This window comes from Apium graveolens, chromosome 3 (genome assembly GCF_009905375.1).
Source record: "Apium graveolens cultivar Ventura chromosome 3, ASM990537v1, whole genome shotgun sequence".
In the NCBI taxonomy this organism is placed as follows: Eukaryota; Viridiplantae; Streptophyta; class Magnoliopsida; order Apiales; family Apiaceae; genus Apium; species Apium graveolens.
This window is the reverse complement of record NC_133649.1, coordinates 47092684-47164772: the sequence shown is the minus strand read 5'-3', so window position 1 is coordinate 47164772 and position 72089 is coordinate 47092684. Positions and strand designations below refer to the sequence as shown.

At 35.4% G+C, this 72089-nt stretch overlaps 3 protein-coding genes and 1 long non-coding RNA gene across 4 annotated transcripts; 3 read left to right on the top strand and 1 right to left on the bottom strand.

Annotated features, from left to right (window-relative positions):
* Positions 1-28108: 28108 nt before the first annotated feature.
* On the top strand, positions 28109-34094 carry LOC141712234 (uncharacterized). Its single transcript, XR_012571553.1, has 3 exons — positions 28109-28357; positions 31338-31493; positions 33784-34094. It is a non-coding gene; the product is annotated as an uncharacterized LOC141712234 (long non-coding RNA).
* Positions 28353-30174, top strand: LOC141712233 (putative anion transporter 5). The gene has a single exon (XM_074515085.1). The coding sequence runs from the start codon at positions 28511-28513 to the stop codon at positions 29837-29839; it is 1329 nt and encodes a 442-aa protein (XP_074371186.1). The 5' UTR covers positions 28353-28510; the 3' UTR covers positions 29840-30174.
* Positions 34095-34673: 579 nt separating the features above from the next.
* LOC141712232 (putative inactive receptor kinase RLK902) lies at positions 34674-37641 on the top strand. Its single transcript, XM_074515084.1, has 2 exons — positions 34674-36160; positions 36820-37641. Exons 1-2 carry the CDS (start codon positions 34816-34818, stop codon positions 37374-37376), a joined length of 1902 nt encoding a protein of 633 aa, XP_074371185.1. The 5' UTR covers positions 34674-34815; the 3' UTR covers positions 37377-37641.
* A 1335-nt stretch (positions 37642-38976) lies between these two features.
* LOC141712231 (putative serine/threonine protein kinase IREH1) lies at positions 38977-58365 on the bottom strand. Its single transcript, XM_074515083.1, has 18 exons — positions 57546-58365; positions 47640-47707; positions 47374-47556; positions 45910-47274; positions 44618-44790; positions 44090-44336; positions 43575-43667; positions 43352-43492; positions 43185-43277; positions 42402-42606; positions 41727-41812; positions 41045-41133; positions 40289-40340; positions 40145-40201; positions 39889-40062; positions 39705-39782; positions 39372-39540; positions 38977-39277 (listed from the first exon to the last, which is right to left on the bottom strand). Exons 1-17 carry the CDS (start codon positions 58213-58215, stop codon positions 39457-39459), a joined length of 3858 nt encoding a protein of 1285 aa, XP_074371184.1. The 5' UTR covers positions 58216-58365; the 3' UTR covers positions 38977-39277; positions 39372-39456.
* Between the last annotated feature and the right edge of the window lie 13724 nt (positions 58366-72089).

Sequence of the window (72089 nt, the reverse complement as noted above, 5' to 3'; positions counted from 1 at the left end):
GGGGGTCGGTTGGATGAAGCTTTGCTCATCCCTGAGGCTGGGGGATTCAACATTGGGCAATCCTTTCTCATGTGCCCTACCTTTTCACATTGGAAACACGTTACATTGGGCCGGGTGCAGTTGTTGGCAAGGTGTCCGATTTGGTCACACCGGTAACATCTCAGAGGGGCTCTTGTCTGGGTACACACTCCAAGGTGTCTCTTCTTACAGGTTTGACACTCTGGTATTGGGACACGTGGTTGGCTATGAAATGTTGCCCTAGATTGTCCGCCGCCCTGACCAACGCTCTCACTCGGGGCCTTTCTGAATTCGGGTCCTCGTACAGGTTGGGACACTGCTCCCCTGACGAACCTGCTCGGAAGGCTCCTGTTCCCGGTTCCTATTCCTTGGCTTCCTATCTTCCTCTTCCTATTTTCCTTCTCTTTCACACTCTACTCACTGCCAGCTTCAACAATCGAGGCTTTCTGTACTAAGGTGGCATAGTCTGTCAGCTCTAACACTGCTACTCGGTTCTGTATCCACTGTTTTAAACCAAGCTGAAACCTTCGCGCTTTCTTTTCTTCGGTATTCAAAAACTCAGGCAAAAATCTCGACAACTCAGTAAATTTGGCCTCATATTCTGCCACAATCATCTTATCCTGTTTCAACTCCAGAAACCTAATCTCCATCTGGGTTTCCATAAACCTAGGGAAGTATTTGTCTAAGAACAGTCGGGTAAACCTATCCCATGGAATCACAGCATCAGTTTCTAGGTTTCGTTTGGACTCCCACCAGTAGTTAGCTTCTCCTTTCAGCATGTAAGAAGCGAAAATGGTCTTATGTCATTCCTCAACACCTACTATCTCGAAGGACTTTTCTATCTCTTTGAGCCAGGCCCGTGCTTCAACGGGGTCGGCAGATCCTAGAAACTCTGGGGGTTTGAGAGATTTGAAGGCCCTAAAGGCAGTAGCTACAGTCTGTTAGGCAGCATATGGTTGTGGTGGAATAGGCTGTTGGTTCAGATTTGCTCTTAGAAGTTCCATAAATTCATTCATGGGGTTCCCTCTCTGATGGGTATCCTCAGCCTCTTCTTCTACATATTCTTCCTCATCGTATTCATTATAGTCTAAGTCTTCTTCACTTTCCTCATTCACTACAGGGTCAGGTTCACCTCGTTGTTGGTTAACAGATTCTGCGGGTTGTGCCCTGGTTCCTTTTCTACGGGGTGGCATTGTTCTGATATTGAAAATTGGTCAACATAGTACTAATTATAACAGTCAGATTATTTTATTCGTATGTAAGCATGTCATTTATTATCTAGCAGGTTTTTATAAAGTGCAATAATATAGACATCAATTTCTTAATAATTGCTTCGATATATATTAATAAGATCTCCCACTTATATCTTAGGGATGAAACAACTAGCCAAGTTTATACATGCCTGATTACAATCTATCACTACTAGTTCTGTATACTGAAATGAAAATACATAAGTCGTGTACCCTGAAGGGCTAGGAACGCTATCTACTACTAGCTATCCTACCAAAATTGGTGACAAGTCACCCAGCCTTCTTTAAGGTCTATATCTAGTCACTAGTCTCTCAGTCACTATCACTGTGAGTGAGGTCACACACCCTCCTCATCGCTCCTCCAATCATCAGCTCTACATCAACTATCGGGATATATCCTCCCACTGATGTCATCCTCATCTGAACCCTGGTACGGAGCTCGATCCCATCGATCTCTCTACGGGCTATGGTTGGGGAAGCAGCTCTGAAATCTCCTGGGTATCCTAGTCGGGTGACTCTCTCACCTGTCAGTGCCTGGCATAACTCCGCAATGCGAGCAGATGCCGCAGTGATCTCAGCGTTAAGCTGACCCACTATCCAGTCATGTACGGCTACATGCATGGTCGCCGGTGGTGGTAGACGTGAATCTGGATCGCTAGAGGATATGTCATGAACCTCGTGGAACTGTGCACGTATCGCCTCCTCCTCCTCATCATCATCATCAGTACAGGGCATAGGGCTCTGGATCCCTGGGGGTGGTGTAGGAGAGCGAATAGCCTGGTGAGGGTACATCTCTACATCCCTCCATACTACGCCATTAGCGATGGGGACAGGAAGGTCAGTCTCCTCCTCTAGGACATCCTCAGTAGGGTCATCGTCTGAATCATCAATGGGTGGGCTCTCTAGCTCGGGAATCGGGTCACGCTCAGGAATCATGACATCATCAACAGGATCAACCTCCCTCCTAGGCTCCACTGGTACCTGACACAATAGGCAAGGTGTTACTAACTTGGAGTTGGAATTCCCTTGTGGGTAAAACGGTCACGACCACCCGTGTAGCACGACGACGAACTCAACTTGAGCTCTAATTGATTATTTTATTATTCTTATGTCTACATATTTTATGTCCTATCATTTCCAAGATTTGATAACCTAAGCATCTGATACCATTTCTGTGGCGCCCCAAAACTCGGGGTCAGGAGTCTCGGAAGCCACGCCATCCAAACTCACACAACTCACACTACAATATGTAAATACTCACACTTCACGACCCCACACTTATCACAAACACACTTACAGGTTATTGTCTTGGAAATGAACCATCATAACTAGAGAAATTTTATTACAACTCAAATATAATTAGTCTTACCGGGGAGTGACCTTTAGGTAAGGTTAGTCCGCCGGCCAAATATACGTTTCTTGTTTCTTACCTTATATAAGTCATACTTATAAATAAGCCGAACTATAAATAACTGAAAACTAATCCAGCTTATTCTGACTACCTGTGGTACAGCACCAAACAATCTAAAGAACAGCTGGCCATTTCCTACCCATTTCCTGGTTGTGGTTCTCATGCAGGCATCTTGATTCACTGTTGTGTTGTGTCAATTTAAGAAAACAAGTGTGAGCTATAATGCCCAGCATAATAAAGTACAGTATGAAAATGACTGTATGATAACATCATATATGATAATTATGTTTTATTCGAAAATAGTTTTCCTAGGTGATACACACCTTCTTATAGAAACAGTTCTTTAAGGGATTTTAATATTCTGCGAATACCTTAATAGTAATCCCAGCACATATGCTTGGGTTACGGTATTGCATCTCAATTCCAATTGGAAGAATTAGGACACTCGTTGGAGCCACCGTATACGATGATCAGTCGTAATACGATAATAGTAACCTTTTCTACTAGTAGTAGGACGATACCTTCGTATCCCGGTTATCACCATTGCCGCATTCGGGCTACGTGTCCCATTTTCGGGTATACACATACTTCACAAGTTCCTGAGTACACTGAGTACCTTCGCCTGCGGTACCTTTGATAGTCCATCTAGCACACATAGTACCAGAGTCTACCCCTCCCTTATCATTTAAAAGAATTCTATCAATCTCGAGAACTCGAACCACATCAAAGTTCCCCAAGCGTTTTGCTTGTTGATAGAAACAGCTTATCTCTCTAAGATATAAGTGTATATATATACGTACTTCCGAGAATTTCGGAGGAAGTACTAAGTATGTGAGTTGACCGTTGTCAACCGATAATTAATAAGGGGGAAAAGTTTCTCTTTGAAACTATATTCAAAATATTAAATAAGCCGGGATAATATTCACCGATGATCTGAAATTATTCGAATGATATTCTGAAATCAGAAAGTATATTTTAAATCAGGATCTATGATTTTTAAATCAATAATAAACCCTTCAATAAATAATAAATAATTAAATGATAATCGATAAATAATTAAACCTCGAATGAGTTTACTCTCTAAAAGAATATTTAAAATAATATTCCTCAACTAGTTTGTATCTACATAATTAATAATCTATAATGATTAATCGGGTTTGAAATAAATAATCATTGGAGTATACTATAGTGTAAATATAGTGTTTATGTAGTTTATGATTCGAACAATGAAATATAGTCGAGGGAATATGATCGTTGGGAAATCGTTTTAATAAAAGTTCGAGGTGTTTTAATATTTCGTAAGTGGACGTTGAGTCCCTTTAAAACGTACTACTATGGACTTATAACCGTCCTATAATATCACTGGAATGATTCCCGGGTTTTATCTTAAATCCCGACCGACTCTCGGTCTTATATAATACGTCACGCTTAAAGCGAAATAACATTTCACGATATATACTTTATCGTACAACATCGCTATATTATGCGAAATCTCAACAACTACGTATCATGGAAAGCATGGTATTTATGCAATGATAGTAAAACAATCCTTTCACAACACAACAGTAAAAAATGGAGTTGGGTTCGTAAACTTTCCTGGGTATCTCGAGGTGGAGGATGCTCTGGGTTCCGCTCGGAAATCTATAACCATAACACAATTCATTTCGTTAGGTTCCGTTCTATTTACGGCAACTCGCACTCATGCGCTACTTATTATGCACCCTCTCAACTTATACTACCCTTATCATTCCTTTAAGTCATATTCACATTACGTTCACTTCATTTTCCTAAGTATCTTAGGTTCATTTTTATTATTGTAATCGGTTCCGCTTATGGATTCTTACAGTTTCTACTCGCGCGGTCTCGGTCCGATATTTTTATAAAATTGAGAAATCATTATTTTCACTTGAAATTTTTATGGCAGTTAGGAAACTTAATATGTTACTCTCTATAAACATTTCATGATTTATGAACACTTTTAAGTCGATCCTTTATATTTTCAAAGTTCGTGATTCGTAGCAGTTTTTGTCGCGTAAATCACTTTTACTAAAAAGGTCATAACTTTTGATCCGTAAATCGGAATCAAGCGATTCAAGCGCCTAAATGATCCCTATAACATTGTCTATCCTAAAAAAGGGTTATTTTTCAAGAAACTACAGTTCAAAACTTCGGGACTTCCTGCAGAAACTTAAAGTTATGATTTGTTAGTTTTAACGAAGTTACGTTTACGATCGGGGTTTCGTTTACGCCCTAACTCTTTACACGACCACCAAAAATCATCATATCATCATCAACACACAAACTCCTCTCAAGAACATCATGTTATTGAGGCAACAACAACCAACCTTAAATCTACTTAACTTTTTTTTTGACAAATGCAGAAAATTTTCATTAAATTGAATATAATACAGCCGGGACAAACCTCAAATTGTCGATACAACCAGGTGATGAAACAAATAACATACTAAAATCAATTAGATGATTTGTTTTCTGATCGTTTAACACATAGAATTAAAAAATTCTTGAAGCTAAAAATGAAATCAAAGACATCCCAAGCGATCAAAATTGCACCAGCATCTTTGAAGATAATAACATCGCAATTGACCATATCACGTAAAACCTATGGTTAGCCCAATGTTCAGAAACAACAATCGCATAAAATGAGATTGAAGAAGCGGCACCCCAGCTATCTATATGCCGGACATCAGCTATAGACATGTCGAAGGCACCCCAGCTATCTACATGCCGGATACCAGCTATAGACATGCCGAAAGTGTAAACCCATAAAAGATGAACAATCTTTGGTTGTGAAAGGTGAGCTCTTGCAATAATAATCACCGTCCCAGATTCGATACAGGTTTTGCAGATCACCAAAAATATCAGCAACTTCGTCCTCAACAGATCCAATACCAAGTTAACACAAGCATGACTAAATAAAAACATAACAAACACTCCAAAAGGAGAGACAAACACACTCCAAAAGGAGAGACACACAAATACCCAAAAGAATTGAGTTTTATTGAAAAGAAATCAATCAGAATAAAAGAAAATGAAAGGATCGGAGCTTTCCACTGGAGAAAACCAGTAGAAGCCCCTCAATTTACTTGAAAATGGATAAACCCTAGGAGAGGAGAGAGAGGGTTGGCATTATTAATTATTTAAGTGTACTTAATCATCAAGATTTCATCAATAACACTCATTATACTAGGTTTACTACCACATACTAAATGGATCTTAAAAATGAATCTTAAATAAAGTTGGGCCAAAGATTTTTACCTTTCTTGAAAGCTTGAGATGTGTTCTTGAGGATGGTGGAGGCTTGGAAGTGCTTGGTATGATTTTTAGAACCTAAAACCACCATTGAAATCAAGAAACCAAAGAGAGGTTACTATTCACACTATTCACTAGTGAGTTTCTTGAATTTATTTCACCCATCAAACCTTGATAAAAAGAGATGAAAGAATTTTCTTACCTTAGTTTAATTGCTAGGAGGCTTGAGAATTAATTGGGTGATTTTACAAGAGCTAGAACTTGGAGATTTGAATTTGATTTATCCCCTTTTTTCATTAGGGCCGAATGGAGCTTCCAAGGGGGTATTTATACTACTCTTGGTTGCTTCTCTTGGATGCTTTGCTAGGTTGCTTCTAGGAAGATGAGGTGATATCTTTGCAATTGATTTTATTCTCCTAGTATAGCATTCTAGGTTGATTCTTGGTTGCATATATTAGGGACAAATCATAATAGCTTACTAGGTTACAAGCTAAACTACAAGGTTAGCTTCCTTAGCACACTATTTTGCTAGCTAGCTTGATCATCCTATGGTTAGCTCACTATTTGATGAAGTAACCATGGTTACTTCCTTACCATGGTTTAGTTAGTACGTTACGTTTATTTAATCGTTTACGTGTTTGCTCGGTTACTTAAACGTTCTCCGTAATACTTACTCGTAATTGGTTTGCGAAGTAATTCCTTTCGTATTTATTCCTTATATTTTTAATTATCATACTTGAATATAAATCTGTAGGATTTTAATCTCATAATTATATTGTGATTCCCGTAATCCTCGATAAGTCGTAAATACGGTCGTTTTTCAAAGTTCGTTTTCTTCGAAAACTAATAGCGTTTACATACACTCATTTGGTATGGATAGTCGTAATATCAACTCCGAAACTCATTTTCTCATGCACTACATAGTGTGGGCTCAAAAGTTTTTTCCCGTCTGTCAGGGTTACTATTCATTAAACGTTTTACAAGGTCTCAAAAATTCGAGTTATTACAGTCATGGAATCTATCAATGTCTCTTTTGATGATAAGAAGATTACTGGACTTGAAGATTTCGATGATCATGATCAGCTGATATTTGAGAATGAAGATTTAAATTCTGATTCTAGAAATTCTGATGACTTAAATCCTGATCCTGTAAGTTCTGATGGTTTAAGTTCTGATGTCATTGAATCTGTGGTAACAACTCCAAAGGAAAATGCACCTGTCCAGGGGGAGCAAGCTGAAGAACCTACCACATCTCAAGACTCTCGAGAAGCATCAAAACCTGTCACTGGCTCTTCAAGTTCTGATTCATCTAGTTCTGAAGAGACAAATTATGATAAATCTGGAAGCTCTGATTCTTCAACTCCTGAAAAATCAAATTCAAATTCTAAAGTCTCAGAGAGCATAACTACAGGGGAGCATCAGAAAATGCTAATGGAGACAGCATGGATCATGGGGGAGGATCCAGTTCTAGAGATCAACTTCCATCTGCAAGGAAGTGGACTAAAGCATATACACCTGATTTAATCATTGAAGATCCTGAAGCAGGTGTCAGAACTAGAACTGTAACTTCAAATGAATACATCTATCATTCTTTTCTATCTCAGACTAAACCAAAGAAAGTGGAAGAAGCTCTTCAAGATGCTGATTGGGTGCAAGCAATGCAGGAAGAGTTAAATGAATTTGAAAGAAATAAAGTCTGGACCCTAGTGCCAAGACCAAAGAACAGATCAGTTGTTGGTACAAAATGGGTGTTCAGAAACAAAACTGACAGTGGTGGCATAATTATAAGGAATAAAGCAAGATTGATTGCTAAAGGCTACTCTCAACAAGAGGGTATTGATTATGATGAAACATTTACACCAGTTGCTAGATTAGAAGCCATAAGGATCTTTTTGGCTTATGCTGCTCACAAGAAGTTTAAAGTCTTTCAAATGGATGTGAAAAGTGCTTTTCTCAATGGAGAATTGGAAGAAGAGGTATATATTGAACAACCTCCAGGCTTTGTAGATCCTAAATTTCTCAGTCATGTCTACAGGCTTGACAAAGCACTTTATGGCCTTAAGCAAGCTCCAAGAGCATGGTATGAGACTTTAGCTCAATTCCTTCTAGAAAGAGGATTTCACAGAGGCACAATTGACAAGACTCTATTCTACCTCAACCATGGAAAGGACTTACTTTTGGTACAGATATATGTTGATGATATCATATTTGGTTCTACTAATTCCAAACTGTGTGAGAAGTTTGTAAAGCTAATGCAGTCAAGATATCAAATAAGTATGATGGGAGAACTCAGCTATTTTCTGGGCCTTCATTTCAAGCAATCTGAAGAAGGCACTTTTATCTGTCAATCCAAGTATACCAGAAATTTACTGAAGAAATTTGGAATGCAAGATTGTTCAACTGCATCCACTCTCATGGCCACTGCAACAAAGTTAGATAAGGATACTGGTAAATCAGTAGATATTACTAACTACAGAGGTATGATTGGCTCATTACTCTATCTAACTGCAAGTAGACCTGATATCAAGTATGCTACCTGTCTTTGTGCAAGATTTCAGGCTGATCCAAGAGAACCTCACTTATTAGCTGTAAAAAGAATTTTCAAGTACCTTAAGGGTACAACTGATCTAGGATTGTGGTATCCTAGGGAATCCGATTTTAAGCTAATTGGTTACTCAAATGCAGATTTTGCATGATGCAAAATAGATAGGAAAAGCACTAGTGGAAGCTGCCAATTTCTTGGAGGCAGATTGGTTTCTTGGTTTAGCAAGAAACAAAAGTCAATTTCCACATCAACTGCAGAAGCAGAATATATTGTTGCAGGGAGCTGTTGTGCACAGATTCTTTGGATGAAGAATCAGTTACTGAATTATGGGTTAGAATTTTCTAAAATCCCTATTAACCGTGATAATCAAAGTGCTATTACTATGACAGGTAATCCAGTTCAACACTCAATGACAAAGCACATCAGCATTATGTACCATTTCATAAGGAAACATGTAGATGAAGGTACAGTGGAATTGTATTTTGTTCCAACAGATCAACAGCTAGCAGATATCTTCACAAAACCACTATGTGAAGCTACTTTTATAAGATTGGTAAATGAACTTGGAATGGTTTCAGGTTCTTTCTCTAAATCTGCTTAGCTTTTTGTTCTCATGCATCATACTTTATGATCAGGGTTTACAGATTGTAATCTTTATGTAATCTGTGCTTAATTTGAAAATTCATTAAATGTTGATTGTTATCTGATGTGGATTTATATACTATGATAAGTGTTTTGAATGATCTGTGACTATTCAATCCAATGAGGATAACTGTGCTAGATGCTGACCTAGTAGTCTTTAACATACTAGATATCCCATGTTTGAATTAGTTGTTTATGTGGAAACTCATTAACACAAGTAGATTCTGAAATTGAGCTTAGTCAAGTTTACTTTGTGTATTTTATTACTAAGTCACAAACTAGATTCTTATTTCTTATCTGTCAAATTCTGATGTCGGTAAATCTTAAGAATGAACTAGGTGCTGATAAGCCTCACTTATCAAAAGAAAAGAAAAGAAAAGAAAAGAATAAAAGCCAGGTACTCCTTTGAGATCTAGAGTAAAAATGTGGAAGGGAAGACCCAAGTGCATTGCTGGTATTAAGTAATATGCATTAGAAAAGCAAAAAAAATTCTGGGTGACTTTTCACACTCTATGATTACTGGAGAAATACTCTGATAACAACATAAATACTGATAAGCAGTCGTGACTCACTTACACTGAGAAGCCACTGTAAAAAGGAATTTCAAAAGATGCATAAAATGAGCAAAAATAGTTGAGGTGGACTCATGCATAAATTTGTTCTATAGTCGACATCATGACTGATGACAGATTTTAAGCATTTTTCTTAGTTATGCCTTATTTCTAAGATGTATTGAAGTTGATCAGACTTTAATCTTTATCTGATATTTTGTTGAATGCACACACTTTCACTCCATATGAATGATGAAAATTACTATGGTGATTAAGTTATTTTTGACAAACAGTTAATTGTCATTTTCATAAATTATGAGGATAAGTTCTGATGGAAGTTCTGATGATTAAACTCTGAAGAAAACGAGTCAGTATTTGTATGAAGAATCACAGAAAAAGATATTCACTTTTTGAGTACAGAAGCCATGTTCTGATGACTGTTAAAATCTGATATAAGTTAAGTTCTGATATTAAATCCTGATGGAATCTTTGATGCTTACGTGGAATTTTTCTTTACTTGACTTATTTATGGTAAAATCTGAAATAGTCATATTTAAATCAGAATAAATTTGGGTGAGATAAAAACAATCATAATCATTATGGGTTAGTGGTTAACGTGTATGTCCTAAAAAACTGCATGTGCACGGTAATTATTGCTTATTTTATATGCCCATTAACTCCTCTCTAGTCGTTTATTGACTATTCACACGGTACCAGGTGTAAAGTGTATATTATGCTTCAAAAATATAACTGTTGAGTGGATAGAGTATATATATGGGAGTTAACAGATTTTATAATCTTTTACTTACTTTTCTATTTTTCATCTCTTTTATTCTCTCTCTCTAACATTCTCTGAACCGTTTTCTTTTAGGACTATCTTGTAACTTTTGCATGTAATTGATAAATTTCATGAAATGTACTCATCTGGTATATTAATGAAATTTCCTTTAAATTTCAAGATTTGGTCTTTGTTTCTCAAATTATATGACTGTGCATGTTTTAATTGCAATTTGTTAATCTTTACTTCACCAATTTTTAACTTTATCCTGTGATGAATGTTTTGATTCAATAATGGTCAATAATAAATTTTGATGATTTGAGGAAATAATTGAAGCACGAGTTCATGCATCTAAACCTGTGATAGTAGAAGCTGAGAATGTTACTTCTCAGAAAGAAAAAGCAGCTCAAAGTTCTGATACTTTGAAAAGGAAATCTGTAAATTCTGATGTTGCTGAAGCAACTCCTTTATTGGCAAGAAGATTGAAGAAAATGAAGGCTATGAGGTATTTGGATAAGACTATATCAGAAGATACTGAAGAAGCTAAGGAAGGAGATCAGGAATCTTTGATCTCACAAGAACCAATTATCATTGAAGCCCTTCCAGCTCAAGCCAAAGACACTGCTAATGACACAGTTGTTACCCCTCATGTCTCTCCTATTAAAGCTATAGATGATGCTAAAGAACAAACTGATAATTCTGAAATAGATATTCATAATTTGAATATACCTAAAGTTCTTTATCTGGAAGCTCCATCTACATCAAAGACACCAGCTCTGGAGATAAATTCTGCTGATCAGAATTTCGATGATGTTATCCCTGAATCTCCAGTTGCTTCACACACTGTTGAGCTATCAGAACAGAATGAGTCTTCATCAAGTTCTGATGACAGTGTTTCTGTTGAGACTCCAGTACCTACTCTGGGCAAGGAAGAATTGGTGAAGAAATTTGTTGAAAAGGAAGCACCTATTCCTTGGGAGGATACTCACAGAGGTGTTGAATGGACCAAGAAGTGGAATGAATCAGATTTTATTCCATGTTCTAAAATTCTGACAGAGCATATTGCAAAAGCTGATGAGTTGCTCACATATGCTGATTTCAAGACACAACTCAAGATCACAGCTCTGTCTACAAAACATCTTCAAGAACAGGTATATCAGACCTATTTCTGAAAAAGTTGCAACCATTGAGAAAACTCAAGAGAAGCAACAGGACCAAATTGCTGAGGTTCTGGCTAATCAAGCTTCTCAGAAAGCTCAATTAGATGAAATCTAATCTTCAGTTGAACTTCTTCTTTCTCTCTTACTTCTTGATGATGCCAAAAAGGGGGAGAAGGTAGTTAAGTCCAAATGCTCGCCTACTCAAGAACTGAAGAAAAGGGATGATAAGGATGATACAGGTGATGACCAGGGAAACTCTGAAAAGAGCAGAGGTCAAAGAAAAGTTCAAGGAAAATCTTCTATTCAGAACAAGTCAAGTTCTGATGTTGTGAATGCTCAAATATTGAAGTCAAGTGGTGATAAGCAAAGTCTGATGTCAAGTTCTGATATTCTGATTCAGTCAGGATCTGAAGACTCTCAGAAGTTTTTGCAAACTCTGAAGTTAAAGGGGAAGCATACTACTATTTATTATAAAGATCCTAAAATCCAGAAACTTGATGAGGAGATAGCAAGAAGATTATTTCTGAAACACAATCCAGGAATTGATTTAGAAACTCTCAAGGAGGAAGAAGCTAGATTTGCTGTTGAGAAGATAAATCCTAAGTCTAAAGCTTCTGATGCAAAGAAACCTCCAAGGCCAGAGGAAAAAGGCATTGTGATCAAGAAAAAGTCAAATTCTGAAACTTCAAAGTTCAAGACTAGATCACAGACTGAGGAAGATCCCAAAGACAAAGGGAAAGGGAAAATTTATGAACCAACCAAGTCACTGGACTTGAAAACTTCTCAAGACCTGATGAAACCAGTGTGTAAAATGGTTCAAGTATCTGATGATAATCTTGTTGAAGATGAAACTGTTCAAATTCTGAAAAGAAGAAAGATAATTGAAGACTCTAAAACAACCTCTGACACTGCTCAAGTTGTTATTCAGAATAAAGGACAGGAAGGTATAGAAGAAACATCAAATTTTGATCAAGCTATCAAGACATCAACTACTGACAATGCTCAAGTTGATTTGGATAAAATGACAATTGCTGATAAGAAGAAGCTGTTATGAAAGAAAGCTACTTCAGTTGGACCAAAATCCAATCTCATGATTAATCAACTTGCTACATTTGGGTTGAAAGCCAAGCAACCTAGAGATAGAGCTGGATTAGGTTCTGACGAAGAGAAGATTCAAACAGGAGTAAAAGTTACTCTAAGAGATCCTTTTATATTGACAGACAAACCATATGAACAAATCAAACAAAGGCACCTTGACAAGGTATTGTCTGCTCAAGTTGTGATAGATGCTCATGATAAGGAGAATCTAAAAGAGAAATTGATCTTATTTCTCAAGGATGGAAGGACTTATAGATTAGCTGATACTGATGTATTAAAGAAGTCTATCAGAGAACTTCAACATATTCACTATCTTCTGGAAGTAAAATCTGATGTTACGAGAAGATGGTCAGAATACATTTTGAAGGCTATAAGAGATCTATTCAGAATACATTACTGAAGGTGATGGAAGAGAAATTCCTATGCTAAAGAATTCTGCTAAGGTGGAAGTTATCCTGAAAGGAAGATGCTTATGTTATAATGAAAACTTTTCACATCCTAAGGTTATTAGACTTGGTGATGAACTTGAAAGAACACCCATTCAAGCTCTCAGAACAACCATTTATCAAATTGGTGATAGTAAAGAAGAAGAACTGATGCTGGTCAAAGCACAGTTAGCTGAAGTTCTCAAGAAAGCTGAAGAAAATCTGATAAATGATTTTGTTAAGAATCATATTGGATTCAGGTTGATTCAGTGATGATTGGTAAAGCTGGATGTTTGTAAGTTGTAATTAATAGTCTTATTAAACTCTTATTGCATTTCAACTTAAATGTTTTTGACATCATCAAATCTATTAACTTGTACATTCTTACATAATTACAAGTTGGGGGAGATTGTTGGATATATTTGAGATGTCATGTCTAATATGTTTCATGTTTAGTTTTCAGATCTTAACTAACAGGAAATATCAGTTCTTACTGGAATCATGACTTACTGGAAGTCAGGACTTAAGGATATCAGCACTTAGATTATCAGAAGATAATATCAGAAGATGGATATCAGAACTTAAGTACTGGAGGACTAACAGTTAAGGAAGGAAGCTGATTTACAGGAAAGAAGATCGAGACTAATACAAGAAGAAGATATGCATGAAAAGAGTTAGAGGACTAGAAGAATTATATAAGATATCTGGTTGATATATTTTAGGAGACAAAATTATATTTCATATCAACTAGAAGTTATCTTGTAACTGTGTGTCTATATAAACACAGACATAGGTTTACTCTAAAAGAGTTACGATCATCGAGAAGATCATACAATTGTAACCTAGCAGCTCTCGTGATATTTGTTCATCACTGAGAGAGAACAGTTCCATTTTAACAGAGTTTATTATATCGAATACATCTGTTTTCTATTACTTGTGCTTTAAATCGATTTGACTGTATTCTACACTGTATTCAACCCCCTTCTACAGTGTTGTGTGACCTAACAAGCTAAATGAAGTTATATAGAATGGATGATGTTAGGTCACACATATTGTAGAGGGGGTGAATACAGTGTATAATACAATCAAATCGAACTTTAAAATCTTAAGTAACAGAAAACAAACTTTATTGAAACAATAAACTCTGTTACAGTATGGAACTGTTACCTCTCAGTGATGAACAAATATCACGAGAGCTACTAGGGTTACAATGAATAATCTTCTCGAATATGATAACACTTATAGTGTAAACCCTATGTATGTGTTTATATACTACACAATTACAAGATAATCGCTAATTGATATAGAATATAATTCTGCTTCCTAAAATATATCAATCAGATATCTTTTCTTCTAAGTATTCCATTCTTCACGGAACTCCTTCTTCATGCATATCTCTTCTTATGTTTATCTTGATCTTCTTTCCTTTAATCAGCTACTGTCCTTATCCGATCATCCTTCAGCACTTAAGTTCTGATATCTAACTTCTGATGATTATCTCCTGATAATATAAGTACTGATATCCTTAAGTCCTGACTTCTAGTATAAGTACTGATCAACGGTTAAGTATTGATTTATCCTGTTAAGTAAGATCTGAAATCTAAACATAAATTATATTAGCCATGACATTATCAAATATATCTAACAATCTCCCCCAACTTGTAAATTAGCATAATATACAAGTTTAACAGATATTTGATGATGTCAAAAACATTAAGTACAAATGCATAAGAATTAGACTAGATAACTACAACTTACAGTCCTTAAAGCTTTACCAATATTCAACTTCTGATAACAACTTCAGTCTGTACAAATATCAGAATTTAAGCAGTCGTAGATCTTCGACTTGGCTTCATCATCTGATCTCTCTGATGTCAGGAGTTGTTCTGAGATAATTCTTCAACAAACATCTCTCAGCATATCTAAGTTCATCAATCATTCTCCTTTTGGCATCTTTAAGCTCTGCAGTATCTTCACCAATTTGAAAGATTGCAGCTCTGAGATCATTGATCTTTGCTTTTCTTATATCCTGATCCAGTCTGATCAAATAAGCTTTATCAGACTCAAGATTGAATTCAACAGCCCTGTACCCCAGAAAGGTAGTTATAATCTTAGCAGTGTTGGGCTTCATTTCAACTATATCACCATTGTGATCTCTGTACTTTGGAACGTATGTGCTGTCAGACTTAACAGAATAAAGCCTTTTCTGTCTCTGAATCTGTTCTTTCAAATAGTTTGCAGCAGTTCCTGTTATTCTGTCATCCACTTGAAGTAAGAATAGTACATGCTCCAATTCTTCAAAATACTTCAATGGAATGGCATTTTGTCTTATATGATAAACCCTACCATCTGTCATGAAATACAACAAGATGTATTCTTTCAAGTAGGTATGGTAAACCATCTGTACAGATTCCAGTTGATTCAATCTCTCAGAAGTTGCTCCAATACCTGGTTCACTCAAGGAAGTTGGATCATTGGTAGTGTTATGTATTCTTCTTTCATCAGCACTTCCCAATCCAGTTTTATCTCTTGCTTCCTTTCCAGTAACTACTCTTGCTTCAAAACCACTTGCAGTAGTCTTCAAAGGTTGAGTCTGTTTTGCTTTAGTGAATCCTGGTAAGAGTGTCTTTGGTCTATCTTCTGATATCAAGTTAACTTGAGCTATGTCAGAGGTTACCTGCTTCTTCTGAATATCAGAACTTATAATTTCTTGACTCTGAACAACTTGAGCCATGTCAGAGGTTGTTTTAAGAACTTTTCTTGAAGTCAGAGCAAGATTATCCTTTTCATCAGTAATTTCTTCATCCTCAGGAGGCACATAAACCTTGATAGGTTCACCAACCTTTTATTTACCCTTGGATCTTGAATCTATCTGCGGTTGTGATCTAGCCAATGTTGCTTCAGTATGTGTCTTTTCTTTGATCACAATGCCTTTGAGTTTTGGAAGTGACTTTTTACCAGAAGCTTCAGATTTAGATGTGATTTTCTCTGATTTAAGCCTAGCTTCTTCTTCCATTAAAATTTCCAAGTCCATTCCTGGATTTTCCTGAAGAAATAACTGTCTTGACATTTCCTCATCAAGATCTAAAAGTTCATCAGAACTTATCCTTTTACCAGCAGCAGAACTTATTCTTTTCCCAGTATCAGAACTTGTCCTGTGACTTGTGATTTCAGCTTTTCTTGATGTGAATCTTCTACCTTGACTATGACCTCTACCCATTCCAGGGTTTCCTTGATCATCTTTTTCATCATCCTTCCCTGTCAGTGTCTTGTCAGTCTTGCATTTGGACTTAATTACTTTCTCCCCCTTTTTGGCATCAGCAGGTAGTAAAAGAGAGATAAGCAATTCCACTGAGGATTGGATTTCAGTCAGTTGTGATTGCTGAGAAGCTTGATTTTTCAGAATATCATCAATCTGAGCTTGTTGATGATCTTGAGTCTTCTCAATATAAGCAATCTTGTCAAAGGTAGGTTGGAAGAACTTTTTCTTATCAATTTTCCAAACTTGTTCATGTTTGATAAATTCTTCCTGAATCTTGTGTAGCTCTGCATGAGTAGTTGAGTGAAGACCTTGTAGATGTTTAGTACTCAATGCAGTGACTCTAAGCTGGGTTTTGAAATCATCAGAATTTAACATTTCATCAGCTTTAGTCAAGTGCTCAGCAAGATGCTTTTCAGTTGGAACACATGAAACTAAGTTCCATTCCTTAGTCCACTCCTGTCCTGCAGGAGTTTCACTCCAAGGTACTGGTGCTTCTCCGGTAACAAACTTCTTAACTAGTTCAGACTTTAGAATAGTCTGTTGAGGAGCATGTCCTGAAGGACCTGCTGCATCAGCATCTGCAGTTGGAGCAGCATCACCAGTATCTCCATCATTTGCAGCATCAGAACTTAAAGAATCAGTATCTTCTGCTAAAACAACAGTGTGAGTAGCAATGGAGGCTTCAGCATCCTCTAATTGCTGATCTGGTTCTAAGTTCTGATCAACAGCCATATCCTGATGCTCACCTAAAGTCTGATCATTAGCATCTTGATGCAGAGAAGGTGTTGTAGATAACTCTGGAGTTTGAACAGCATCAGGAACAAGTGTTGTTGAAGGATTAGTTGCTGTTGGAGCTTCTAAGAGAATTACTTCAGACACAACTAAGTTTTGAACATCAATATCAGCATTTGTGCCTGGATGAACAGGAGACACAGAAGGTGTGTTAGCCTTTTCAGAAACAGCTTCCTTAGATGGAGTTGATGGAGAAGAAGTGACTGGAGCAAATTCCTTGTCTTGTGATATCAGAGGTTCCTGATCCCCTTCCTTAGCTGCTTCCTCTTCATCATCTGAAACTGGCTTGTGTGCCCTCTGTTTCTTGTATCTCTTTGTTGATTTAGATTCCTTGGGAGTTTCTGGAACTGTCATTCTTCTAAGCCTCTTGAGAAGCCTAGCTCCCCCAATTCCAGAATCCCTCTGAGAAGTCTCTTTCTCAGCTTTACTTTCAACAGGTTCTGAAGAAGGAACCTGTTTCTCAGTATCAGATTCATCTCTCAAGACAAACTTCCTTTTCTTCTGAAGTGTTTTAGGAACATTCTTTTTCTTCTTAGATTTAGAAGAAGAAGGTTTCACAGTAGATGTTGAGGGATGAAATTCTGATGGTTGAACATCAGGAAAAAATGCAGTGTACTTAACAGGGTCATAGGTGATTAAGGCTTGTTTGACAGATAAAGGTATTAAGAGGGGTCTTAACACAGCCTTCTTATTATCAGTAGATAATAAGTCAGTGAAAGCTCGTTTAGCAATTCTGAAGGATGTAATTAAATCACCAAAATTTTGGGGCTGATTACAACAGAACTTATAAATAAGCTGACAGAATCTGGAAAAATATACAGTATTTCGATCTTCTGTCATCCTATCCCCAATAAAACCTAAGACAGCACTTGCATAATCAAAATCAGTTTGATTTATAAGAGCATACCCGATTTGTTGGCTGAATATGGGAATTGCATCGAAATTTGAGCATTTATTGGCGAAAGCCTTGGTAATGCAGTCAAAGAAGAAACTCCATTCCCTCCTCATGAAAGATCTCTTCAACTTGCCAAGTTTTTCCAATGTTCCCTCATAACCCAGACTGGCCATCATGTTCTGAAGAACTGGTTCGTCGACCGTAGAATAAACACAGTTCTCAGGTAGCTGCAGTGTTTATCGAACCGTAGACAAAGTCACAACAAACTCATTTTCCCCTGATGAAAAGATAATACTCGGGGACCCTTGAGCACCACCATCATCATATACTCCACTCCTCCAGAACTCCAGTACTTGAACTCCAGAGACTGATTCAGGCTCAGTTAAAGCGTACCCAATATCAGAATTAGTGAGAAAGTCCTGAATGAAATGAAGTTCAGAGAGTGCCTCTGACGTGTTGAGTATAGCAGAGAAGTTGTTAGGAACAAACTTTGCTCCATGGAAGATTATGTCCTTGGGTGACATTAAAATTTGAGAGAAATACGGTTGCCTGTATTGTGTTTGATAAAATGTCTGTATGAAAAATTGTCAGTAGATGAGAAAGGATGAAAGTAAAGAGAGAGAGATAAAAGAGAAAAGTAAATAAAAGATTTGACAATCTTTTCTCTTTGTTACTTATACACAAAAAGTAACCGTTGGGACACCTGTCAGACATGCAGTAATAACGGATAGTTACTGGGCTCGAGAAAACAGTAATCATTACTTACCCACTTGCCTGTTTTCAAGGGAAAACCGTTCCACGTACCCAGATATTCCATTAATCAAGGTGAAACAGTTTTAATTCAAAATTTAAACCGTTCCCACTGATTTAATTATTTTTCACTGCATCATTAATATTCTGAAAATAAATCACGTGAAAATGACCAAGATAAATTAGATGAGTAAGTGCTGATAAAGAAAAATCAGAACTTAAATTAAAACAGAATTTATATGGTCATCAGAATATGAATAAATCAGGATTTACCAATGCATTACAAAATAACTTAAAGACAAAATCTTGAAACAAAAACAAATTTCATTAATATATCAAGAGAATACATTCATGAAATTGAAATTACATCAGTACTTATACAAGATTTCCCTAAGCTACTAAACCTAACGTCAACAGCCTTTGTCCTAGCTCAAGAAGCAGGGCAAGGCTGATGATGAAGAAAAACAGGAAGAAGACGAGATTAAATCATTTCTTCTTCCTACTCTCGACAAACAGAATGGCGAGTCGGATGATTCGCTCTTGCTGGCGGAGAGCTTCCAGCCTTTCCTCCTCCAATCGCTCCAGATGGCGATGGTAGTCCATATAGAAGAACAGGAGGTGGGTCAGTACCTCCTGTGGGACAGAATCCCATATCTCCTCAGGAATGGCCGTGACGTGCCATTCCTGCTGCCAGTCGGCATAGCTTAGCTCCATATTGAAGTTTTGGTAGTTCAAAAACATGTTGTACCTGACCATTGTGTTTTTGAAAGAAAAAGTATGAAGGTAAGTTTGTGAGAAAGAATTTGATGGGAAGGCTGATGTGAAGTGGCTGCTTATATAGGCAAGAGAATGCCAGAAGACGTAAAAGTATTTAATGCTGACAGGTAGAATTAATTCTACCTCGTCTCCCCAGACTTGGAAAAAGAATAACATTCATTGGAAGGAGAAAACATGGTTGAATGCGCACAAGAAACAAGTAAAAGTGGATTGTTCAAGTACGAATACCATTAACCCTAACCATAGTGACTATTAATCTTCCACTTTAACATATTCTAGTTTGAACTGAGACTGTTATCAAATTTTATCCACAGATAAGTCAAGTAAAGAATTAGACTGTAATATCAGAACTTAGACTTATATCAGAACTTAACAGTCATCAGAACATAATTTCTTAACTCGAAAAAGGAATGCCTATCTGAGTAAATCCTCATACAAGTTCTGAGTTATACTCTTCAGAACTTAATCGTCAGAATATGCAACCAGAACTTGTCCTCAGAGTTAGTGCAAAATGACACAATGACTGTTTATCTAAAACAACATAGACCACCTCAGTAATTTTCATCATTCAGAAGGAGTGATTAGTGTGGGCATTAAGCTAAATTTCAGACAAGGAGTAAAGTCTGATTCACTTCAGTACATCTTAGAAATAAGGCATAACTAAAATTTTGCTACAGAGCTGTCATTATCCTGAAACCTACTGACGAATGAGTTCATGCTTGAGTCCACCTCAACTATTTTGTGCTAATTTTATGCATCTTTTTAAATTCTATTTTACAGTGGCTTCTCAGTGTAAGTGAGTCACGACTGCTTATCAGAATTTATGCTATTATCAGAGTATTTCTCCAGTAATCATAGAGTGTGAAAAGTCACCAAGAAAATATTTTGCTTTTCTAATGCATATTTACTTAATACCAGCAATGCACTTGGGTCGTCCCTTCCACATTTTTACTCTAGATCTCAAAGGAGTACCTGATTTTATTCTTTGATCTTTTTGCTTTTTCTTTTGATAATTGAGGTTTATCAGCACTTAATACATTCAGCAGATTTACTAGTATCAGAACTTAACAGATGAGTAGCATTATTTTAATTTGTGACTTAGTAATAAGATAAACAAAGTAAACTCAACTAAGCTCAATTATCAGAATTTGCTTGTGTCATAAGATTTCCACAGAAATAATTACTTCTTACATGGGATCATTTGTTTATTGAAGACTACTAGGTCAGTATCTAGCACAGTTATCCTCATAGGATTGAATAGTTATTTAAACAGACATATCACTTATCAGAGTTTAGAAACATATATCAGACAACAATCAGTACTTGAACGCATATTTCAATTAATCACAGAATACATAAAGAGATTACATTCTGTAAATACTGATCATAAAGTCTAATGAAACAGAACAAAACTAGACAGATTTAGAAAAAAAACCTGAAACCATTCCAAGTTCATTTACCAATCTTGTAAAAGTGGCTTCACACAGTGGTTTTGTGAAGATATCTGCTAGTTGTTGATCTGTTGGAACAAAGTGCAATTCCACTGTACCTTCATCCACATGTTCCCTTATGAAGTGGTACCTGATGCTGATGTGCTTTGTCATAGAGTGTTGAACTGGATTACCTGTCATAGCAATAGCACTTTGATTATCACAGTAAATAGGGATTTTGAAATATGTTAACCCATAATCCAGTAACTGATTCTTCATCCAAAGAATCTGTGCACAACAGCTTCCTGCAGCAATATACTCTGCTTCTGCAGTTGATGTGGAAATTGACTTTTGTTTCTTGCTGAACCAAGAAACCAATCTGCCTCCAAGAAATTGGCAGCTTCCACTTGTGCTTTTCCTGTCAATTTTGCAACCTGCAAAATCTGCATATGAGTAACCTATTAGTTTAAAATCTGATTCTCTAGGATACCACAATCCCAGATCAGCTGTTCCTTTAAGATACTTAAAAATTCTTTTCACAGCTGTTAAGTGAGGTTCTCTTGGATCTTCTTGAAATCTTGCACAAAGACAGGTAGCAAACATGATATCAGGTCTACTAGCAGTTAGATAGAGTAGAGAGCCAATCATACCTCTGTAATCAGTAATATCTACTGATTTACCAGTATCCTTATCCAGTTTTGTTGCAGTGGCCATGGGAGTGGATGCACTTGAACAATCTTGCATTCCGAATTTCTTTAGCAAGTTTCTGGTGTACTTAGTTTGACAAATAAAAGTGCCTTCTTCATTCTGCTTGACTTGAAGGCCCAGAAAATAGCTAAGTTCCCCCATCATACTCATCTGATATCTTGACTGAATCAGTTTGGCAAACTTCTTGCAAAGTCTGTCATTTGTAGACCCAAAAATGATATCATCAACATAAATCTGGACGAGAAGTAAGTCTTTTCCATGGTTGAGGTAGAACAGTGTTTTGTCTATTGTTCCTCTGTTGAATCCACTTTCCAGAAGAAACTGAGCTAAAGTCTCATACCATGCTCTAGGAGCTTGCTTCAGTCCATAAAGTGCTTTATCAAGCCTGTAGACATAATCTGGATGTTTGGAATCTACAAAGCCTGGAGGTTGTTCAACATATACTTCCTCCTCCAATTCTCCATTGAGAAAAGCACTTTTCACATCCATTTGAAAGACAGTAAACTTTTTATGAGCAGCATAAGCCAAAAATATCCTTATGGCTTCTAACCTAACAACTGGTGCAAATGTTTCATCATAGTCAATTCCCTCATGTTGAGAATATCCTTTTGCAACCAGCCTTGCCTTATTCCTTGTAATTATGCCATCACTGTCAGTTTTGTTTCTGAATACCCACTTTATACCAACAACAGATCTATTCTTTGGTCTTGGCACTAGGGTCCAGACTTTGTTTCTTTCAAATTCATTTAGCTCCACCTGCATTGCTTGCACCCAATCAGCATCTTGAAGAGCTTCTTCCACTTTCTTTGGCTCAGTCTGAGAGAGAAAAGAATTGTAAAGACATTCCTTTGAAGTACCTGTTCTAGTTCTGACACCTGCATCAGGATTTCCAATTATCAAATCAGGTGTATGTGACTTTGTCCACTTCCTTGCAGATGGAAGGTTTTCTCTAGAACCGGATGCTCCCCCATGATCCATGTTGTCTTCATTTTCATTTTCTGATGCTCCCCCTGAAACTATGCTCTCTGAGTTAGATTCTTCAGAATTTAGATTTTCAGCACTATCAGCACTTGGCTTATCAGAACTTGACGAATCAGAACTTGAAGAGCCAGATGTATGTTCTGATGTTTCTTGAGATGTGGTAGGATCTTGAGTATGCTCCCCCTGCATTGGTGCATCTTCCTTTGACGTAGTCACCACAGTTTCAATAACATCAGAGTTTAATCCATCAGAGTTTACAGTATCAGGACTTGGACTGTCAGGTTTTTCAGTATCAGAATTTGAGTCTTTATTTTCAAATCTCAGCTGATCATGATCAATGAAATCTTCAAGACCAGTAATCTTCTTGTTATCAAAAGAGACATTGATAGATTCCATGACCACTTTTGTTCTCAAATTATAGACTCTGAAGGCTTTTGTGGAAAGTGGATATCCAACAAAGATTCCTTCATCAGCTTTTAGATCAAACTTGAATAGCTGTTCAGGATGAGTCTTGAGAACAAAACACTTGCATCCAAATACATGAAAGTACTTCAGATTTGGATTCTTTTTCTTCACCATCTCATATGGTGTTTTTCCATGCTTGTTAATGAGTGTTGCATTTTGAGTAAAACAAGCAGTCTGCACAGCTTCAGCCCAGAAATAGGTTGGAAGCTTTGCTTCTTCAAGCATTGTACGTGCAGCTTCAATGAGAGTTCTATTCTTCCTTTCAACAACTCCATTTTACTGTGGAGTTCCAGGAGCAGAAAATTCCTGCTTTATTCCATGGTTTTTGCAGAACTCTTCCATCATCAAATTCTTGAACTCAGTACCATTATCACTCCTTAAGATTTTCACAGAATCTTTGACCAATTTATCCAGATGTTTGACATGATCAATCAAGATAGATGCAGTTTCACTTTTTGTGTGCAAGAAATACACCCATGTGTATCTGGTGAACTCATCCACTATGACCAACGCATATTTCTTCTTTGCAATAGACATGACATTCACTGGACCAAATAGATCAACATGTAGTAGATGATAAGGCTCAAGAATTGATGATTCAGTCTTGCTCTTGAATGAAGATTTTCTTTGTTTGGCCTTCTGACAGGAATCACAAAGGCCATTAGGAGAAAATACTGACTTTGGCAGTCCTCTCACAAGATCTTTCTTGACCAGTTCATTTATATTGTTGAAATTTAAATGAGAGAGTTTCTTGTGCCAATTCCAGCTTTCTTCAATTGATGCTCTAATCATCAGACAAATTGCAGAACCATCAGTACTTGTTGAAAGCTTAGCTTCATAAATGTTACCACGCCTGTATCCTTTCAGAACAACTTTGCCTTTAGATTTACTCACAATTTCACAGTGTTCTTCAAAGAAATCAACATGATAACCTTTGTCACAGATTTGACTTATACTCAGCAGATTGTGTGTAAGTCCTGAGATCAGAGCTACATCTTTAATTATGACATTCCCAAGATTGATATTGTCATATCCCAATGTTTTTCCAATGTTGCCATCTCCATAGGAAACACTTGGGCCAGCTTTCTCCACAAAGTCTGATAGCAGGGCCTTATTTCCAGTCATATGTCCTGAACATCCACTGTCCAGAACTGGAATATTTTTCCTGTTGCCCTGCAATCACAAAGACCACTAATTATTAGTTTTAAGGACCCAGACTTGCTTGGATCCTTTGGTCTTATTAAGTTTGTTAACATTTGCAGCGGATTTAGCATCAGAGTTTATGTTAACATTTTTCTTGTCAGAACTTACATTATCAGACTTTGAATCAGAATTTACACTAGAAGGAACAATGGAAACTTTCTTCAAAGAAGGTTTTATTTGATAATAATCATAGTACAAACTATGATATTCCTTACAAGTATAAATGGAATGCCATAAACTACCACAATGAAAACAAGGATTTTGTGGTTTGTATCTAACAGACTGACTCTTAACTCCTGATTTTGAAGGTAAGGAGTTAATATTCTTATTCTTCCTGCAAAAAGAAGCCAGATGATTAGAACTTCAACAGTTATGACATATTTTCCTAGGAGCATCAGGAATTGGTTTATAATCATTGCTTTTATTCACACCTTCCTTTCCATTCCTATTTTTCCTAGGTGATTTTACCTTGTTTGCATTCTTAACATCTTTCAGCTTATGCTTAAGCTGCTTCTTTGTCATTAAGCCTATGTTTACTTCAGCTGTCTTTTCCTGTTTTAGTTTGTCAGAAGTTAATTCCTCTTTAACTTCTGATTTCTCATTTTCAGACTTTACAGTTACAAACTTAACAGGTTTTAACTTTGGCTTTTGCTTAACAACAGGCTTAATTTCTTCAGTTACTTTATCATTCTTATCCTCTCCATAACCTAAGCCCTCTTTCCAGTTTCCACTACTTAGCAAATTTTGAGTTGTTTTGCCAGAATTAGTCCAAGTCCTGATAATCTCTCTTTCCTTTTCTAACTCAGTTTTTAGAGATTCATTCATTTTTAGCACTTCATCCCTAACATAGAAAGCATCATCTCTATCCTTCTGAGTTTGATGAAACATGACTAACTCTTTTTCTAAGAAATCATTTATTTTCTTAAAAGCAAGATTTTCAGAAGTTAATCTTTCACATGTTAAAGTTTGATCTCTATAACTAACAAACATGGTTTTAAGATATCTTCTCAACTCATTAATATCATCAGTATAAAAAGCATAAGTAGTCTGAGGTACCTTTGTTTCAGCAGCTTCAGAACTGCTCTCAGCACTTTCTTTATCAGCATTTGCCATCAATGCATAGTTCTCCTCACTTTCAGAGTCTGAGGTGTATGTCCAGCTTTTCTGCTTTGTGACAAAAACCTTGCCTTTGTCACCCTTTACCTTCTTGCAATCAGGAGATATGTGGCATTTCTCACCACAGTTATAGCATTTAACATTGGTATAATCTCCTCTGTCAGACTTTCCTCCTCTGCCTTCAGATCTTCTGAAATTCTTCTTATCAGAACTTATGCCTTTCCTGGAAGACTTCTTTCCCTTCCTGAACTTCCTCTATGCAATCTTTGTGATTCCTTTCACCATAAGAGCACACAGCTTCATCATCTCCTCATCAGCATCAGTCTCAGGCAAGCTTTCAGAATCCGAGTCATCATCACTTTCAGAACTTGATGACTCAATATCAGACTTTATGAAAAGAGCTTTACCCTTGTCTTTCCTTGAGGAAGCTACTTTGGGGGATTCTTCTTCAGCCTTAAGAGCAACTGTCCTTGACTTTCCTCCTTTCCTCTTGCTTCTTTGTTCCATCTCAAGTTCATGAGTCTTGAGCATTCCATAGATTTCATCAAGAGTTGTTTCATCAAGATTGTAGTTGTCTCTTATTGTTGTTGCCTTCAAATCCCAGCATTCAGGAAGAGCTAACAGGAATTTAAGGTTTGAATCTTCAAGATCATACTCTTTATCAACCAATGACAAATCATTCAAAAGTTTGACAAATCTATTATATAGATCATTCAATGACTCATTAGTCTTTGAGTCAAAGTATTCATACTCTTGAGTGAATATTGTCTTCCTGTTCTTCTTAATTGTGTCAGTTCCCTGACATCTTGTTTCCAGAGCATCCCATATCTCCTTAGCAGTCTTGCAGTTGATTACCCTGTTTGACATTACATTATCAATGGCACTATGCAGTAAGTGTCGTACCTTAGCATCCTTAGCAATTGATGCTATATCTTCAGCAGTATAATCACTCTTTTCCTTTGGTATAGTCTTTGCTGCTTCACCTGCAACTGCAACAACAAGCTTGGTTGGTTTGTGAGGCCCTTCCTTGATTCTATCAAGGTATTCTGGATCTGTTGCTTCCAGGAACATGGTCATTCTCACCTTCCATATGGGATATTCAGATGGTCTCAGTATGGGAACTCTGATGGTCTCATACCGACTCTGAATTTGTGTCTTTGGTGGTTCCTCAGTTTTGGTAGGCTTAGTTGGAGTTTTTGTGTCAGACATGATTGTGTTTGGATCTTTAACTGTATGTGTGTTAACAGATAGGCTCTGATACCACTTGTTAGGTCACACACACTGTAGAGGGGGTGAATACAGTGTATAATACAATCAAATCGAACTTTAAAATCTTAAGTAACAGAAAACAAACTTTATTGAAACAATAAACTCTGTTACAGTATGGAACTGTTACCTCTCAGTGATGAACAAATATCACGAGAGCTGTTAGGGTTACAATGAATAATCTTCTCGAATATGATAACACTTATAGTGTAAACCTTATGTCTGTGTTTATATACTACACAGTTACAAGATAATCGCTAATTGATATGGAATATAATTCTGCTTCCTAAAATATATCAAGCAGATATCTTTTCTTCCAAGTATTCCATTCTTCACGGAACTCCTTCTTCATGCATATCTCTTCTTATGTTTATCTTGATCTTCTTTCCTTTAATCAGCTACTGTCCTTATCTGATCGTCCTTCAGCACTTAAGTTCTGATATCTAACTTCTGATGATTATCTCCTGATAATATAAGTACTGATATCCTTAAGTCCTGACTTCCAGTATAAGTACTGATCAACGGTTAAGTACTGATTTGTCCTGTTAAGTAAGATCTGAAATCTAAACATAAATTATATTAGCCATGACATTATCAAATATATCTAACAGATGATGCTGAAGATACCGGAACTCGGGGTCGTTAGTGTTGGTGATGGAATCACATATGACACTCAAGATTGTAGTTTTAACTGTGTGCGGCGTAAGAAACCTTCCGTGCAAGCAACGAGGCCAAACCCTAATACTATGAATTGAATCTCATATCGCCATCTTTAATCATTGATTAATTATTATTTTTATAATAATCATGTCTCGCTACTTTTCATATCCACCTCCTGAATTCATAAAGAAAATAAGCGATGTTGCCACGTTGATCGATTCGATTAAGGCTTTAACGATAAATTGGTCGAACGAGAAGGGTTTTACTCATATAATGAACAAAGATTTCCACGATATAGGTAAGTCTGATATGATAAAAATTATGAGCTAATGTATTGTCCCGCTTTACAGATTATATATTATTAAATATTTTATGTTGAGTTTTTACGTACACTTATGTATCATTATATATTACTTTTTATCTAAAATACACATCTATGTGCACACAAACCGTGGATATTTTGCGAAAACGGTCTATTCATTCTTTTAAGCGAGGATAAGATTGCTTACACTATACCCTCTTTATTACGTTATTATTGGATACATTTGATTAATTGATTATCTTTCTAAATTAAGAAACGTTATTTTTAACATTTTTTTTGTTTATTACTCGACTCTAATTGGAAGCCATATTTTGTCTATCGAAAAGTTTAAAATTTACTGAAATTTGAAGACACCGATAGACACCAAACCGAACCGTACCGCAGCGAATTGAACTAAGATTTGTTGCAGCGGATCGACCACAAGTGTTGACTATTCCTTGTTGACAGTCTGGTAGAGAGAATACATTACAGTTACTACATCTCTCTCTCTCTCCATATATATTATATATCTCTCTGAGTGATCATGTGAGTGAAGTGAAGAAGACAACAATCTTAGCCCCACCAGTAGCCTTTCTCCAATCGGTGAGCCTACTGTGTAAAGTTTCAATCTTTCTAATTTTCATCAAGATTGGATTTTTCCCTAATCAAGATTTCACATTTACCCTAATTTTAATGTTTCAACTTGATTAGTACATTCAGATAATGATTCAATTGCTTATTTCATAGATTCAAGAAATGGGGTTTAAGAAAATTCCTAGTCGTTATGTGATTGTTATTTTGACATTTTTTTGTACTTGTGTTTGTTATATCGAAAGGGTTGGTTTTTCGATTGCGTATACTATTGCTGCTGATGCAGCTGGTGTTAATCAGTCTAGTAAAGGGACTATTTTGTCTACATTTTATTATGGCTATGCTTGTTCTCAAGTTCCGGGTGGGTGGGCTGCTCAGAAAATTGGGGGTAGACGTGTGCTTCTTTTGTCGTTCGTATTGTGGTCGATGACTTGTGCATTGGTTCCGTTGGATCCCAATAGGGTGGCATTGTTGGTTTTAGCTAGATTGTTAGTTGGGGTTGCTCAAGGGTTTATTTTTCCGTCAATTCATACTGTTTTAGCCCAATGGGTTCCTCCCCACGAGAGGTCTAGGTCTGTTTCGCTTACAACGTCGGGAATGTATCTTGGTGCTGCTATGGGGATGTTGTTTCTTCCAAGTTTGGTGAAGTTTAGAGGTCCGCAGTCTGTGTTTCTTGCTGAAGCAGGGTTAGGTGCTATGTGGTCTCTTCTTTGGTTTAGATATGCTTCTGATCCACCGAGATCTGAGCATCCTAAAGCGTCTGCTGCTGGTTTTGGGGAATCTTTGTTGCCGGTTAAAGGGAGTCAAAGGATCAAAGTGGAGAATGGAGGACATTCTAGCAAGACTTCGAAAATTCCGTGGAAGAGGATAGTACTTAGCTTGCCTGTTTGGGCTATTGTGGTGAATAATTTCACCTTTCATTATGCTTTGTATGTACTTATGAACTGGTTGCCGACTTACTTTGAACTGGGACTGCAACTTAGTCTTCAAGAAATGGGTTCATCTAAGATGATGCCTTATCTTAACATGTTCATATTCTCTAACATTGGCGGGGTGGTTGCTGATCATTTGGTAACCAGGAGAATTTTGTCTGTGACTGCTACAAGGAAGGTCTTGAATACTATAGGGTTCATTGTGGCTTCGTTTGCCTTGATGGCGATCCCTTTGTTTAGAAGTTCTAGTGGGGTTGTGTTTTGTTCTTCTGTTGCCCTTGGTTTCCTAGCACTGGGAAGAGCTGGCTTTGCTGTTAATCACATGGATATTGCTCCAAGGTATGCTGGAATTGTGATGGGGGTTTCTAATACAGCTGGTACTCTAGCTGGCATCATTGGAGTTGACCTGACAGGCAAGCTTCTTGAAGCTGCTAAAACTGCTAATTCAGATCTTTCAGATGCTGAAAGCTGGAGACTGGTTTTCCTTATACCAGGGTTGCTCTGCATCTTTAGTTCTGTTATCTTTCTATTGTTTTCAACCGGGGAAAGAATATTTGACTGAGTTAAGCTATCCCCTGAAGGCGAATCTATAGTGTTATGATTAAATGTGTAGCATAGATGTTTGTACTGTACTGGTGTCTGGCCATGCCTAGTTTTGCTTTTTGTCCAGCATCTAGAGCAGACTTATTAATATAGAAGCTTCTAAAATCCAAAAACTACAGGATAGTAAGCTTAGTTGAGCAATGTGGTAACTTCAAGCTTCAGAAACAACTATATTCATTGGTTGGGATGGTTATATCACTACATATTTGTAATCCTTTGATCTATACTTTAATATTAATTTCTGTTTGTTTGTGCAATCAGAATATCTTAACAGTGCAATATCTGTTAACTGAATCCATGCCCTCGTAATTGCGAAGAGTTATAATGTCATAAATTGAATGGCTATAAATTAATTATACTCTTTTAGGGAACTAAGAATTGTTTTTCTAAAAAGACTGCAGGCAGGACAGTTTGTTATGGGAAGAAATGTAAAGAAAAATTATGGATTATTTTATGTTATAATGGCAAAGTTTAGTTTAAAATTTTTAATTGCCGTTCATATTATGTTGAGTAGATTACTATACATTATGTTAATCTTTATTATTGCAGTAAGCTTTTACTTGGAGTTGTGTTCTTATAGTCATGTTCTGATATGGTAACTATGTTTATAGTCAGAAACTCAGAGCACTTTAATTTTTGGAAGGATTTTTTATTCCAAGTCGTAGGGATTCATTAAGATGTAATCAAATCTTGCGATATCATTTCGTAGAATATAATATTTGAGTGTAACTATCTTTGCTTTGTTTACAACTTCTCTGGTTTATACTGAGTTAAGGAAGATGCTACGAGTCTACTCAATTCTGTGCATATATAATCTTTCAATCCTATCATAGATTGTGATACATGGCACTCCACCTGTTTAGTTGGTGAAAGTCCAGGTAAGATAGATTTTTATTAGGAATGATATGTGATGCTTTAAATTTCCCAGATGTGATTGCTATCTGAAGAAAATAAGGATATTCCAGTTACCGAAATTGTGCTCTTTTGGCTTCTGTACTTGACTGATTAATCTGGTTTCTACAGTTTAATGAATCAATATTTGGTTGAGATGGCTGTACCTTAAATGTTGTATTTTAACATTATATTATCAGATATTTAATGACAACTTCCTAGTTTAGGAAAATTATATGGTGCTTGGATTTTATTTACACTTGGAATATAATATTTATTACCACGTATATCTATTATAAAAGGTGGGGGGGAGCGAAGGAGAGTAATTATTCAGTGTTAAAAAAGAAATGTGTTACCTTTAATCCAACTTAGTGTACTAGGGGAATACAAGAATAATATATATAATGCACTTCGGATGTGGCAATTCCCTAGGTAAATTAGTTCCGTTGAGATTTCAATATGTTTAAGGTCTTGTGTACTGAAGTTATAGTGTATTTGAGGTGTACAGCATCTTAAGATGTAATATATGATACCTACTAGTTATCTAATTGCTTTACAAATTACAGACAGCAAGTTGTTTTCTTAGGATGCATGCAAAGGACCGGAATGGTGTGCATTGTGATTTATGGAGGTCTACCTTATGTAGTGGTGTTTGTTGATTTGGAATGTCGCTTTCACATTTTGCACTTCCACAATTGAGCATCATATAATAAGATCCGAAGGTACCCTTCCAACCCTTCTCATAGTTGGTATAGTGCTTGGTATGATTTCTTTTATTGGCTGTGCTGCTGTAGCTACCTCTGAAGATCCGCTTCCTGTTGTAGAATCCTTAGAAGTTATTTCTGCCAAATGTACATATATAATATATGTGGACATATCTATAACAAACAGATATTTATAATTACAACAGACGGTGAAATACAAAAACCGAATTATTGTAGGTAAATGATAATTATTTATAAATGTATCACATGCTTAACAAGTCGTCTGACTAGTCAGGAAGCTGCATTGAACTAGTGTGGTTGTCTAGGTTTCTTGGGAGAAAGTAGGACCAAACAAATATTTATAATTACAACATACAGTGATACACAAAAACCGAATTATTGTAGGTAAATGATAATTATTTATAAATGTATCACATGCTTAACAAGTCGTCTGACTAGTCAGGAAGCTGCATTCGATCAGTGTGGTTGTCTAGGTTTCTTGGGAGAAAGTAGGACGCCTTGTAAACCTAGCCGTGTACTCGTCAGCTTATAACTCGACTGGTCATTTTTGGTTAGGTGACCGGGTGAAAATCTTACCCAAATAGAGCTAAAAAAGAAAAAGGAAAAGGTCTAAATTGTATAATCTAAGAACCCTATAACAGATAGCCGCTTGCTTCATTAATCTCGTGTCTTACACAATCGATAAACATCTGATGTATATACTCACACACATGCATATATGTCTATAGTGTAGTTCTACTTTTTCTACTTGCTAATTATTTTTTTCCATATAATGTGTATACCTAAATTAATAATGCATTTAAAATTATTATATCGATGAATTAAACGGGACGTGGTAGAACAACTTGTACAGTTGTATTGTTTCGTAATGAACTGACTTATATAGCAAATTTTAAGAATTATATATATTATTTATTATATCTAACTTGCTGGCTAGATGTCCACTAGTTGAAGATTAGTGGTTGCCAGACCCTCGCCGACTTACCTCAACTGACTTATCATTGTAATAACCACTAATTTGAAATGTTTGTGTTTGTGGATCTATGGACATTGTTATGAATTAGAAGGTAACAGTATAAATTTTTGTACAGTTGTAATATCTAATTATCTGGTATCTTGTTATAGTAAATTTCTTGTCTATAGATTCAAATTTTCTGCTGGTAAGCGATTTTAAGCAGCATTGATAATCAGTTTAAGTAATTTGCTACTTTTGGAAAGTGTCTTAATACAGATGGCTCACCTTGACGAGCTCTATTGCAATGCTGCTTGCTTGCCTATGCATTTGACTCGAATCTTATTTCATTGTTGTGGTTAATCGTGGGGTTTTAAGTGTCCATTTCTTTTTCTTCTTTTGCTAACTGTTAAGTGTTCATTTCACTGCAATCTCTAACCCCAAAAAAGGTAGAATTTCTCTTAATTCTTCAGAAACACAAACTTACTCTTTCATCTGTTGAATTAAATATCCAGCTCTTCCCATATTCTTTTTAGGCTTTACATTGGTGTACATATCTATATCTTGAGATTTAGCTTGGGTATCAGTCTCAGATTGTTGCAATGGTAACAAATTTTAGTCCATGATGAGGTGGTAACAAGTTTTAGGCCATAGTGAGTTACATAAGTGAAGCATTTTATAGCTTAACGTGTTCAAACTTCTATGAGTATTTTCGACAGCTATTGGTGCTGCCACAGTTAAAGATTGTTTGTGACTTAATTCGTTATATTTGTTTTGTATGATTACTTGTCATTTTGATACCAGTATTAGCTTTTGTTTTTTTGATTATTCGATATTCATATGCTTCTGAGTCTTGCACAATTTTTTGTATCCTGTTAGGTTGCAAGATGTCATCTGTTTTGTTTACCTGTAGCATGTAGGTATTAGTGACACAAATATCATCCTAACAATTGATGTTATTTTGACTTATTAGTAGACAAGTCATTAATTATATTGCTAGTCTTCAAGGTGCTATGTTGCATATAAAAAAATATGGACAAATTTATATTATATATAAGTTACAAAATATTAGCTGCTACATTAGTGTACTCTAATTTAAGGACCAAAACTCAATAATTGTATACATATTGATATACAAAATGGGGCACCTTTAAGTTGAAACTTCTGAAATTGCTTTGCATACTACTGCTATTTTCTCTACTGCTAGTTTTTTACTGTGTTGTCAATGAATGTGAGGCTCAGAAATGTTATGTTTTAGAAAATTACTTGGATAATCATATATATTGCCGAAATATGTTTGTGCTAATTGAATATTATCTATTTTTTTCTGAATAGGTGCGGTAGATAAAAGTTTTGCTACATTGTCCTCCAATATCGTTAGCTCTCCTACAGATGTTACAACCAAGGGGAATGTTTATCGTATCCAGTTCTGTATCCCAGGTCTTTGTTTTGCAAAGCGGACAATTATGTGTTGGTGTTGTAATCGTCCAGCTAATAAACGGTGTGTCAGGAGTAAAACTGATTGTCTTCTTTGTTGTACAGGCTGAAGATATTGAGATGGGTTGTATGGATTGTGCTTGGCTACAGATAGGCACCCTGCCAGAATAAAGATGTTTAAATTAATGGATATTCATACTTTTTCAATCTATTTGCGTTGGATTGAGTAGTATGATTTTTTATCAGTTCAAGTCGACTACTTCTCTCAATTCAAACAAATTTAGTTCGGATTTGATTTTTGGCGGAACAAAGCCAAAACTAACCTTTAAGATGATAGCTTAGCAAACCTGATTGTTTCTTTTCTAAACAAACCCGAATTTATTTACACATATGTAGTATTAATCTAAAATTGACAAATTCGAAAATTGTAAGGATGTCCACTGTGTTTCATGTGTGAGATTTTACATGATATGTTAGAGTTTTTAACAAATACGCTAGTCTCACACTTTATTTTATTGAGTAGAAGCAAGAAGGTGTGACGAGTACCCCTGAAACTCAATAAATATTTTCAAGTTTGATTCCCGACAAATGATGGATGTAAATATCTATTAGCGGAAAATATATGGGGATGGATTTAACATAGAAAATTGACGTGAATATAGGGATTGGAGTTATGTCACTATATCTGCACATAATTTTTAGTTTTCGGACTTCTTTATATTTGCAGAAAATCGCTGGAGGTGGAGTGGGGCCGAATATATAATTATAAGTTATAACCCTAAAATAAACATACCCTAGCTGACCAGCTTCATAATGGAAACCTCACTCTCCATATTTTTGTCATCTCTCTAAAACAAACACACACTCCACTCTAAAAGATAAGACACAAACTCAACTCAACTCAACTCAACTTGAAAGTCCACTGCAACAATGCTACTCCACTTCATCACCCACATTCTTCTACTCTCACTCTCAACACTCACTGTAACTTCAGATCTAGCCTCTGACAGAACAGCTCTTCTAGCTCTCCGCTCTGCTGTTGGCGGCCGTACTCTACTCTGGAACACCACTCAACCAACCCCGTGTCAATGGACTGGCATTCTCTGTGACCAAAACAATGTATTTGGAATTCACCTTCCCGGAGTTTCGCTTTCGGGTGAGCTCCCGGAGGGAGTTTTCGGAAAATTAAAGAAGCTGAAGACTATTAGTCTTCGGTACAATGCACTTAGTGGAAGACTTCCTAGTGATCTTAGGGAGTGTAGTGTTCTTAGGAATGTTTATTTGCAAGGGAATGGTTTTTCGGGTGAGTTACCGGAGTTTTTGTATGGTCTTAAGAGTGTTGTGAGGTTGAATTTAGGTGAAAATAATTTTTCCGGGGAGATTTCGGATAGGTTTAATAGGATGACACGGTTGAGGACTTTGTATTTGGAGAGGAATATGTTTTCGGGGTCGATTCCGGATCTTGTGAATTTGGGGAATAAGTTGGAACAGTTTAATGTTTCGTTTAATTTGCTTAATGGGTCGATTCCGGGGAGTTTGAGGGGAATGCCTTCCAGTTCTTTTGTTGGGAATCATTTGTGTGGTAGTCCTTTGAAAGAGTCTTGTTTGGGTAGTAAGAATGGTAGTAATGTGGGTATTTCGGATGGGGCTCTTGCGGGTATTGTTATTGGTAATGAGAAGAAGGATGATAATGGGGGTTTATCGGGTGGGGCTATTGCGGGTATTGTGATTGGTTCTGTGTTTGGAGTGTTGTTGATTGTTGTGGTTTTGTATGTTTGTTGTCGGAAGAAAAAGAGTAAGAAGACTAGTTATGGTGATGTTGTGACAGTTAAGGAGAGTAGGGAGACTGTGGATGTGAAAAAGGGGGAGAATGATGGTGGGAAAGGGGATGGGGCTTCGGTTGCTGCAGCGAGTATGAGTATGGGGGAAGTGGAAAGTGGGAATGGGGGGAAGAAGCTGGTGTTTTTCGAGAATAGTGTGGGAAAGGATAAGGTGTTTGGTTTGGATGATTTGTTGAGGGCTTCTGCCGAGGTTTTGGGGAAAGGGACATTTGGGACAGCGTATAAGGCTGTTTTGGAGGATGGGACTGTAGTGACTGTGAAGAGGTTGAAAGATGTGATCATATCTGAGCGAGATTTTAAGGAGAAAATTGAAGCAGTTGGAGCTATGAATCATGAGAATCTGGTTCCTCTCAAGGCTTATTATTATAGCGTGGATGAGAAGCTTCTAGTGTACGACTATATGCCGATGGGGAGTCTATCTGCACTTCTACATGGTGAGATTTCCTGAATTCCACTAAACCAAACTGTTGCCATACTTTGTTTGTTGTTACTTATGGTTTGTTACCTATTTGAACTTTTGATTTGCACTTGATTCCTATTGAAAGATATGATATATGTTTGATAATCACTGCAAAACCGAAACTTAATTCAGAAAGATTGAAACTAGGTCATTGATGGCAATTGGCATACCTATAAGATGCTTTAAAGTTAACATTAGAATAGAGAACGATAGGATTGGAGAAAGTGTCATTGCATTGGTTTTAAATGAAAACCTGTACTTGTGCACAATCTTCATCTTCGTAGCTCATAATGAAATTTCAGTGCAAATTCTAATATAAGAATATTGAATTTGTACTTGTTTTCCTTTGCAGAGATAGTCTGTATTCACATAATTAACTAGACGTCCTCTTTATTTTCTTCCCCCAAAACTTGTAAAGTTTGTTACTTGTTAGGGCAAAGTATGATTGTTCTTCAGAAAAGATATCTTTGTTACTGAAACTGATGTTCTTACTATCTTAGTTTTCATCCGAGTATTATTAATTGGGTATTGCACTGTTTTGGTATTATAGGCCAAACAAATTCCGAATGCTATTGAATATTGGATCCGCTTAAACTCTAGTGTTGATTGCTTCCTCATGCAAATCTCTTTCAGGAAACAAAGGAGCTGGTAGGACTCCTTTGGATTGGGAATTCAGGTGCAAAATTGCTCTAGGAGCTGCCCGAGGAATTGAATACTTGCATTCTCAAGCTCCTGATATCTCCCATGGCAACATCAAATCATCAAATATCCTTGTTACCCAGTCCAACAATGCCTGTGTCTCAGATTTTGGACTAGCCCGCCTTGTTGGAGCCTCAGCCACTCCCACCCGTATTGCTGGTTACCGTGCTCCCGAGGTAACCGACTCTCACAAAGTCTCTCAGAAGGCTGATGTATACAGCTTTGGCGTACTGCTTTTGGAGCTTCTTACTGGAAAAGCTCCCACTCACGCCGTCTTAAATGAAGAAGGCGTAGATCTTCCTAGATGGGTACAATCAACAGTTAGAGAGGAATGGACGGCAGAAATCTTTGATACAGAGCTCCTCAGATCCCAGGATACGGAAGAAAAAATGGTTCAGCTATTGCAGCTAGCCATTGATTGTGCAGCACAGTTTCCTGATCAGCGGCCTTCAGTATCAGAAGTTACCAAGCAGATTGAGGCGCTATGTTGACCACACGTTCTTGAGGGTTAAAATCCGGAGCCTTAATCTTTTACACTTTCACTAGGGAATCAGTTCAAGGGATAAATTCTCTGCCGAGGCATGTCTGCCGTTTCAAATCCATTAAGTCTGCGTTTAGTAGTAGTAGCATAAGCTCCATTCTTTTTTGTGAATTTTAATTAGGCTTTGTTTATTTTAATGACCATCAACTTCGGTGAGAATGTTCGGCATGATTTCAACTTAATTTAGCTATCAATCAACACAATGTTTTTTAGTATATCTAGTTTCGAGATATGACTGAAAATAAACACTTAATATCGCACAATTTTTTTTAACTGATTCAAATATAATTAAAATAACTCATTCATCAATACATGTCTGTGAAAATGAAGCACTCTTTTCATCTCTTGATCAACGTGAGTGTATATATAAGTAACTATTACTTGGTTTATACTACAAAAATGTAAATATCTCCGTATAAGATATTACCTTAAAATTATTTTGTAATTATACTATTTAGTTTTCTCAGATTTCTTGGTAAGGGAAAAGAGTTGGACATTCGGCCAGTTAAAAATCATACTACAATATCCAAGCATCCCGCACTACTTACAGCAGTATTGTAAAAAGCGCATTAAGCGGACGCTTAAGCGGGGCTTAAGCGGAATAGGATATCGAAGCGCTTGAATTAGTGCAAAATCGGATATTTAAGTGTTTAATAAAATTTAAGCGGGTCTAAGCGGTTCTAAGCGGAATTAAGCATATTTTGACCGATTAAGCGGTTTTTGACCAATCAAAAAGGAAATTAAAAATGAATAGAAAAAAATAAATCTTATTTTTAAAAAAGGTATAATTTGATATTTTTAAATGTTACTTGTATTTTTTAAGTTGATTATGACTTTGTGAATGATTATTTTATTGATTTATTATAATACGTGAATGTTATCTCTTTATTCAAAAAAATATTCATTACTTTTAATATATACATATTTATTTATTTATTTATAATCCGATTAAGCGTCCGCTTTTAAAACCGCTTAAGCGCCCGCTTTAACGCTTAAGCGCTAGAAGATAAGCTCACCGCTTAGGTCTGATTTGCGCTACAAGTTTCAATTATAGACTATGTTGCAACTTCTTTTTAATAAAGCAAATGGAAAAATTATCTTTCCACCAGATAAAAACCCAAAACAAACACTTATAATATGACAAATGTTCACATTACATTAGTGATTCGGTTACACCTGAAGTTTGTTTGTTTAGTATTAATGCTTGCCGTTTCTGAATATATTTTTTTGATCTTTTTCACGGATTAATCGTGTCCATGAAAAAGTATCCGTAGTTATTGTTTTTAAAATTTATGTATTAAGTTAAATTATTACTATTTGAATTATAATTTCTTAAAATATTATCAGTAATTCATTTATTTTACTGTTGTGACCATCTTTCTAACTGTGATAACAGCCGATTCAAAACCTGACCTAATTATTAATAAAATTTACTGAACAGAAGCCCACACAAAAATAGCCGCAAGCGGTAATTTATTTCATCTCAGTAACAAATTCAATTTGCAGAACAGAAGCCTGTACAACAAGTGATGGTTTTTGTTTGCAAGTGAGACAACTGATAAATGCTTGTAGCTTTGTAAAGATTTTGATTCCTGAACACGATGGTTTGAACTCTTTAACTGTATATATACTCGTACCAGTACATAATACTCGCACTTTACATTGGGGAACTCATTGCTGTGGAGGGAAACCAAGAGGTAGAACCGGCTCCTAAAGCAAAAATCTAAAATGGTACATGTAAATTCAACATATATTTCAGATGCTTGAACTATTAACACTGGTGATGTTGCTTCTTTTTGAGGGAATCACACCACAAAGGGTTTGTCTTTGACCCTTTGAACTGCTTCTATTCTGCAGGTACACCGAAATAAATCACTTAGTTTTTTTTCAATAACCCTTAATAAAAGCAAAGCTGCAAATAATGAATGAAAAAAGTTGACCATACATGTACAGAGGTGTACAGACAACACTGCGCTTAATTGGTCTACTTTGTATTGTTCTAATGCCAAAATCCCAATCCTGGGTAAGGTCTATGTATTAGGAGTCGTGGGTGGATCTTCTTTCCAACCTTTTGTAAGCAGATCATAATTGATTGATGCAAGTTCGGATAGATTCTGTAAATAGAGTGAACACACTGTAAGCACAACTTTCATAAAGATAACTGTCAAATACAAACTTCACCTGCACAGTAATAACTAATGGCAATGACAGTTGCCACTATATTCTATGGGATGCAATACTGTTTGAAAGTTTGTACAACCAGTGAAATGAAAAGTACCTTAAAAGAAAAATTACTGAAGGAGTAATTGACTGAAGAGCCCGACTCAAACTCAGCAAGACCAGCAAATTCATCCCCCTGTTCAGAATAACATTCACCACAAGATCAGTCAATAAAAACATTTATTCAAAGAAAAGTTTAATCTGAAACCGCTAGCTTCAGTCACTTCAAAGCTATACAGTACCACTTCATCACGTCGATTACTATGACAACTACTGCTACCACTTATGCTACCATTATCGCTAGAATCCTCAAACTCGCTGCCAGCGTATACATGTTCATCTGAAGGATTCCAAGAAAAGCGGCTTGTGAAGTAGCTAGTGTCCATCGGACTCTCTGATGCAGGAACAAATGCTGCCTGTAAAAGAGAAACTTGCAATATCAATCTGAGACATTCAATGTTTAACCATGTCACATGTTAAGTAGCAAAGAGGGCACACCTTTTGCCTGGCAAGTGTGTCCCAGTTAATATCTTTGAAAAATGGATGCTGCTTCACCTGTATAAGGAGAGTACACATATTATTAACATGACAGATTTACAGAATATAATGATATGTACATATTGTAATATATGAAAAAGATACCTCTGATGCTCCTCCAGCTCCAAGTCTCTGATTAGGATCTTCTGTCAATAACCTAGAAGTAGTTCAATGTAAGCTTGATACATAACATATATTTATTAAGTAAATGCATAGGTCAGTTGCTCAGTGCATACCTATTCTATTCTTAATTTTTCATGCCAACCCTTTTTCTATTTCAAGCACCAATAACAAATCAACTATAGTTTAGCTAGCAAAGTGTACTCTCAATTGTAACTACAGAGGGCAGGTTTGATATACAAGTGCCATTTTCTTTGTGTTTAATCGTAATGCTAAGACCAGCGAAAAGATGAGATGTGTTGCATGCTTTGGGCGCTTTTTTGCCGGAAAGGATTAAAAATTGGCCAGTAATCAGATAAAATTAGATTACTAAGTATTTAAAATTAGAGAGCCAACAGTATCTTGTTGATATCATGCTCAGTAACAGTACAGTTTATAAACAGATCAGGCGAACATCGACAATCAGAGAAAACTGAGACATTCATGCTATCTTTGGTTTGATGAAATGAGGTTTTGCGAAAATGGTACAAAATTTATACTGTATTTATAAACTATATGCATGATACTTATTCACTTAATTCCATTAACAAAGTTTAGAATTCAATACCACCAATTTGTAAATGAATCATCATTCCTATCTCTTTTACACATATCCTTCACGCAATAAAGGGCTGCAGAAGGCACCTAGATATTTTTATCAAACAATGAAGGTAAACCTAACAGCCTGAAAGCTTTTCTTACCGATCAACCAGATCTGCTGCTTCGGGGCTCATTTCTTCAGGAACTTGAGGCCAAGGTATATTCCGATTGAGAATGTTATCAAATATTATCTGCAGAAAAATTCAAGTTCATGGAAGACTGATTATAATTGTAAAACCTCTATAGAAAATATGATGAATCTTACAGAACCACAGAATCCCAGGTTACATTAGAGCATCTCCAATAGAGGCACATGTCCAACTCATCATAAATTTATTTCTTCATTTTTATCACATTTAGCACCCTTCAAGTCCAATAGTTGGCACCCCATGTGAGGTGCCTAGATGGTCCCCAAACAAATAATATAAAAAGCTATATGGATAATTTATACTTTTAATGCAAGTATTGGGATTTTTTCATTAGAGGAGGTGCCAGGAGGGTGCCAAAAGTTGGCAACTTCTCTTGGCACCCCTTGGGCACCCTTGTAACTCCAATAGGGAGCACCCAAGAGTGCCATGCCACACAGGATTTGACACCCCTATTGGAGTTGCTCTTAAGAGGTATGTGCATATCTCTTCAAGTATAAAAATAAAGTTCTGCTGTTTGATTTATATATCTCCAGTCAAGAATGTTTTATAAATTATAACATAATATATATATATATAAGTTAAATCGCAGTTTTCTGGGAAAAAAAAGTAATATCCGCTAAATAGGTAAAGTATACCTGAGGATGCTCTGCATTGAAAGGTGGAATGCCAACGATTAGCTCAAAAAGAATAACACCAACCGACCACCAATCGGCACTAGTGCCTACAGAAAAGCCATATTTACACAACATGAAAAATTCCATGAAGGAAAAATAGCCCAAGATAAAAAAAGGAAGTAATAGACGAATTCTAAACAATAGATTCAGCTGGCAAACGTTTTCATGGAGAGTGGCCGTATATGAGAGTACACACACATAACAAGTTACCTTGATAATACACTTACATGAATAAATCAGTTTTCTTGTTTTTATACTAATAAGGTAATAACATAACAATTTAGTGAAAAATATGACAAATTACCCGCCCCACATAGCCTATACCTGCCTTGTATACAAGCAAAGAATTGTATTAAACTTCCCTTGCCCACTCAATGAGGATTTTTTGCTCCGTTTGATATATAGTCTATGTGTATTTTCTAATGTAAAAATAATTGAAAGTAAGAAGGATCGCTCACACCACACTGACTTCAAAATAAGGATCTTCATTACAGTAACAATCTCTAATCGTTACCATAAAGTGATGATGAAGTCTATGCATCAAAGTTAATAATCTGGCGGAGTTTTCTTGTAATACAAATAAAATGCATAAAAAGCCACTTATTTCATTCTTAACCTAATAAGAATGTGACAGACCATGTCCAGTTCCAAGAAGAATCTCAGGAGCCAGATAGTCAGGTGTACCAACAGCAGAACGTTTCGTACGCTTTTCATGTTGATGTTGTGATGCAGATAGCTGGGAGTCAACTTCTTCTAATAATGATGCTCCACTCACTGCTGGGCCTGCTAACTCATCAGTGCTGTTGATTAGGCCGACCCTTGAAAGCCCAAAGTCCGTCAACTGCCAACATAAAGAAAGGTATGGAATAAATCACAACTACGTGAGTAGAGACAAACCACACGCAAGGTTGAAAACCAATGGGCTTGAATGTTCAAAGCTTAAAGATTCATGTGCATAATCTATACTTGTGCCATATTTCCCTTCAGATTCAAAGCACAAAAAAAGGAGCGGTATTGACAAGATAGTCCAGTTTTGTAGCATTTAATTTCTTATCCTCTAGTTGGCGGAGAGTCTAAATCCTTTGTTTATCAAGTCACATATCTTGCACAGGTTTACATAATTTCAAAAAGGAGAAAATTCCCTCAAGTGTTTTATCATATATCTTCTCTTGCAATCACCTATTATCTACATAATGCTAAGACTTCTAACTTTATTTAATAGGAAGAGAGATTTAGGATATTTGTACTGTATGAGAGAGTTTTGCCTGTGGAATATATTTATCCACAAGCGGTTTGCTATCTACTGTCACAGGAATTAACAAGTCATGTAAATTTTGATTTTATAAGCATGTAAAAATAACCTTAATTTACGATAAAGGGTCTTATACATTGGCGAAAAGCAGAAACAAGATGGGTTACCTTAAGATGACCATCGTGTGCAATCAACAAATTATCCGGCTTTAGATCACGATGAACAATACGTAAAGAGTGTAAATATTCTAATGCAAGCACCTGTCAATGTTTAAACTAAGTTAACCTCATTACAATTAGCACAGCAGAAAAATTATATAATTTTACAAATTTACCACTTCTGCTATATATACACGAGCAACATCCTCATCCAAACAGCCAAGGTTTCTCAATAATGAATACAGATCTCCACCATTCAAATATTCCATTACAAGATACAAGTTTTCACGACAAGTAAATGAATAGAAGAAGCGAACCTGGAAAATTTGGCATCAATATTAGAACATGGACAACAATTTTAAGGTACACTTCACTTTTCTTTAGGAACTTTGAGCTCACCACAAAAGGATTCCGAACTGCAATTAAGATATCACGTTCCGCCAAAATACTCTCAACAGCATTCTTACGGATCATGTCTGCTTTTTTAAGAACCTGAAAAACGAAACCATCATCAATGACCAATTTATTATTATGAATGAATAAATAATTAGATACTATATTCATGGTTTCCTACAACATTCCTCACTTATATATCTTGTCTTTTATGACAAGGAGTGACTGAGAGTAAATGGAAATCACTACTATAAGCATCTTAACTTAATAGTTAAATTGTGAATATATGAAATCGTTCCACAAAATGAACATCTACTAGCGCTGTTAACATCACAACATTTTTTATGAACAGTGTGAATGCAAAGGTATATTTCCATCAAGTGATATACTCTAAAGGGACACAGGGTGTAACAGGTACAATCTGGAAGCATGTTTACTTGGTATCAACACCCGCAAGGAAACGCAAGAAACTATTGAAAAAGTACATTTCAATAAAACTAACAAACAATAATTTAAGGTACCTTAATGGCAAAAAGATCTCCGGTAGTTCTTTTTTTGGCCAAAAATACTCGACCAAATGCTCCACGACTTATTGGTTTAATAATCTCAAAGTCATCTATAGAAGTTCTGTCCTTGCTAGAATGTAGAGGACTAGTTCTCAAGCTCCTTACAACATCATCATCCAATGGAGCATCCTCGTCAATAACAGTAGAAGTAATATCAAGTTTCTCATCATCGACCAGCTCACAAAGCTGCAAATACTTTTCCCTGATGGAACACGGCTAATATAGTTCAGCTTTTATTTTGTATATCATTTTTGTTTGGTATGGGCAACGGTTTTCCACTACGACCTCTAAAAATAGCTATTATTGAAGTTTCAAGAAAACAATAATGAGGAGTTTACGGAATAAACCAAAACAAACCAAGTGGAAAATTAAACAGAATGGTGATGTTGCATTACAGTCATACATGGCCGAGAAGTAAAAGGTTTCTAGTTTTCATAACGTTTAATAAGAAGAATAGCACAATTGCTATAGTGTGCAACTAACCTAATTAACTTCTCGATCCGGGCTCCAAATGTCTCGACAGTAAGAGCATCAAACTTTTTACGATCAGTTACAACCTTCAAATCCTCCAAACAAGTTAGCAAGTAAGGTAAAGCTCGATCATCTTCTACAGGTGTATTTGAAGCACATCGAGCAATATCGGCGAGTTCATTCATCTAAAAAATTAAAAAGGGTATTTAAGCAGTCACCAAGAACAATACAATCAGATAAATGCTAAGCAATTTAATGACACATACAAAACAAGGTAAATCTATTTTGGAAGTTAAAGCGCATTTTAGACATTATTTAGTTTTTAAAAGAAATAATTTGAATGGAAATATAGGTTCACAAGTTCCATAATTCATACATCGCAAGAAAACAACGAAGTTTCTTATTCTTGTTAAGATCTTCAAGACTGGCACATTGTAATTTATTTGGTTGTTAACATAAGAACTTAATCGCATAAAGATGCCAGCTGTAAAATTGACTAATTATTTTAGAGTACGGCAAATAATTATGCCTTGAACTGTTACAAGCATCCCATTTGTTTTAAGCATTGACAGTACCATATCACAAACAAGGAGGGTTAAGTAACTTGTGAAGTAAAATATGCCTGGTAAAACAAGTTTGTTCCACCCTGGTACCTCTCCAAAGGCTACTCTTCTCGAACTGGAGAGTGGAATTATAAAGAAGGAATACAGAACTATTAAAGAGAAGTACATGGTGAGATCAGACTTCACGACTATAACAGAAAGGAATATGAGTAATTGAGGAGTAAGGCCTGAATAAGTCTCATTCCTTATTACCCCTTTTAGCTTTACTAAGGATTTTCTACATGACAGCTGCAATATATCCCCTCCGTCCCAGATTAAACGAGTTACCATACAAAAGGTTATCAATCTAATAGTTATATATATAATTTGAAGGATACATTTCAAATGTGTTAATTTAAACCACAAAAGTCAAAGAATGATGGGTAGTTAAGGACCTAGTGCACTCCAAAAAAATGCCGTTAGTTTTAAGTATAGATGTTTTGCAACGCAGCAAAAAAAAAGAAGATAAAACACTGCTACTGACTGTCACGTCCCTGCTACATTCCGTGTCATTAGTGGAATGGAGGGCATACAGAATTGTCAAGTTCTGATATTACATTCATTTTGTGCACAATAGAACTTCCTCTATCTTTCAATCATTACTAGTAAAAGGAGATGGAATGGTAACTGGCTATTAATCATATAACCTGAAGGGTTAAGGTACCCAAAGAAAATAACTGAGGAGACAATTTGTTAAACTACCTGTGGCAGGTCATCATATTCAGAGTAAGAGCTTTTTCCAGCTAATAGTAAGTCAATCGGACTGATTCTTGGTGTCAGTGGAGACCGAGGAGTCATGCTACCTCCAGATGATGTAGTCATTCCTTGATCAGACCTGGGACCAAATCGTGTTCTACATGACATGGATGGCAGACCTTTAAGGTCATCCATAGAAACAGAATTGTCAGCTTCAGGAAGACAGTCGAGCATATCTTCTGAGCCTCTACGAGACCAGTCACTGAGTTTTGGAGAGAGAAGATCATATTCCTCGCAAATATTTGAGTTCAACAGTTTAGCTACATCAGGAGATTCTACATGTTGATCCTTATTTGATGACTCCATCAGCTTCTCAAGAGTTTCACTAATTTTCACAAGGCGAACATCAACATTCAAACCCTTTTGATCACATTGATCAGCAATAGCACATATTCTAGAGTGGTCTTCTACATGTAATGTAGGAACCTCCTCCTCACAAATGCGACAAATTATGCTCTCATCAGCAATGTTTGTCTGATCTCCCCAGTGACCCCAAGAAGCTTTATGTTGATGCTTCGAAATTTGAACCGATTGTCCATGAAAATCTTTTGAAGGATGGTCAAGAGACTTTGGAATAGAGATATCCATATCAGAGTTGCCTTTTCTATCATGTGAAACCTCTGAAGCTTCTAATTTAATATTAACTTTCACTTCCTCCTGCGGAGCAGTTTTCTGTGGGCTTTTTACTACAGGAGATGGAAACTTCTTCCAAGATGCCATTCTATCCCTGCTTGAAGGAGAGTCCAAGTTCTTCGCAATCTCTACAGTGTGGGGAGATACAACAGTTTCCGGTTGCAGAGATTGGTCTTTCTTCCAAACCAAACCGTGTTGTTCCTGACTGTACCATTTTCTTGGGACAGCCTTCGGGACCTTTAGAGTACCAGATGCTGTTACATCCCCTAGTGCACCAACAGGAATCCTCTTATCTACAGAATGCAGTGACTGACGAAGATGAACATTTTCATCCTCGGCGAATCCACTTTCCTTGTGGAACTGCAACAATCTAGTACATCTTGTAAGAATAAAAAGCATTCGAGTATGAAGTTGCTTCAGAATACCCATGGGAAGCTCTTGACGCCTATCATCCAGTTCTTGAACTATGCCTTCACACTGCAGCCAAAATTCTCCAGCTGATGTCATAGCGCAGCTCCGAGCCATAACTAGTAGGTCTTCAATAGTTTCCTGCCACTCGGGATGACTTTCAGCATTCTTATCCAGAGTTTCTACCAGGTGTGCAGCAAAGACACGCAGATCAGAGTCCACTTCTTCCTTTGCTTTATCAAATTTTGCTCTAATCATGATTAGTACCTCCTGCAAGTAAGGTTGTAAAAAGAGAAATAAAAAAAAAAATCAATGCAGTAAAACATTTATTTTCTAGACAATTATAATTACAAAGAAACAAAAATCTACCTCCAAATTATTTACACGTCGAGGCTTCCAGAATGGAAAAGGCCGCACACCTTTAGAATTCAATTCATGAGAGAAACTTTTGATATCTGCAGGAAACCGCTTTCTTGGTGCACTTGTAACTCGGAGTATAGCTTGAAATCGAGGTGATTCAGATTCCTTTGGGTTTTCAAAATCATATGGAGTCTAAAAAGGAACATGCTTCAGCCAAGTAAAAATTTACTACAACGCAAGACTAAATTAAAAGAACACACAAGTGAACATCTTACTTTTGCTTCTGGAGTAACAAGATCAGCTCTCAAACCACCAGAATTGCCCCGTGATGAATTTACATGCCCTGTTGAGGGAAGTCAAGGCAGTAAAATTAATAAAAATATGTAGGCATCCATCACAGTAACACAGTACCGTATTCACTATCTACTTCTTTCCTAGTTACTACGGAATAAGCACATCTTTGTTGGGATTATTTATCTCTTTCCCTAGTTACTACTGAACAAGCACATCTTTGGGACAAACTATTGTTATCTCTGACTGCCACTTTATGTGTAGTTTCCCAGTTTTGAGTTTCCAAATTTCATATTCTCTCTAAACAGTTGGTTCCAAAATAAAAAAATAGCCTAGGCCTTAACCATATATATACTGATACAAGTAGCGCTATCAGCTATGGGTCTAGATGCCCATGAACAGTTCCGTGTTCAGCTCAATAGTTCTCAAACAAGCTCGATAAGGTCCACAAACATAGTCCATGAACAATACTTCGTGAACAAAGTTGAAAACAAATTCGTGACTATGTTCACAAACACGCTCTTAAATATAGATTTGATAATTAAAAATCATGTGTACAATATATAATAATCTAGGGACTAATAAATTTGTTAATTTTATTTGCTCCTTACTCATATTAACATTAATTAAAATTATGTCATACGTTACCCTATTAATTATGAATAGTATGATGCTTTAACTCAAGTAATAAGTTTGCAAATTTTCACCAATCTACAATACATTATAAGCGAGGGAAATCAGATTTGAGAAGAATTATGAAGGATGAGTTAAGGCGGAAAGAAAAAAAGGAGGATGCTGTTTTATGTAGTAAAAAGATATAAGCTGTGTTATGTAGTAAAAAGATATAACGGAACCTACTTCTTTCAGGAAAACTACAATAAGGAACCTCGACTTTTAAAAAAAGAGTTGGATAAACAATACATTAAACAAAGTTTGGAGGAGAGGTACAAAACTGAGTTGAGAAAAGAAGAGTACAAACGTTCAAATGATGAGACTCTTACATTTCAAGTTCGGCATCTTATACATTTGAAGATTGCAAAATGAGTTGAGCAAAGGGTACAAAACGTGCAAATGAGAAACTAAAGAGGACTCTTGATATTCTTAATCTCGTGTTCAACGTCTTATACATTTGGAGAATGCGAAAAAGGTTATAGGGGATGAAATTGCTTGAAAATTGAGCAACATGAAGCTGGTAAGGCAGATCCAATTTAAGGGGTTAAAGAAGTTACAAAAGATCAAAATAAGGAGGTTAAACAAGTTGAGGATACAGAGGCTACTAGTGAGAAGCAAGTAGAAGAAACCAAGACACAATCTGACTGCTTTCAAACGGTTGAAAATCATAAAGTAGTTAATACTATTGTGATTGAGCATATTAACTTCATCATTCCAGAATATTTGCTTAAGCCTCCTCCTTCACGTAGTAGCCAGTTGTCAAAGTTCTTTGCACCTTAACTGCTTTTTAAGGCTTTTTAAAAAGAACATAAATTCATCTTGGTTACATCTTATCCTTACACGGTTCTTGACTTCTAAAAAGCTCGAGGCCGAATTTTTTCCAACTAAGGGAGGATAATGAAGAACAGAGAGTATACATCTGTTAATAATTCGTTTATATGGATTTAGTTTAGCGAGAATTCAAAATGTTTGTCTACATTTTTTATTTGAGGGGCTAGTTGTTTATTGATTATGTAGGCTATCTCAAATAAACCCAATTATTTATGAGCTTAGCCCATTAGGTCTATGTTTAGGATTTCATTATCTATACAAGTGATGTAATCTCACGTATTATGTAGACTTGATTATTGGAATATTATTAAATTTTTACAAACATACCAATTTTAGGAAATTATCATAAAAAGTTTTCTTTACTTTCATTTACGGAAACTTGTAGAATAAATTTTGAATTGCTTGAAATTCTTGTTTTTTATCCACGGTTTTTGTCATTTCCGGAGAGATGTTGATTTGCTAAATGCTTGTTGAGGCCATTTTGGAAAACGAGATCGTTTTAGTAGATGTCCAAGTTCATTTTTCAATATTCAAGGCAATTATCTTTTTCTCCATGGTAGTTATGTCTGTCCAGGTATTTGAATTAGTTTAATCCTATGTGAATAATGTCATAGGCTCAGGTTTGTGTCGACCTAAATTTTTTAAATTATGTCATCAAATTTAATTTTTCAGTTAAAATTTTTACACTTTTTATATATTGTGCATATACACACACAAGTCGGGGGTCTTTCGGGAAACAGCCTCTTCATTCTTATTCATTCTTATGAATGAGGGGAATGCTGCGTAGATCTTACCCTCCCCAGACCCTGCGAAAGCGGGATAATGGGTATGTTTGGTTTGGTTTGGTTTAGTTCATATCGACCTGGGTCTCTTTTCTCCCCAAAACCCGGTAGTGGGTGTTAAGTAGTTCATCCACCCAGGTTTTATCTTGTTTTTGGTTTTAGTTCATACATCCATCATTTTATAATTTGTCCTATATCAAATATTCTCTATGATACAATTCCGGAATTAACTTTTTAGACCAATTCCACCACTTTTTTGAATTCTACATAATACCCTCATATTTTAATGTTTGACAAACTTATAGGTAATGAAATGGTTATATATATGTATATGTATGTGTGTGAAACATAAAATATAAAAGGAACCACTAAGAAGTCAAAAAGATAATATAATTTTGGAAACCCAAAAGTAGCATGGTACTATTGAGAATAGAGAATAAAGTTCATGAGATTACCTCGGGAAACTTACCTAAGGTGCATGTGTTTAAGTATAAAATAGTATTGACTTTTTTGTAAATGTATATAATCTTTTGTAACTACAATAACACCCCTCGTGTATTTATATGGGAAATTTTTATAATCTTAAGGAAACCTACGTGAAGTAACCTCAGGAAAACTAATCTCTTCAGAATATCCATAACAGATTAAAAAATATCCCAAATCCAACCCGATTATAAACGGAGCTGATATGGATAGGCCTCTCAAATATCCGAAGTCGATTTGTCTGATGATGTAGGATAGAATATGAAAGCGGATAACAAAAACAACGATTTCTTAAGCAAAAATGATTAGAATATCTTAAGCAATGAATTATACGATTCCAAAGAATAAAATCAATATTACTCACAAGAAAAGTTTATAATCAAAGCTAAGTAACAGTGTGGGAATTACAATGCTCATATAGGAATAGAAACCCTAATAAATAACCTAACAAACTAAGACCGGTAACAATTGGGCTTTATTATAAATAACCAACTTAATTAATAAACTATTAGCCCAACAAATAAAAAATATAAATAAATATATTATTTATCTTTAGACTAAATAAATATAAACTAATTAATAACATATATATTTATTCTTTATTCTCATTTCTCATCATCTGAACACAATAAGAGTAAATGGATAAGGATATCAATTTGGGTAATGATCAGATCCATTGACAAACCTAATTGTGTAGCCGCGAATGCCAAATTCGATCCAACTATAAACAAAGAGAATATGAAACGGCCTTTCAAAAATCCGAAGCTAGATCTGAATCCAAAACTGATAAAAGTAATTGGACAATGATATCGATTTAAGCCGATCTAATCCGAACTAGATCCAATGACGGGCCTACTTGTGTAGTTACGAGTGTAGGCATTGGTTTCAAAAGTTAAAACATAAAAAAAAAAGACTTTCGGTACTATTGATTAGTGAAAACTGAACATTATAAGTTATAACACAATAATAGTCTAATTTAGTATACTTTCACAAGCTAGACAAAGGTCCTAATTCAAACTACGATTCTATTGTGAAGTTTACTTAAGGAAGAGGCAAAAGAGGGAGGAAAGATCAGTACAACATCAGAGTAAAATATCATTCAATGGAAAACAATAAGATCCAAAACATTCCAGACATATTGTCAAAAGCTATTACACCTAAGATTACCTAACACGAGCGCGCGACGATGACTCGGAGGAAAAACAAAAAACAGAAAATAGAAGCAAATAATTCAAGAAAGAACAAGACAATCAGAACCAAATAGTGTAAACAAAAACATTTACCCAGATGAACTCTATCCTTCCTAATTGACAAGTACCCGACATAATACATGAAAATATGTCTTCTTTACGAATTCCCTAAATCATATCCCTTTCTAGAAGCCATAATAGTATGATTAAAGAATAACCTGAACAATGCCACATGTTTTATCAAGGTGCACACAGCCATGCCAAGCCAAATTTGACTCCAAAACTTTCTTACAAATTGAAGAAGCAAATTTTAATTGATTCCTAATGTCATTGAAGGGCACTAAAAAAATATTCGAATGTTATTTTATCCTGATAGGTAGAGCATATAACCAAATCTTGTTCTCTACTTGTTTGAAAAATAATTAGTTGAGACTTGAGAGCATACATCAAGATGTAAGTGAAGTTTTGGAGAAAGCTCATCTTTCATTTCAGTAAGAATCAAAATATATACAGAGAGAATGGGATCAATTTAGATCCTGAAAATCAGTGATCTGTCTGCCTAAATTACACTAAATCAGGGAACTGATTCACGTAACAACCATTCTTAATTTACAGCTACGCACACATAATATCTATATAATATACAACGAACTTCCTTAAATTAGAATTCCACACTCCCCCTCAAGGTGGGTTGTATATGCTTATCAGGCCAAGCTTGAAACATAAATTTTGGAAGTTAGAGCGTGGAAGAGCTTTTGTTAGAATGTTTGCAGTTTGCTGCTTTGTAGGAACATGGTTGAGAGAGATAGTCTTTCCTTCAATCTTCTCACTTATAAAATGTCGATCTATCTCAACATGTTTTGTTCGATCATGATGAACTGGATTTTTTGCTATAGTTATAGCTGACTGACTATCACTTTTCATGGAAATAGGCCCTTTCATAGTAACCTTAAGCTCGTTTAGTAATCGTCTAAGCCATATTCCCTCGCATATACCGAGTGCCAATGCCCTTAATTCAGCCTCTGCACTGCTGCGGGCAACAACTGATTGTTTCTTGCTACACCATGTTGTTAAATTTCCCCGAACAATATCCCGAAGTTGATCTTCTGTCAATAGGTGATCCAGCCCAATTAGCATCAGTGAATACTACGATAGTTTGTCTTTCACTCTTCCGGAAGAATAATCCTTTACCTGGATCCTTCTTGAGATATTGTAAGATTCTGTAGACTGCGTTCATGTGTTCTTGAGTAGGGTTGTTCATAAATTGACTAACCACACTTACAAGAAATCCAATATCTGGACGAGTGTGAGCAAGGTATAGTAGTTTTCCTACCGGCCTTTGATATCGACCTTTATCAACACGTATATTAGTAGCTTGTAATTTTGTATTAGGGTCCATGGGAGTGTCAATAGGCTTGCACCCTGTCATTCCAGTTTCCTTTAAAAGGTCCAGGACATATTTTCTTTGCGAAATTGACAACCCTTCTCTTGACCGTGCAACTTCCATTCCAAGAAAGTACTTTAACGGTCCAAGGTCCTTGATCTTGAATTTTGTGGCAAGCAATTTCTTTAGACAAGATATCTCCTCCATATTGTTTCCGGTAATGACAATGTCATCAACATAAACAATAATAGCAGTAAGTCCTCTATTTATCGTGTGTTTGACAAATAAAGTATTATCAGCTTGGCACTGAACATAGCCATCTTTCCTGAGTACATTTGTAAATTTCTCAAACCATTTCCGCCCAGATTGTCTAAGACCATACAAAGTTTTAATGAGTTTGCATACTTTGTTTGCTGGAAATCTGCTCTCAAACCCCGGGGGTATTTTCATGTATACTTCCTCCTCGAGATCTCCATTTAGAAAGGCGTTTTTAACATCAAGTTGCAGCAGTGGCCAGTCCAAATTAACAGCAATAGAGATGAGAACTCTGATGGTGTTTAATTTTGCAACAGGGGCAAACGTTTCTTGATAATCAATCCCATAAGATTGAGTGAATCCCTTTGCCACAAGGTGTGCCTTAAGCCTTTCAACACTTCCATCAGCTTTGTGCTTCACGGAAAATACCCACTTACATCCTACAACACGTTTTCCAGGAGGAAGAGTGGTAATTTTCCAGGTTCTATTCTTTTCGAGCGCTCTCATTTCTTCAAGAGTTGCTGTCTTCCATTCAGGTATTTGTAAGGCTTCCTGGACTGAATTAGGAATTAAGACCTCATCAATTTTGGTAACAAAGGCTCTGAACCGTGGTGGCAGTTTTGCATAGGATAGGTGATTTTGTATAGGATGATGAGTGCATGTTCTGACTCCCTTTCGCAATGCAATTGGCAAGTCCATATCAGAACTTAAATCTGGTGTATTCGATGGAAATTGGAGCCGATGAAGAGTCATGGTCATGCTGAAATTGTGCAGGTTGCAACTGGGGCTGTTCACGAGGCTTTTTCCTTCGAGAATAGACTTTGATTTCATCTGACTTTTGGGTTTGGTTGGAAATGGATTTGGTCATTGGAGGTGGATCAACTAACTTAGGAGTCGGAATTTGCTCTAACATTTGAAAAGGAACATGTGCCTCGACTATAGGAGTATTTTCAATGAACGAGTTCCAATCCCAATTCTGAGATTCTGTTACTCTACTCTCCCCCTGAATTGAAGAATTGGGGTAAAAAGGCTCTTTCTCAAAAAAGGTGACATCCATGGAATGGAAAAAATGCTTAGTGAGCGGACAATAACATTTGCAACCCTTTTTATTAGGAGGGTAACCGAGAAATATACATCTCAAGGCTCTTGGATCAAATTTTCCTCGATTTTGAGAATTGATGTGAACAAAGACAGTACAACCAAATATTTTGAGAGGAAGTTTATTTATAATGTGTGATGTGGGAAATAGTTCAAGAAGTGACTGCCTCGGTGTTTTATAATTCAGAGTCCTAGAAGGCATTCTATTGATGAGGTAAGTGGCTGTGAGGATTGCATCCCCCTAAAAATGTTCAGGAACATTGGAGGTGAAAAGTAAAGAGCGTGCAACCTCAAGAAGATGACGATTTTTCCTCTCTACCACCCCATTTTGTTGGGGTGTGTCAACGCAAGAACTTTGATGTACAATGCCATGAGTTTGTAAATATTCCCCGAGAGTAGAGTTGAAAAAGTCACGTGCATTATCAGTCCTAAGCACTTGAATATTTGCTTTGAACTGGTTTTGGATCATGACATGAAAAGATTTAAAAATGTGACTGGCTTCAGATTTTTGTTTCATTAAAAATACCCAACTAAGATGAGTATGATCATAAACAAAGAGTAAGAACCAGCGAGCCCCACTAACATTTGTAGTTCGCGATGGCCCCCAGATATCACTGTGTATTAATGAGAAAGGTTCAGAAGATTTATGTGGTTTAGAAGTATAGGTACTACGAGTGTGCTTGGACAATTGACATATATCACAATTAAACAATTTTGAACTTTTATTGATAAATAAATGTGGAAAGAGTCGTTCAAGGTACATAAAGTTTGGGTGACCAAGACGATAGTGCCACATCATAACATCACTATCTTTATTTGACAAACTTGATGACAATAAACTACTTGGAGAATGATAAAAAGAACGAGAAGACTCTTTATTAGGAAACACTCGAGAGATTTGAGGCATGAGAATATAGAGACCAGCATGAAGTTCAGCATTGCCAATCGTCCTCCCCGATTCCAAATCCTGAAATTTACAACAATTGGCAGAAAATTTAGTCATACAATTCAAGGCATTTGTAAGTTTGCTTACAGACAATAAATTGCAGTCTAAATTTGGAACAAACAACACAGATTGTAAGGATATATTCTCTGATAGAGAAACAGTGCCAACTCCTGCTACTTTTGAGCGTGATCCATCAGCTATTCGAACAAAAATAGGTCTGTTGCATGGACTATATGATGAAAAAAGAGTGTGATTTCCAGTCATGTGATCCGAGGCACCAGAATCAACTATCCACATATTTGATTTAGATTTTGCTGCACTAAGTGCTAAAGAAGTACCTCTATTTGCTACACCTGTTGTCTCAACTGTAGAGGATTGACTGAACACCGACTTCAGTAATCAACTTTTAAAGAGTTTCAAGTTGTTCTTTTGTGAAAGGTCCTGAATTTTTGGTAGTTTCGGTAATGGCTGCATTCGCACGATTTTCCCATTCATTTGGCACACGATTAGGCTTCCAATCAGCAGGGTTACCATGTAGTTTCCAGCATGTCTCCTTGGTGTGTCCTGGTTTGCGACAATGATCACACCAAGGTCTCCCCTTGCGAGGCTTATTACCGCTGATTTGTTGAGGAGGGCCACGAGCAGCGTGAGCCAATGCATAGGCTTCATTTTGAGTTGGCAGCAAATTTTGACTCGCAAGTGCAGAACTTTCTGATGGAGGAAGGTTATCCAGTTGGCCCAACATAACCTTTCTTCGACTTTCTTCCCTGCGAACCTCAGAGAATGCTTCTCTTAAACTAGGAAGTGGTTTGGTTGCAAGAATCCGACCACGAACTTCATCAAAAGACTTATCAAGTCCCATAAGAAACTTAAAAACCCGTTTGTTCTCCACAATCTTCTTGTATGTTGTACCATCATCAGAACATTTCCAATCATGGGATTCAAATAAATCGATTTGTTGCCAATTTCGAGTGAGGTTTGAAAAATAAACAGTAACAGATGAATTACCTTGTTTGAGGTCTTGAAGGATACTCTCTATGTGAAATAACTCAGAAGTATTCTCACCGCTAGAGAAAGTATCACGAGCCGCTTCCCAGATTTCTTGGGTTGTGGAATACAGGAGAAAGTTTTCACCAATTTCAGCAGACATGGAGTCGATCAACCATGACATGACCATGTTGTTTTCAGAACGCCACACTTTGAAGGTGGGATCTGATTTGTTGGGAGGTTTCGCAACCCCTGTGAGATAGTCATCACGGCCTTTGCCACTAACGAACATCATAACAGACTTAGACCACTGAAGATAATTATGACCAATTAGTTTTTGGTTGGTCACAGGAAGAATAGTGTTGTCTGCCATGGGCGAATTGACAATAGGACTGTGGCTGGAAGGAAGGTCAACTGTTGATGATGAGGATATTTCTTTATCAGACATGATTGATGTATAGGTAAAAAGATTAAAAGATGCAAGCTACTGGAAAGGAATTGTAGCTGCTGAATTAGGGTAATACTTCAAGCTCTGATACAATGAAGTTTTGGAGAAAGCTCATCTTTCATTTCAGTAAGAATCAAAATATATACAGAGAGAATGGGATCAATTTAGATCCTGAAAATCAGTGATTTGTGTGCCTAAATTACACTAAATCACGGAACTGATTCATGTAACAACCATTCTTAATTTACAGCTACGAACACATAATATCTATATAATATACAACTAACTTCCTTAAATTAGAATTCCACAGTAAGTAAACAACTAGCTACACATAATATCTATATAATATACAACTTTGTAACTTCCTTAAATTAGAATTCCACAGTAAGTAAACAACACAGAGAAAACAAGTATGCGTGGAGAGGTAGATATAGTGTTACAACGCAACAAATCTAAATAACAAAGTTACAAATTTTTGTGACTGATCACTTCTATATACTTAAATAAACATAGAATTCATCTCACTTACCTAATAACAATTGCACATTCATTTCAATTATTTATGTACACACAGTAACCTCTGAAAAAGGCACAGTACGGTTTTCATCCAAAGATAATCAGTAAGATTAGACGGCATTTCTCTACCTCTCTATGACTATCTAGGTAACTACTAAAATCTTAATCTAATAACTTAATTTCGTGCATCTGTGTCACTCAAAATCACAGTAACAGAAAAAACATAAAGTTAACTGATTAATGCATCAAACTGCAATATTCATTAATAATACCCTACCAATAATCGAAATCGAGGTACCTGCATCAGACGAAGAAGCTTCAGCATTCTGAAACCGAGACCGCACCTGAACAGGAGGACTCTGATCTCCAGACCTATTATCCGCGCAACCAACAAAACTAACATTCTCCGACGACAAATCCTTCTTCCGCTGATCACCTTTCTTCAAAACACCCTTTCCGCCTCCCACACCCTCATTCCCCCCTCTCGACAAATTACTAACACCAGCACCACCTTTACCAAAACTACCACTATTATCCCCAAAAAAACTCTCCTGGGGCAACGGGCCCGATCTCGTCTTAATCCTATTCAACCCTAAGGATGAAGCCAAAATAGGCGAAACCGTACTCAAACCATCCCCGCCTTTTTTCGACTTCACCGAAGCCTCAATTAAACTAGAATTCAAACTCGAAACCGCACTCGATTTCATATTCCCACCAATACCACTAATTCTACTACTACCATCATTAATCTTATTTTTATCTTGTTTGACTTGCTTATGACTAGTACTAGGCGAAGGAGAATTGAAAAAATCATCTATAGATACAGGTTTAGACTTGACCTTCTTCTTATCAGATCCACTAGGCGAACTTGAGTTAGAACCGAACGATCTAGGGCTATTGTGGGATCCGTCTGGACTAGAAGTCTCTGATGATTTCTTTGATGAGAAGAATTTCACTTTGAACACCATTTTGATGTTTGTATTTGAGATTGAATTAATTGTAACAGCCTTTTCATGTGGATACGTGTGGATGAATGGTGTTTGAAAAAATGACTGAGAGAGGTTGAAATTTTAAACGGGCGGTGGTGATTGTCAGACAGAAAGTTGAGTTTTTTAAAAACACAAGGTCAGGTCAGAGGCAACCGAAATATAGTTTTTTGGTTGTCTTTTAAAAAATGCAGTTTTTTTTTTGTTATTAAAAGTGCTTGAAAATTTATTAATAAGCTTGGTTAAAAGAAATAGGATGCATTTTCTATCAAGATTTAAAACATAATTTAAGATTTTAAATATATTTCTCTGATCAAGATTTTATAAGATAACTAGTTTACTAAACCGCGCTTTGCAGCGGCCTTCTTAAAATAATTTTTTCATTTTTTCTTTCATGTATTTCTTATCCGATCTTGCTCATTTTGAAATTATGAATAATAAATAAATCAAAAGGTTTAAAAAACCTCTTGTTAAACATGTTTAGTCTAATAAGTCTTTCTATCATTGTTCACAAATCTAATATCATAAAATTATATTATTTATTAGTCAATAATCAAATGTAATATTTTTTCTATTTAATAATATTAAAATTTGAAAAATTACAAAAATTGATTAAACGATATTAAAGTCTTCACCTCACCGCCCTCGCCTTATCCTTTATATAAGTATAGCAATATATTGATACTGTATAATGATTTTAAAAAATATTGAGAAAACATATTTATAGATACTTGTCTTTGTAATATTTCATTGAGTAAAATAATATATATATATATATTATAAAAATTATAAAATAATAAGTTAATTTTAGGAGAAACGGAATAAATTGTATTAAAAAAGATTTAGGAGAACATTAAGATGGTAAGTTTATTTAAAGAGAAATGAGAAATTTTAGGAGAATATTATGATGATTAGTTGATTTCAAAAATTTTAGGAAGATGTGGTAGAAATCTTAGGAGAATATTCGAATGATGTGAAATATTTTAAAAATCTTAGGAAGATGCGGTAGAAACCATAGGAGAATATTACGAATGATGTGAAATATGTGAAGATACTTGTTTTTATAATATTTTATAGGTTAAAAATTAAAAAAGCAATTAGAAAAACAAACTATAGTAAGTTGATTTTAGGAGATCGAGAAGAAATAGTATTAATAAGGAAATTTTGGAGGATATCAAGATGATATGTTTATTTAAAGAGAAAGTAGAAGTTTTAGAAGAATATTATGATGGTAAGTTGACTTAAAAGATCTTAATGATAGATATTGTATAAACTTTGGGAAAATATTACGAATAAAGATAATATATTTAGGAGAATATAAGGTAATTGTAGTTTTTGATAATTATTAATTCAAAAAATTGAAAAAATTAGAAAAAATCGAATGAGACGATTTGAGAGGCGCCACCTAGACGATTTGAGACGAATGATGATAAGTATATTGATTGATTCTAAATATTTTTTGTCAAAGATAATGCTAGATTTTAAAAAACTAGAAAACTATAATGATACCCGCATTGGGTTTTATTTTTTGACAAACAAATTAGAATGCATTCATTAAAACATTGGAAAATAGTATAAACAGACCTCCGAATTGATAATACAACCTGATTAGAAAACAAACAAATGAGCTAAACAAATAGTCGTCTTGTTACATTGCTTAACAAATATAATAAAACTCTTTTAAATAAAAAGGATTATAATAACTTTCTCACCGATACAATCTAGCCAGCACCAACCTGAAGATACCACCATCAGAATTGACTTTTACATTAATGTCATATGTAGCCAAATATTCAAAAAATTTAGTTACATCAACTAAAATCGGAGGAACAAATGCTCTCAAACCAGTGTTATAGAATTCGGAAATCGGAACTATTCGGTTGAGGTATCGATTTACGATTTATCGGACGATTTTTAAAAAATCGGATGATTTATCGGCGATTTATCGGAAATCGGTCAAATTGGACAAATATTTTCGACCGATTTTTGAGCGATTTTATCGGCGATTTTTTAAAAATCGGCCGATTTCTATAACAGAGCCTCAAACTATTAATAATCTTTTGTTGTGAAAAGTAAGCACTTGTGATATTCACTGCTGTCTGAGTTTCTATAAAAGAAATCCAGATTTGCCAAAAAAAAAAATCCTTTCTAATGGAATCAACACCAAAAAATACAAATATTTTAAACAAAACATACTCACACCTAAAAAAAATTGGGACAATCTTCATAACAAGGTACAAGAAATATCTCACCCAAAAAGGATTAAATCCTGCCCATTAAAGATGTTTATTCGAAATTTTGAAAAACAGTAAAATTAAAGAGAAGATGGAAGAGTTAAAATGATTAAACGGTGAAAGAAATTATAGATATGCTGAATGGAGAATAGAAGGATGATTAAAACCCAATATCTGAAAACGGACGCCAACTCTGGTCAGAAAGAGTATTAGGGTAGAGGTATTGGTTTCACATTGGTTTCACATTGGGTTTTATTATAAATGATAATATTCAACATTTCGACACTTCTTTATATTTTTTTTAATATTACTTGGTCAAACAACATTAACCATTATATAATTAGTTTTTTTTTTTAATTTTATATCATTAAATATTTTTAACTTTCATGTTGTTCCATTTTTCCTTACTTAATCACACATTTTTTTTTGATAATTTTCACAATTTACCTACATACATCCCTACTAAGTAATTAATCTTTTCGCCGTTGATATTTCATTAAGCGTTCTAAATTATCAACTAGTTTCGTATCTAATTATCATATCATAATAAACTTTATTTACCATTGTAATAAATTTATTTCTTATTGTTTCACTTATTATTTTATAACAATTTCACTTATTATTTTATCATAATTATGATTCTTTTAAAAAAATATATACAATAATAGATAATAGATAATAAATATTAATAGAATTTGAAATAGCCATATTCATTATTTTTGTTTATTTTTATTATCTTATTTCATTTCTTCAAATTATATTAGTGCAAAAAAAGTATAAATAAATAAACAGAATTTCTTGAAATTATTTTAAATTAGCTAATTGATATTATTCTCTAATCACCATTATTTTCTTATTATTTTTCATTTATTCAAATTATTACTCCTAGAAAATTTATTAATTTAAAAATAAGAGAAAATAATTCATAATTGTACTCTTGTATATTCGACTTTTCTATTCGTATTATATAAATAACGTTTGGCTAACAAATAACTAACAAAGTGATTTACATGAATGAAATTATTAATACAATGATACCATTTGAAATCAAAAATGTTAAGTGATGCCATTTATAACGTTGATAATCGATTATTTCCCTAAAAAGTATTTTTATGGCTGTCATCACTAGATATTGAAATTTAATGAAGGATAACCATGATTTAATTATAAAGTGACAATTATGCCCTCAAAACTTTTATAAAAAAATAAAAAGTAATACTACTCTAATGTTTCTACCAAAAGTAATCACTGAATTACAAAATAAGAACTTTATAATAATATATTTAAATGCAAAAAGGAATAGTGCCGAATAAAAAGGGGACAAAATTTGTATCTCGAATATCGCAACTTAAGTAATATCAAAACCTGCAAATGATCTGCTAAATCCCCAACCCGCGATCTAAATACAAATTTATAAATTAAAAGTAATATATATTTTATATATTTATTTATTAATTAATCATTGCTACTTATAGATTATTTATATAATTTCGAACCCTGTTACTAACCTCTTGGTGGACACTGCTACAAAGCACTTATACCATTGTTTTAACATGTTAGTTAACCGATCTACTTGAACAGATATATGTACCAGTCTTATTGCCATGCACAAAGTAATATAATAATAAACTAATTAATCATTACACTACAAAATGTATAACCCCCATCTCATGTACCACCATCATGATCAACTAAAAACTTAACATTCAAATTACTTTAATTACTTTGATAATTAACCAGCTCAAGTCAAACAAAGAAGAAAAAGAAACAAAATAAGAAATAAATATATAACTAAATTACCTTTGTTTGTAAGACATGTACATATTCACCGTAGCAAGGCCATAAATTATGTAAAATAAATTTTCATGGCTTTAAATACTTAAAATACATATATAGTTTAAATATACTATGAATTAGTTATAGAAATTGTCACAAATTAAACAACTCCTTTAATATTATAAAATTAGACTCAACCCTTACACACGTAAAAACTCAACAAAATAAATAGTTATTTATATATTTTTTTGTTCTAACCAAATATAAAATAAATTGTATACCATTAATTGAACAAGTAGCATGAAAAGATTATTGATTTCGAGAATATACAAAACATGTCATGCAAATATTACAACAATCTTTATACTTTAAAACTCACCTACAAGACTATCAAATATATTATTAAAATATTAACATTAGTGTGTAGTTATAAATTAATAACACATGTTTGCCATATAATATTAAAACATAATCTCTAAAATAAAGACACTACTACCAAATGTGTGTGTTGATGTGTTCTTTATCAATAAAATTATGTGAACACCACTTTATTATACTACTCATTGTAATAACAGTTATGGGGCAATAAAGCATTACCTTGTTTGGTGGACACAAACAAAAAATTACTACAAGACCGGTTACTCTGTTTTCCTGTTTGCTCTCTCCTGCCACGGCTGCTCAAGGTTATTTTTTTTCCTTTATTGTTTTCCTTTTACTCCCGTACTTAATAATACGCATGTGTTGATATATATATATATATATAGAGTAAAGTTCTATGGAGTCCACCTTTAATTGGAGTCCTCGGAGTCCATATATGTTCTGCAAGTAAAATATAGCTTAAAATATTGCAAAACATATTATTTTTCGACAAACATCACTATTCTATCAAAAATCTTGTAGATTGCATACATTTTACAAGCAGAACATTGCAAAAATATATATTCTACAAAACATGTTTAGTTTGCAGAACATAAATGTTCATGTTGCAGAACATATTGCAGAACATACATATTGTACCGTAAATATATGAGATTTGCATGATTTTGTTGAAGTTATGCTATTTGTGTAACATGTTTTGCAAAATAACACGTTTTACAATATATTTTATTTGCAGAACGTAGATGGACTCCGAGGACTCCGATAAAAAGGTGGACTCCATAGAACTCAGCCCTATATATATATATATATATATATATATATATATATATATATATTATAAAAGGGTATCCTCCCACCACTAGAATTAAAATTTTAATATTTAACTGAAAATGATTAACACTCCTTTTTCTTTTCGAATTTGATCTCTAATCCAAAATATAGTATTGTTATTATTATTATTATTATTATTATTATTATTATTATTATTATTATTATTATTATTTTAAAAAAATTACGAATATTACACCATTATACTAACGATTTTGCCAATTTTGTACGATGATTTATAAATTATTGTATTAACATCTTTTAAAATTTCATATACATATTAAAATTTTGATTTGTAATAGTTTGCTAACATTGAGAAAATAACCGATATACCTAAATGTGATAGACCATTGGCCTCATATGTTGATTGTTGAGTTTATGCTCAATATACCTATTAAATATGTTGTATACAATAGTGTATTTGTTACTATCTCCATCATCAAAACCTTATATCTTTCTTTCACTTCTCCACCACTCCGGCCACCAGGTCTCCGATGACGATTTATTCCCCGCATTTACCTAATACTCAGTCCTTTTCTCATTCACCGAGAGTGACGAGTGATTATTTACATGCACACATATCAATTTTGTATATTTATCAATGCAAATAGTGTATCTGGGAAGAAGAAAAAAAAGTTAGATGGATTAAAATGGGTTTTGATATGGAATACGAGGAAGGTTTTGTATCGCAGTTTGTTACAAAAGAGAAAGACGGAGAAAGGACATAATCACAATTTACATCATGCGGTGAGAAGAAAAAAAGGAATAGTACACTTGCTAGTCACGCCTCCAGGAAAAACGTATCAAGGTGAGACGTGTTAGCCATGGGCGTATTTAACTACTCATTTCTCTTTTAAGTTTATATAAAGATACATGGCTTCTAACAACGTGGTAAACAGACATGCCTCACACGCAGTGTAATAACCCCAAATTTTGGAATTTTTGAAACCCTTATGAATAGTGATTTTGCTGATTATGCTGAATAAGAAAACTTTTCATGTCACACCTTGTAGGGATTCTTTTATTGATATTCTGAGATCTTATTAGTACTCTATATGGTATATAAGTGTATGTAAAGATCGTCATAATCCAAATTCGAACACTTTGATTTTTCCCGAAAATCCACCAGATACAAAAAGAATTGAGTATAAGATAACATGATTAAAATGATTTTAATTCAAGGATTATAAGAGAGGATCATAAAAGGAATATAAAATATTGAGAAAGGTTTAGGGGAACCCAAGTAATAAGATCCCGGGTATGATCCCTCAAACGATAAACGCGAACGAACGTTAAGCGAACCGTATAACAGATAAGCGGTCATTAGCCAAGTAATTAAGGGTTAATCAAAGAGGATAGTGGATGATGTTGTCATCACACCAACAAGAAGAAAACAAGTGTAACAAGATGACCTAAACATGGTGACATAAGCATGATAAGTGGAAAAGATGGTTGGTTGATTGTGAGCCATGCATTTTTCACCATGGTAAAAATCAATTAACAACAAAAGAGTATCAACCAAGCCATGGAAAATCATAACACAAATTAGAAGTTGACTTTTGCTTTCCAAGAACAAAAGCTGTCGGCCAAAACCAGAGTAACAACTTCAAACTACCATCTCTCCTTTAATACTCACTCAAATAGTAGGTTCTATAGCTCTTTGGAAAGGTATTGAGATGACCTACAACTCTTGTTCACAAGTCTCGTCCAAATAAGTATGGTAAGACCCTCGTTTTGACATTTCTTTCAATCTGACTTTTAGAAACTTCAAAACCTAACTTTGTGTTCTTGATTTCTTTGGAAAGATCAAGCTTGTAAGAGGCTCCCTAAGACTTCCTAGCTACTATAATCACTCCAAGGAAGGTATAACACCTCCAAACCCTAACTTTACTTTGAGTATTACAATGGTTTTGATTGTTATAGTAAATGAGAAGCATGATGCTTGTGTGTTTAGAGTTTGGATTGGATTTGTAGTGATTTGGATCTTGAAATCTTGTTTATAGTTAATGAAACTTAAGTATAGCTAGTAGTTCATGTGTGGGGTTGTATAATTTGGAAAATCTTGAGGTTTGGGGACTGATGTAGTAAGGTTTGGATGAGGGTTGGTTGTATTGTTGGTTGTGAGTTGAATGGTGGTTGTTTGGAGTGGTTTAAAACTTGGTAATCGTGTAAACATAACCGTTGTAATGCCCAATTTCATACAACTGCTTGTTCTTAGTGTTCGGGAGAGAGAGCTAACTATTGAATCTGTGACTTTGCCATGTTTAGTTAGATTATGTCGTAAGCTTCGTTTTTATATGTGGTTCGCTTGGATCCGATGTACGGTTTAGGAGAAACGACCGTTTTAAGTAATGGCATTTCGCGAACGAACCATTACCCCTCGTCTTACTTTGAAACCTTGGTTAAGGCCCTAAAATGACTAATTGGAGTATGAAACAATTATGTAAAGTGGGTTAGGCAGTTGGTAGGGTATTCGCGAAAGCGTCGCCTTAAAATTTGTAATGGTTAATTTATTAAAAATGGTGGAGCCGAGGGTACTCGAACGACTTATGTGATTTGTTAAGCGTAGAAATGACTATAAGCGAACGTTAGGGTTTAATTGGTTAAGGTCTAGTTTCTTAAGCGACCGGGGTTTAATTCCGACTTATGTTGTTGTTCATAGGTTATCAGACCCACTCTAAGCTTAAGTCTATCCGGGAACACTTAGGCAAGTTTTCTACCCGTTATATTGTTGTTGTGATGTATATATGTATATGCATTATCTTGTGATAGATGCATGATGGTTATTAACAAATCTTGCGATATATTGGAGCATGCTGATATGGTTTATATGCATGCCTGTTTCGTAATTTTGATATCTAATTGTTGATTCAAATGCTTATAAGTTGAATAATACCTATGCTAGAGATAAGCAGTAGTTGCGTATACCCTTAATATAGGGGACCCAAAGATGAACATTTTATAAACCGGGAGTCGATGTTCCCGAGTATATTATATATATATATATATATATATATATATATAGATATAGTTTTCAAAACTATTAATCGAATAAGGTTTATTCGACAACTTTATTTATTTAATGAATATTATTTTGAATATTCATTCGAGGACTTATGACTCCGCTTATTTAACTTAATGAATATTATTTTGAATATTCATTCGAGGACTTATGACTCCGCTTATTTAACTTAATGAATATTATTTTGAATATTCATTCGAGGACTTATGACTCCGCTTATTTTATTAAATAATATTCTTTATTTTATTAAATAATAATGTTTCGATAATCAAACTTATTTTCGATTATTCAAATAAAGATCGTACTTTCGTATAAGTATATCTTTGGTTATTTAATATTCATTTCAAGTATGAGTTTTGAAACTTCTACTTCAATTATTTTTATAAAGATTATTCTTTATGGGAATATTATTTAAATTAAAATATTCAGATATTTTCTAATATATTGGGACTGATTTATTTTATTAAATCAGCATTACTCCAAAAATTCTTAAAAATATTTTCGAGTCTTCAAAATAATTTTTAAAAGTTAGGGCGGATCCCAAAACTCATTTTTATATTTAAGATCCTCCTTTCGAAGGGGATTTAAATACTCGCTCAAAACCTGAAGGATCCTGCTTTGTGGTGTATTTTATATTCACAACAAGGTTGCTGTTTTGATAAATGAATTGATTACTTACCCAACGTTCGGGAAGTAAGTCCATCTAATTGAGTCGGCATAAGCGACAGGCCGGGGTACGGTCTATCAAAGTGTAAGTGACTGGGTGACAGCCCATCAACGCGTAAGAGGCCGGGTGGCGGTCCAGCACAAGGTCCTAATGAGGCCAGGGTGATGACCGGTGGGGGATTCATCCATCTACTAGTAGAAAAGGTTACTTATTGGTATCTTTGCCTGATCAGCAAGATATCGGGTTTATGCCAAAATTCTTTTCTTTTCAAATTCATTGAATATTGCAACTCTGTTCATACTTTACATGACAGAGGTTTTCAGGAAATATATGAGAGATATATATGGATATATATATATATATATATATATATATATATATATATATATATCGGGACTTAATGAAGTATCTCGTAACTTCATTTCATTCAATAATATTTCAAAGATTGAATCTATTCAAGTCTTATCTTGTAGTCTCATCTCTGTGATGAACTTTTGAAGCTAATTATAACTTGAACGGTGGTAGTTCAAGTAGTATTCGGAAAAGATATAAGTATATTGGAGTATCTTGTAACTTCATCTTTTCAACTTATATATAGTAAATGATTATCTTATGCATGACAAAGATTTTCAGAAAAACGTTGAAACAAGGTTAGATATATGAGATCACCTTGCAAAAATATTTTATACAGTTATAAACTGGAACTCTGTGTATATTATACATGTTAGAGGATTTCCGAAATTTGAGAAGTATATATGTATATATATACTGAATATTTTGCGACTTTGTCGCATTAAAATAACAAACTTGGTTCATTTCTTCTTGACCAAGACTTTCATGAGTACTATGATAATGCTCATATATTGTTAATTATAATACATATTATTTCAGTGGGCTTGTTGCTCACCCTTGCTTTCTTCTTTCATCACACAATAACAGATAGACAAGATGAACAGGATCAAGCTCCCAATTTGAGCGGTTAGGAAATATTCTGCAGTTTCCTGTAGGCGTTGATGACGCTGTAGCTGAGATAGGAACTACCAATAGGCCAGGCTTTCAACTTTTGATATACCAGACTTATGTATATTATGAATTGTAATAATGGAAAGGAATATGTAAATTATTCAGAAACCCTTTTAAGGTGTAATGGTTTATAATTGTGGAATAAAATGACTTGTGTTATTTTTGGTATTCATCTCTGAGACTATAACTTGTGGTGTTTGTGTATATTGTGGGGTCACAGTACGCAGTAGTTGGTTGTTTATAAAGATTGAGTGTTATTAAGGGAAATGGAACTCGTGACAATCCAGATCCCCGACCCCGGATTTGGGGGTGTTACAGAAATGGTATCAGAGCTAAGCGTTATAAACCTCAGAGATGATGCGTTGTTAAAAATTATAAGTTCACTAAGATTATAAGAACTCTTGCCAAGTTCATAGTCGGACTACCTAACGTAGTACTGACAGTTAAAACCCTTACGGGAACCCTTATAAATATCATGATAGTAACATAGATCGTTATCGTATATAGTTGCGGGACTCTGAACCCTGAAGTTCAAGAGCAATAATATGATGATGTTTTACTACATATTGGAGATCAGATTGTGGATCCGATAGAGGGTCCTAACGCGGGACCGGATGATGTTAATATTGAGGATGTAGCGGTTGAGGATGTTGTCCTAGAAGGGATTATTGCTGAGAAGGATCCTGTGAAGGATCCTGACAAGAATGAATAAAGGACCACTGAGGAATTGATGACCATAATTAGGGCGACTACCAGAGGTAGGATTGGCCAGTCACTACCGGAGGTTCGTTCAAAGTTTGTAAAGATAGTAGCCCCTTTAACGCGGCTTACTCGTAAGACTGAGAAGTTCAAATGGACAGAGAAATGCGAGAACAGCTTTTAAGAACTAAAGCAAAGGTTGGTGACGGCCCCTATGTTGGCATTGCCGGATGGAAAAGGAGATTTTGTGATGTGTAGTAACGCTTCGCATAAGGAATTAAGGTGCTTCTTATACAACACCGCAAGGTAATCGCGTACGCATCAAGACAATTAAGGGAATATAAAACTCGATGTCCCCACCCATGAGCTTGGGCTCGTGGCAATAGTTTTGCCCTAAAGATTTGAGGCACTACTTGTATGGAGAAAAGTGCGAGATTTACATAAGCCATTAGTGCTCTATTGCATTTTCATGCAGAAAGAGCTCCACATGCGCCAGAGGAGGTGGTTAGAGCTAATCAAGGATTACGATTATGAGATTCTTTATCATCCAGGAAAAGCCAAAATGGTGGCTAATGCCCTTAGTATAAAAGAGAGACTCAAGATGGAAATGTCTTTGGGAGAGTTGATAAACGATTTTGAGAAAATGAAAATAGAAGTGAAGGTAACCGAAGCCGGTACTGAAAAGCTGTTTGAGATTGCAATACAGCCCGAATTTTTGGAAAAGATCATATTGTGCCAAGAAAAAGTGATGAATGAAGGCAGAGAGCTAGCAAATAGAGAAGAGATTAATACCAAGAAAGATGATAAGGGAATAATGAGGTATTCCTACAGAATTTGTGTTCCAAATGTTCAAGAGCTTAAGGATGAGATCTTAGATGAAAGCCATAATTCGAGGAATAAGATTTAGGGCAAACCTTGAATGTGATAGTCAGGGAGGTCGCCATCCAGAAAGAAAGAACCCATAACATAATGAAATGGAAAACAAGGATTTTAACGTATGAGATAACCCTGATTATGGGAGAAGGATGAAACATTTCATACTGAGAAAAAAGAAGTCGAGCAAGATAGGGAGAACCGGGATGGTACTCCTATGGGGAAATTCATGGACCTGCCTAAACAAAAATTATACTTTTATTCCCAAACACCACCTTGAGGAAACAATACGGTGGGAAATTCTTTCAGGACCTTTAAGTCACTAAGCTCTCAGAGTTCCAAGGAACAAGTTGACCTAGCCGAGGCAAGAGCCTGGCCAAAGGAAATAGAGGAATGATTTTATATTCTAAATGATTGTTGAAGCGCAACAGACTATTTTTGTCACTTACCTTCCTAAGAGAGAGGCCACTCGCTGGTGAAAGGCGAAGAAAGACATGGGGCCAGAGGTTATAATAAACCGATTAAAGTTCAGTCAATTGTTTTCGGGAAAGTACTTCCCAAGGTTATAGAGATAGTGTAAAAGCTTTAGAGCCAGAACAAAGGCGGACGAGTATGATGAGTTATGAATCTAAGTTGTAATAGTTGGCAAGATTTGTCCTGAGGACACGAATCCCAGAACGACTTGATGTTTGAAGTAAATGATTAGTGGGTTCATGAAATGATTGTAAGAGAAAGGAAAAAAAACTGAAGTGGAAAGGAATATAAAGGCAATAGAGTTGAAGGAATGATAAGGGAGTTGGATATGAGGAAACCCTAAAGACTCGTAGCAATAGAAATAGAAAAATATGTAATCTTCAGGATGAGAGTGATTCACCATGAGTTAAAGCTGATGGATGAAGGCATGAGAGATACATATATTTTATCCCCTTTAAGTTGGGAGGATTCGAGGAAACCTTGAGATAGTTCAAAGGATAAACAATGAGACGCAGATAGACTGATGAGACAAGAAAGTAAGAAATTAGGAAAATTGGATGAAGGAATTGACCTTCAAGAATGTGAAGTGTAAGACCGGGGGCATGATACCCAGAAAGGGAGACGCCAGGTATGAAAGATATCCCGACATTGAGATGACTGTTGAGATAAACAACAATAGTAAATAAGGATTTATTAAGAAGAAGTTCACGTTGAACACGACCAATATCTTCCAGAACATCCATGTGATCATTACCAAATCAGGAAAGAAAAGCGGATAACCATTTTTATCTTTTGGAGGCCATATAGATTGACCTCAACTTGAATAAGGATGCTATGGTGAAATTCGGTATAGACTATCGAGGTGGAAATGATTGAATAAGATACCCTTATCAGGGATATATGACTTTATTTATCCATGTAAGGATGCAAGTACCTTTTTAAAGGTGGAATTAAGGATATAACCTCGCTAACTTGAGATGAATCCTAGGGGAATGCATGAAGGTTGGCATTTCACCGTTAATAGGGACAGTATGAGTTTTGATAGCATGAATTGGAAAGGATTAAGGTAACAACAATCTTTAAGGATCAGTGGAGAAATTTTTCAAAAGTATATAGACAATGGTTCTAGTATTAGTAAATGGTGATTTTTTTTCTTCTCACCAGGACTTAAGAAAAGAATTTTTACATAAGCAGTGATTGAAATGAGGTAGAAAATTTATTTGGAGGTGGTTAAAAATGACATTGATTGTAAGGAAATTTTACTATCAGGAAAGGCCAAAGAGTTGGCCGACACTTTAAGTGTTAGAGGACAATTATAAGCACTCGTGCCAGAGGAATACAGTGATGATGGTTAAAGCCGTGAAAGTTGTATTATGGTTTGAAAGATTGACATTTCTTCTGATGATTGTACGATACTCAACCGTAATAGTAGTTTGGTAAAGATTTAATTCATGTTAGCACTGTGAGCGGGCTATCTATTTTAGAAGGTCCTATCTTGAGATAAGCCAGGACCATGTTACGAGAGGACTAAATGAACCTTTGAGCTTCATGTCTCCTAATAAAGACATATGGTTAATAATGGTATTAACCTGCTATCGTTGCTTTCATTGAAACTCTTCTGAAATTATATCTGCTTTATGTCATATGTGCATCAAGTTCAGGAGTGTTCTTCATGAATCATGAGCGGTGATCATGTTATAACCTCCTTAGAAGAATTCGATACAACAGGTATGGACTCCATATGGTTAGCTATTAAGATTCCAAGGAAAATGAGTGACTACCGTAGGTACGTGGTGGACTATAGTAATGCATCAACGATTCTTTAAATAATGAGCCGATTACAACCGCGAGAGTTGTATGGTAATGGATGTTGAGATTGAGT

Bases quoted from the DNA above. Each gene is read 5' to 3' on its own strand.
- LOC141712233 (XM_074515085.1), top strand. From the start codon at position 28,511: ATGGGGTTTAAGAAAATTCCTAGTCGTTATGTGATTGTTATTTTGACA.
- LOC141712232 (XM_074515084.1), top strand. From the start codon at position 34,816: ATGCTACTCCACTTCATCACCCACATTCTTCTACTCTCACTCTCAACA. The intron at 36,161-36,819 runs GTGAGATTTCCT...AATCTCTTTCAG, and splicing joins TCTATCTGCACTTCTACATG to GAAACAAAGGAGCTGGTAGG.
- LOC141712231 (XM_074515083.1), bottom strand. From the start codon at position 58,215: ATGGTGTTCAAAGTGAAATTCTTCTCATCAAAGAAATCATCAGAGACT. The intron at 41,134-41,726 runs GTATACTTTACC...ATTTTTCTGCAG, and splicing joins TCAATGCAGAGCATCCTCAG to ATAATATTTGATAACATTCT. The intron at 40,202-40,288 runs GTATCTTTTTCA...CTCCTTATACAG, and splicing joins GAGCTGGAGGAGCATCAGAG to GTGAAGCAGCATCCATTTTT.